Consider the following 72089-nt stretch of genomic DNA (forward strand, 5'->3'; position numbering starts at 1 on the left):
AAGGGCAAGGAGGAATATATTCTCTACAAATCAATATTAAAGAAAGAGATTAAAGCTATATTTCATTTATACAACCAAGTAACAAGATTGACTATTCCCTGTTAGAGTACAAACAAATCTTCTATAAAGGGTAACATAAAAATAGTAAATTTTGCTTTTACTCATTCTTGCATCTATAACTCCTTTTATAATATGTTTAATCACTATCTTTCATTACCAAAAATTGCTTATGTGTACTTTGAAGTCTAAATCCAAGGAGACTATTATCCTACAAAGGTTTCTGGTCAATACATGCATTTTCCTAAGACTTCACTAGTGCATAATATTCATCCTTCTGTCAGCCCCTAACTATACACTAGATCCCAGGTTCTCTAAACCAATTTCTTTTATGACTTTATCTTGCCTTATTTCACCTATTAGTTTTCTGTTGCTACATCTCAGCTATAAGCTACAAGTCCTTACCTTCAGTCCAGTGAGAAAATGACAGGTCATCCCACTAGCAGGCCTTACTGTAAATTCAATTTGCATCTGTTCAAAATGAACCTTATGTTCTTCATTCTAGTGTGACATTAACCCTTACCTGAGACCACATGCACCATCTACCCAGTACATCTCTTGGTAGTTTCCTATTTCTGTAGAAATACTTAGGGAACTTACTTTTAAAAAATAGAGGTTTTTTGTTGTTTTGTTTTGTTTTTTCCTTTTGGCTAGAATTTTATTTCTTGCTTCTGATAATTTGCTATGTCCCATTCACTGGCCCTCATTTTCATCATAATTGAGCTTAATATGAAAGTTAAAAAGGTAATAATCTATTCTTACTCCACCAAAGCATGGGGCAAAGTTTCATTAAGTAGGAATGAAATACGTGTGAAAAGGAAAACAGTGTGTACCATGAGGGAGAATGTTTCAAGTGAGCCAAGATTATTGAGCTGAACATTTATAATGCCTTTAACTTGGTCACTACAAGCTACCTCTTCTAGCCTGGAAACCCATTTATGTACTTGACATTGAACCACAGTTTGGGAAGTCCTGTAAAATATGAATCTGAACAAAGGAAATTAATCTTGAGCTCCCCCTAGACAGTGGGCCATGTAACTATCTCATATTGTTGGTGACATAATTGTTGAAGAAATAATTCTAGGTGACTGGATGTTATGTACCTCTCTTCCATATGTCTACTCTTTGATTATATGGAAACTATTTTACATAGTTTAAAATATTTGTGTTTCATACTGTTTACTGTTTAATATTTGTAGACATCCAGAAATAAAATTTGACCTACTTTATATTCCTTCTACTTAAATAAATTACTTGATAAATATTTTTGCTCAGAAGTTTGAATTTCCTTTATGCTTTATTTTTCTTGTTTATTTAAGTATCAATAGACATCATTTAAGTTTATTTGTATCAAATTAATAATCAATACTTACCAGTGTGATCTCATTAAATCCACTTTTTTAAAAAATTTAGCCCATATTACTGATTTCCAAAAATTTAGGTATTTCTCTGAATTCTCAATAATCATCTTATGTTTCACATACTCTTTTGAAGTTGGAGCCCCTGTGTAATTTGCCTTCCTAGAAAGAGCATGGCAAATGAGGAATGAGACAAGACAGTAATTAAGACAGACTTTCATTTTGCTATCATTGGCAGTTTAATGTGACAGTTACAGTGACTATTTCATAACAAGAGCCATTCCCTGGGCGACAAGACTGACATTTGTAAACAGTTTAGAGATAGCGAGTAGAGATTTCATGATTGGATGACTGATAAAATAGCAGTAAAACTTATCCTAATGATACCCTTGTGCCCTCAATGTTATCCACGGTGGCACTACTCCTGATTCTGATTGAAAAAGGCCAGTGAGGTTCACATGATACACTGAGTACGCTCTAGTCTACAGAACTTCTGTGTTTGTTCTTAGTATCTTAAAATTGTCTAAGAATGAAAGCCAACTCAACTACTATATATAGTTTCTAATATTCAGAGAATAATAGGATTTCCTTACCTTTAGTTTTCATTTCCTTATCCATAGTTGGTTTTCTTCTCTTATGCCACTGTATACTAGCATGATTTAATCAAAACTCTGAAATCGTAATGAAAAAGAAGAATATTACATAGGAAAAGTAAAAAGCTTCAAACCTAATTTGTCTGGGCCAGAGGATGGTGGGAAGGAGGAAGACAGAAATTGAAGGGGCAGAATTCGTAATCAAGAGTAGTGAGGAGGGAACAAAAGCTCTGGAGAATTTACCATAGGGGGTCGAGTTACTTGAAGGGACTTTTTACATTATTAAATTGAAGTGAGTTAGCATATCAGTTCATTCAGTGTGTTAAGAACCTGCTCTGTGTCAGGTACTGTTTAGGTGTTTGGATGTAGCACTGGTTAAACAGACGAACTCTGCCTTGGTGGGGCCTATAACGTAGTGTGTGAAGATAGCCAATCAACAAATTCAGAAACATAGTCTATTTTCAGATAGTTATAGGGACTCTATAGAATCATAAATTTTGTTACAATAAGGAAATGATGGTCTCTGAGGAAGAGATAGAGAACATATTCCACATAAAACTACATTGTGGGAGCCAGTCCCCTTGAGAGAGAGAGAGAAAGAGAGAGAGTGTGTGTGTGTGTGTGTGTGTGTGTGTGAGCATTGCATGAAGACCATGATAATATGTGAGCCCCCACTTCAGTTCTTCCTAGGGAAGATTGACATTAGAGGATGTGGTCCTGTCAGAAGCTCCATACCTGACTCTGTTTTTTTTTTTTTTTTTCTTAATATTTTATTTATTTATTTGACAAACAGAGGTCACAAGTCGGCAGAGAGGCAGGCGGGGTGAGGGGAGGGGAAGCAGGTTCCCCGCTGAGCAGAGAGCCCGATGCGGGGCTCAATCCCAGGACCCTGAGATCATGACCTGAGCTGAAGGCAGAGTCTTAACCCACTGAGCCACCCAGGTGCCCCCCTGACTCTGTTTTGATACCATTGACTATAGCTTTGAGACAAGGAAACAGCAATCTTGCTAGGAATACCTGTTTCTCTGTGTCCAGCCTCCCTACACACACACACACACACACACACACACACACACACACAGACACCCCTTCTCAGGACAGTTTCCATACTTGGGGAGAGGAACGCTCATCAGGTGCATAGTGGGAAAATAAGCAGTGTTAGGAAGAAGAAGTCAGACCGTGACACAAATATGACAATGTCTCAGCAACATTGAATTTTGGAGCATATCAGGCCTGTCAGAATTCTTCTGTGGTAGGCCAAAATGGATAAACATTTATTTCCCATATGGAGAAGATCATGGCTTTCCGCTGATACCTCAGCAGCATAGACAAACCCCACAAGAGTTTTATAGCTTGGGCAACAGGTCCTTCTTTGTAGGAGAATCTTTGTGATACATCTCTGTATCTACTATACCAGAAAGTCATAAAATTACATTTTCTTAGCAAATTTGAGTAGAATCTATCTAAAGACTTCCCCTAATATTAAAATTAAAACAGTTGGAGTTTGTTACAAGGTTTACACTATTAGAATTATTGTTGTTTGCACTTTATTGAGTAGATTTTATTATCTAATTTTTTTGTTATAGGTCTTATTATTCATTGTTTTAGATTGAAAATAAAGATTTTTTCCTAATTACAAATAAAAATGCCATTCTTGACATAATTTGGAAAATATAATAAAGTATAAAAGAGAAAATTAGAATTAATCATAACTTATCACCTAGATACTAAATGCTATTGATATATTGATGCATTTTCTTCTAATATTAATTAAAGAGAACATATTCACTATTTTCAAATAAGATCATACTCTCTATATAATTGTTTTCTGTCTTCCCTCTTTATTTTAATGGAATGTGACTTCATTTGTATTTTCTTATGGTCTGCTAGAATGTAAACTTTGTAAGGGTAGGCATATACATGTTTTTTTTTTCACTGATAAATGTCTTATACTAGAATAGTACACAGTAGGTATTTAAAAATATATTTTTGAATATATGGAATATCTAAACTATTTTTAAAAATGATTTTAATAAAAGAATTTTTAGAGATAACATCAGATCCTTAACCCCCCAACAAAGCTTGTTCTTTCAAATAAGAGGAGAGAATTTTCATACAAGAAAAGCTTATAGGATTCTCCTGAAATAATCTAGTCCTACCAATTACAGATGCCAGGGAAGCTGAACATTTCTAGTTGGCAGTCTAACTTCCAATTCTTGAACCATAATTGTTTCTGTTGGTGACAATAGTTGTCTGTCAGGCAATATTATTTCTAAATAAACAAACAAAAACCCTTATAGTTTATTTGTGACGATAAGAATTAAACTAGTTAGTAGTGAGCCATTAGGTAAACATTGGAAAAATACCACTTCAAATTCCACCTTTTAATTCCTTATAATAAGTAATGTTAGGGGTGCCTGGGTAGCTCAGTGGGTCAGGGCCTCTGCCTTTAGCTCAAGTCGTGGTCCCGGGGTCCTGGGATTGAGCCCCGGATCAGGCTCTTTGTTCAACAGGGAGCATGTCCCCCCAAACCTCTGCCTGGCTCTCTGCCTACTTGTGATCTCTGTCTGTCAAATAAATAAATAAAATCTTAAAAAAAAAAAAAAGCAACATCATACAGTAGTTGCTACTTAGGAATGTTTATCAGGGATGTGGAACTCCCCAACAATATAAAGGTTTAATTAACTACATATTCAGTTAAAAATTCTCTTGTTCTCTAAAACATCATATTCCTGAATGATGTGTCAAAACTAGAAAATTCCATAAACATCAGCCCCATTGTCCTTTCTATCCGTAAATTTGTTTCTCAGAGGAAATGTATTAAGAAGCCCAAAGTAAAAGTCATTCGATGACTAAGTGGAAGATGTTGTAACTGGAGGCATGGTGGGTAAGAGATAATTTAGATGAGGACAAATCACTACCTTCTCCATAACACAAATATTTAACTTAAACCAACTCTGTTATTACTGGTGTTAAGAATTCTTTGACTACACTGATACTCTCTTAGCTTTTGCTATCATGGACACATTCTTTCTTAATTTTTCTTTTTGGTTTGAGTGTGGCTGACATACAGTGTTACATTTATTTTAGTTGTATATTCAGCTTCTAGAGATTTTTATTTTATGCTGTCCACAAGTATAGCTACCATCTGTCATCAGATAATGCTGCCTAAGGATTATTGACTACATTCCCTATGCTTTGTCTTTTTGTCTTTTTTCCTATGACATACTCATTCCATAACTGGAAGCCCGTATCTCCCACTCTTCTACATCAATTTTGCCCATCTCCAATCCCTCTTCCTTCTGATAACCATCAGTTTATTGTCTGTATTTATAAGTCTCATTCTCCTTTTTGTATGTTTGTTTATTCATTTGTTTTGTTTTTTAGATCCACATATGAGTGAAATCATATGGTATTTATCTTTCTCAATCTGGTTTATTTCACTTAGCATAATACTATTTAGGTCCATCCATGTTGTAGGAAATGACACATTCTCACCCTTTTGATGGCTGCATAATATTCCATTGGATTAAAAATATACACCATATCTTCTTTACCCATTTGTCTGACAGTGGACACATAGCTTGCTTCCATATCTTGGCTATCACAAATAAAGCTGCAATATATGTACATATATCTTTCCAAGTTAATGTTTTTATTTTCTCTGGATAAATACCCAGTATTGGAATTATTGATCATATGGTATTTCTATTTTTAAGTTTTAGAGGGACTTCCATATTGTTTTCTACAGGGGCTACACCAATTTACAGCCCCACCAACAGTGAATGAGGGTTCTCTTTTCTTCACATCCATGCGAACACTTACTATTTCTTGTGTTACTGATTTTGGCCATTCTGATTGATGTATGGTGATATATCATTGTGGTTTTGATTTGCATTTCCCTGATAACTAGTGATGTTGAGCACCTTTTCATGTGTCTTTGATCATTTCCATGTCTTTTTTTTTTTTTAGAAAAAATGTCTATTTGGCTACTCTGTCCATTTTTTAATTTTTTTTGGTGTTGATTTGCATAAGTACAGTATGTATTTTGCATATTAAGCCCATATCAGATATACCATCTGCAAATATCTTCTCTTATTCAGTAGATTGCCTTTTTCGTTGTAGTTTATGATTTCTTTCACTGTGGAAAAGCTTTTCATTTTGATGTAGTTCCAGTAGTTTAGTTTTGCTTTTATTACCCTTGTTTTAGGAGACAATCAGGAAAATGTTGCCATGAAGGATGCTAGAAAAATTATTGCTTAAATTCTTTCTAGAATTTTTTATGGTTTCAGATTTCACATTTAGGTATTTGAACGATTTGAGTTTTTTTTTTTTAATATGGTATTTATAAGTGGTCCAGTTTCATTTTTTTGCATGTAACTATCCAGTTTTTCCAGCAACATTTATTGAAGAGACCATTTTCTTCTCATTGTATATTTTGCCTCCTTGGTCATATATTGATTGACTGTATGAGAGTGGAATTATATCTGGGCTTTCTATTCTGTTTTATTGACCTATGTGTCTATTTTTGTGCCAGTGCCATCTGCTTTGATTACTATAGCTGTACAGTTTGTTTCAAAATCTAGGATTGTGGTATCTTCATCTTTGTTCTTCTTTTTCAAGATTACTTTGGCTATTTAGGGTCTTTTATGGTTTCCTACAAACGTTAGGATGATTTGATCTAGTTCTGTGAAATATGCTGTTTGTATTCTAATAAGGAGTGTGTTGAATCTGTCGATTTCTTTGGGTAGTATGGACATTTTAACATTAATGTTTCAACCTCATGAACATGGAATATCTTTCCATTTGTTTATGTCCTTTTCCATGTCTTTCATCAATGCATTATGGTTTTCAGAGTATAGGTTTTTCCTACCCCCTCCTTTGTTAAGTTTATTCCTAAGTATTTTATTCTTTTTGGTGCAGATGTAAATGGAATTCTTTTCTTAATTTTTTTCTGCTACTTTGTTATTACTGTATAAAAGTGATGCTAATTTGAGAGTATTAATTTTGTGTACTACAACTTTGCTGACTTGTCACTTCTGACCATTTGGAGGGGTGTGGTCTTCAGGGTTTTCTATGTATTGTATCAGCCCATCTGCTGATAGCAACACTTTAATTTCTTCCTTATGAAGTGAATGACTCTTATTTCTTTTTCCTGTCTGACTGTTGTGGCTAAGACCTCCAGGATTATGTTGAATAAAAGTGGTGGGTGTGGACATCTTGTCTTATTCCTTGTCTTAAAGGAAAAACTCTCAGTTTTCCCCATTGTATACGTTACTGGTGTGTATTTCCTAGATAGCTATTATTGGCACAGTATGTCTTCTCTAAACCCACTTTGTTGAGAATTTTTGTCAAGAATGGATGTTGAATTTTGTTAAATGCTTTTTGTGCATCTCTATTGAGATGATCATATGATTTTTATCCTTTGTTTTGTTGATGTAAGTATCATGTTGATTTGCAAATATGGAAACCATCCTTGCACCCCTGGAATAAATCTCACTAATTTGTGGTGAATAATTTTTAATGTATTGTTGAATGTGGTTTACTAATATTTTTAGGGGACTTTTGCATCTGTATTCATCAGGAATATTGGTCAATATTTTCCTTTCTTTGTGGTGTCCTTGTCTGGCTTCAGTCTCAGAGTAATTCTGGCCTTGCAGAATGTATTTGGAAGCGTTTTCTTTCTCTTCAGTTTTTTGTTTGTTTGTTTGTTTGTTTGTTTTTGTTGTTTTGGTAGGAGTTTAAGGAGAATAGGTGTTAAATCTTCTTTAAATCCTTGGTAGAATTCACCTGTGAATCCACCTGGATCTGGGCTTTTATTTTTTGGTAGGTTTTTTTTTTAATGATAGCTTCAATGTCATTATTAGTTATTGGTCTATTTCAATATTCTGTTTCTTTCTGATCATTTGTGGAAACCTACCTTCTAGGAATTTATCCATTTCTGCTAGGTTGTCCAGTTTATTGCCATGTAATTTGTTAAAGCATGTTATTATAATTTTTTGTATTTCTATGGTATCAGTTTTTATGTCTCCTCTTTTATTTCTGGTTTTATATATGCAGGTAGTTCTCTCTCTCTTTCTCCCTCTTTCTCTCTCTATCTCAGCTGAGCCTGGCTAAAGATTTATCAATTTTGTTTATCATTTCATAGAACGAGCTCTTGATTTCATTGATTTTTTTCTACTATTTTTTAATCTCTATGTCATTTATTTCCTCTGTGATTTTATTACTCTTAATAGTACTCTATTATTGACCTTGGACTTTGTTCTTTTTTTCTAGTCTGTAAGATGTAAATTTAGATTGTTTATGTAGGCTTTTCTTCTTTCTTGAGGGAAGCCTGTATAGCTATATATTTCCCTCTTGGAACTGTTTTCATCACATCCCCAAGATTTTGGCCTATTGGATTTTCTCTTTCATTTATTTCGTTTTTTTCTTTTTTTTTTTTTTTGAAATTTCTTCTCTGATTTTTTTTTTTTTTTACCTATTTGTTGTTTAATATCATATTGTTTACCGTGTTAGCATTTTTTCCTTTTTCTTATGACTGATTTCTAGTTTCATTTTCTTGGTGGTCAGAATATATGCATGCTATGAATTCAATCTTCTTGAATTTATTGGGACTAATTCTGTGGCCTATCATGTGATATATTCTGGAGGATGTTCCATGTCCACTAGAAAAGAATGTTCACTCTTCGTTTTTGAATGGAATGCTCTGTATATATCTGTTAAGTCCATCTGGTCTAATGTGTTGTTCAAAGACATGGTTCCTCATTGATTTCCTGTCAGGATGATCTATCCATTGATATTAGTTGGATGTTAAAGTCCCCTACTATTATTGTAATAACATCAAATTTTCTTTATATGTCCCTTAAACTTTGCTTTATGTGTTTAGTTGCTCCAGTGTTGGGTGTATAGAAATTTATAATTGTTAATATCATTCTGTTGGACTGATCCCATTATCATCATGTACGGCCCTTCTTTGTCTCTTGTTACACTCTTTTTAAGTCTATTTAAAGTCTATATAAGCATTGCTATCCTGTTTTAACTTTTTTTTCCCCTAATTCTGTTGCATGGTAAATCTTTTTCTATCCCTTCACTTTTGGTCTGTATGTGTCTGTAGGTCAGAGGTGAATCTCCTGTAGGCAGCATATAGATAGATCTGTTTTTATCCATTCTCTTTATTTTTCTGTATTTCTTCTCTGTTTCTTTCTTCTTCTTCTTCTTCTTTTTTAAAGATTTCATTTATTTATTTGACACAGAGAGAGAGATCACAAGTAGGCAGAGAGGCAGGCAGAGAGAGAGGAGGAAGCAGGCTCCCCACTGAGCAGAGAACCCAACGCGGGGCTCGATCCCAGGACCCTGAGATCATGACCCGAGCTGAACACAGAGGCTTTAACCCGCTGAGCCACCCAGGTGCCCCCCCTTCTTCTTCTTCTTCTTCTTCTTTTTTTTTTTTTTTTTATGAATGATGAGTCTCTGCAGTATTATTTTTAGCTTTCTTTCTCTTTATTTTTGTGCAGGTATGAGTTTGTGGTTATCATGAGGTTAACATATAAAATCCTAAATGTGTAGGTGTCTAGTAGGTTGATGGTCACTTAAGTTTAAATTAAAAAAAAAATTAACAGTAATAACAAAACAAAAAAAAAACACTTTCTTTTTACTCTCCTCCATGTTTTATGTGTATGCTGTCATATTTTACATCTTTTTACTCATAATTTTTTTACATCTAATTACTACTGTTTATTTTCTATTTAAAGAAGTTCCTTTAAAGTTTCTTATAAACTTGGTTTAGTCGTAATAAACTCCTTTAACTTTGCTTGTTTGGAAAACTCTATCTTGCCTTCAATTCTGAATGATAACTTTGTTGGGTACAATGTTCTCAATTTTAGAGTTTTGTTTTTTATGTTTTCCTTTCAGCACTTTGAATGTATCATGGTATCTCTTCTGGCTTGCAAAATATCTGGTGAAAAATCAGCTGATAGCCTTATGGGATTTTCCTTGCATGCAATTTAGTGTTTCTCTATTGCTGCTTTTAAAATTCTCTTTATCTTTAACCTTTGACATTTTAATGACTATGTGTCATGGTGTGGACCTTCATGGGTTCATCTTATTTGGAACTCTTTGTACTTCTTGAACTTCAATATCTACTTTCTTCTCTAGGTTATGGAAGATTGGAGTTATTATTTTTTTTCTTTTCTTTTTTAATATTTTATTTATTGATTTGACAGAAAGAGAGCACATGAGCACAAGCAGGGGGCACAGCAGGGTGTCCCATGTATAGGTATGCAGAGATCTGGAGCTGAAGTTGGTGTGGGTGGGGATGTTCTGGGTTGCTCCTTGTAGGGAGCACTCTGGAAGGGTGGCTTGGTCTGAAACAGACTCTGTGGGAAGATATCTGAATGATCTGTACCAGGGATGCCCTAGCAGCATATGTGAAAGCAAAGTAATATGGGTCTGTTGTATTCTGTGGTGCTTTGTACTTGTGTCACCTTGTCACAGAGACTGAAACAATAGTGAGTGCTAACCAGTGGTGTCCTGGTGTGTCCCTCTCCTTGTGATCACTTTACTGGATGACAGGCTAATGTGGGCTAGGGACCGGGGGCTTGCATAAGTGGCAAGCCAAGCTATGGTATCCAGACCCTGCTCTAGTCTATACTTTCAAGGTGGAATGGAGGCAGAACCATATCTTTCTTTAATCTCTCTGACCCAGAGAGAGTTTCAGTAGCTCCCCTGCCATCTTGCAGATTTCTAGGGCTGGCTTTCTATTAACTAATTGTGCTTTTAAACCACTGCTTTATCTCTGGGCCCAAGGACAGACAGATCTACTCCTTGTTCCTTAGTACTATGACAGCATCGGGGATAAGGATTCCCTTCATCACCATGTCTCTATCTCTCTTGCTATTCTCTTGTCATTCTCTGTTTCATTGGGAAGAAGTTGTACAATTGGCCCTCAGTTATTCTTCAGAAGAAATTTCTCTAAAAATAAGTGTAATTTGATGTATCTGTGGAGGAGGTCAGTTCAGGGTCTTCCTATGTTGCCGTCGTGGAGTGTAATTCCCCATAGTCCTATTCCTTAGAGTCTTTTGAGCAAACACCATCTAGTTGGTGAAGGAGGATGACTCCATCTATAGAACAAGTTTTCTCAACCTTATGTTTAAAAAAAATTATTTGTCCAATTTAAGAAGCCTGCTCATAAATCCTGTTCTTGTTTATTTCCCAAGTTCCTGACTGCCTTAGACTATTAGTTCCTCCCAGTGAATCAGTGTAAACCTTGGCATCAGGTCATCCTTCTCTCCAAAATGAATAAAGTACCCTGCTCCAATCCTGCCTGCTTGGAGGATTCCCATCTTTTATCCTCTTTCCGGATTAAACCTGAGAAAGATTATACAACTAAAACTCTCCACCTAAGACTTTCCCATACTTCACAATAGCCTCTAAAATAAGGACTGGGTTTTTTAACTTCCATCAAATAATCACAGAAAATTTTTTTTTTTTTTTTTTTTTTTTTTTTTTTTTATTTATTTACTTGACAGAGAGAAACCACAAGTAGATGGAGAGGCAGGCAGAGAGAGAGAGAGAGAGAAGCAGGCTCCCTGCTGAGCAGAGAGCCCGATGCGGGACTCGATCCCAGGACCCTGAGATCATGACCTGAGCCGAAGGCAGCGGCTTAACCCACTGAGCCACCCAGGCGCCCCAGAAAATTGTTTTTAAGGACATACTATGGGTTGAAGGAAGATCAGCAATAAAGAAATCATTCATGCAACATATCTATGCATTCAAGACCTGCTTAGGCTGAGAGCGAAATTTAACACTAGAGGTTGAGCTGTTGAAAAATGTAATTATGAGATTAAATAGATGAGATGGACTAGTTATGGAGGTGAAATAGGTTGTGTGGTCACTTGATCACCAACTGTCATTTTGTCTTCATTACAGCCTAGTGGTAAACTGATACAATTTATTAAAGGGAGAAAAATTATTTGCTGGGCTGACATGTCTGCTAGCTCTGCATCAAAAATCCAGAGGCTTCTTACTCTATTAAAATGTGCTACAGAAACTTCAAATTTCATTGGTTTCTCTTCGTCATAATGGCCATTGTCAGAGGTACTTGTGCCATGAACTGAACTAGCTAGAGACTCTCATTATTTTATATCTCAATAACATATTGCAGCTTTGGTGTTACTTGGTAAATAGAACAGATCACAACAGCCAGGTACAGAAACTGTGCCTCCCAGGTTAAAGTGGCCCATCTGATAGTTTTCCTTCTTAATGGCAGGAGATGCAGGGTGCAGCATGGTGTCTATTATTATGGTCATATCCAGGCTTCTAAAATATTACATATTTTACTGTATATTATTCTCTGCCATACATCTATCTTATTAAAACATGTAAAAAGTAATTGCTACTACTTCCTTTCCAGGTGTTTTGAGCTAATAGCCATAAATTTAGTAGACTACTATATCCTTTTTAACAATGAGACAATCAAATTCCATATGGGACGGAGACAGAGGATAAGCTATCCACTAAATAGAAGGACAAGGATATTGGTGTTTTACCAAGAAAAAAAAATGTGTCTGTTAGTTCTTATGCTTCAGATGGTAGAAAAAGGCCTTTGGATGATAAGTACATTACAAATATTGAAACTTCTAAATTTTCTCCAGCAAAGAGAGTATAAATGGAACAAAAAAGTCCCTATGAGATTTTCCACTTGATTAAATTTAAGTAAGCACTTCTTGAAGTTTTTGTTATTGTTAAAATGAAAAATTAAATAAAATGAAAGATACCATACTTGCATATGCTAAATGTTCAATGCTAGCATTAATCTCTGTAGTTTCTTCAAGAAGGTAATGCATTTTAGTTTTTAATTTGGTAGTAATTGAGATTTAGAACATTTTAACTTATTGTAATAGACCTAATTTCTTAAATATAGAATGAAATAGGATTAAGGAAAGACAGTGTTTAGGGAAACTCAGGGAAACTAATGGACAGTCTGTCTGCATTTCTCTTGTGAAATAATTCACCTCCAACAAAGAGTTCTTTCTCTGTGCATCAACTTTTTAATTTTAAAATTCCCAAAGTAGATAATCCCATTGATCCAAATTTGGTCAGTTTTTGTCTACTTGGATCGATGAGTCATGGCCAAGGGGCAAGAGGAATAAGAATGAGAAATGCCAGATAAGAGTCATTGTTAGTCTGGCAGCCAAACAAATTTATGCCCAAATTTGTAGTTAACTCAATACACTACGGAAAAGAAAATAGATGCTTTGAAATTCTAGGTGCATGTTAACTTAAATTTAGCGTTCCTTCTGAAGCAGAAACATTACTTTGTATACAAATGGGAAAATGATAAACAGATAATGCAATTATCTTCTCTATTGAAATTTATCAAATTTTAGACAGTATAGGAAAGTATTTGAGAATTTGGACTCAAGACTCAGATCATCCTTTTGAATTCTGCTGTTGTGCCTCATCACTTAACCCTCTGTTCCTCTAGTTCTTCAACTGAAAATGAAAATAATAGTGGAATCTAACTTATAGAAATGTTTTGAGGGAGAAATGAGTTAAGGTTGGAGTGTGTTTACATATTTTGTCTGACACAAAATTAGGACTGTATAAGAGTTTGCCAAATAAATACATGAAACTGCATTTATAGTGAGAAAAGTGAAAAGTTCAGCTAAATGATTTATAGGAATCTTGTTAAGTCCTGAATTCAGCAAGACCATGTGTGTAGGTGGAGATATTGTTTCAAAGTAATATAATGCAGAACACAAGTGAGTGGAAAAGTTCAAAAGAAGTTATGAACAAAATGGCTAAATAGGTAGGTTCTATTAAGGAGAAATATTAGATTTTAAATGACATGCAAAAAATTATAACTGAAAAAGGATTTAGGAGGTCTAAAATAAATGGTAGGTATTTTGCTAAGCATAATGTGTAACTTAGCCCTTCCTCAATGTCCCTTTAAAAATTTTCTAAACCACATTGAGATACCACCTTACACCAGTTAGAATGGCCAAAATTAACAAGACAGTAAACAACATGTGCTGGAGAGGATGTGGAGAAAGGGGAACCCTCTTACACTGTTGGTGGGAATGCAAGTTGGTGCAGCCACTTTGGAAAAGTGTAGAGATTCCTTAAGAAATCAAAAATAGAGCTTCCCTAAGACCCTGCAATTGCACTATTAGGCATAAGCCCCAAAGATACAGATGTAGTGAAAAGAAGGGCCATCTGTACCCCAATGTTTATAGCATTAATGGCCACAGTCGCCAAACTGTGGAAAGAACCAAGATGCCCTTCAACGGACGAATGGATAAGGAAGATGTGGTCCATATACACTATGGAGTATTATGCCTCCATCAGAAAGGACGAATACCCAACTTTTGTAGCCACATGGATGGGACTGGAAGACATTATGCTGAGTGAAAAAAGTCAGGCAGAGAGAGTCAATTATCATATGGTTTCACTTACTTGTGGAGCATAAGGAATAACACGGAGGACATGGGGAGATGGAGAGGAAAAGTGAGTTGGGGGAAACTGGATGTCGGAGATGAACCAGGAGAGACTTTGGACTCTGAGAAAGAAACTGAGGGGTTTGGAAGGGAAGAGAGTGGGAGGTTGGGAGGGCCTGGTGGTGGGTACTATGGAGGGCACGTATTGCATGGAGCACTGGGTGTGGAGCATAAACAATGAAAGTGGGACACTGAAAATAAATTAAAAAAAAAAATTCTACTTGCAAAGAGCACACATTTTTTTTTTTTTCCACTCTGCCATGTTGTAACAGGTGACTCTGATCTTTCATAGGTGAGCAAATATGTCTTATTCTAGAGTGGAGCTTTTAAAACCCCATTGTTGCCACACTATTAAACCATGATTACCAATATTTAAACTCCATGTGCTCAAACACTTTATCTTTATATCGGCTCTGAAATCAGGCTGAAAAAGGAGGTGTTATTTATTTCTAACCCAGGAAAACAAAAGGGAAAAGGTGTTCCCTTCCACCACAAGCTAGCTGACAAAACAGCATCACTCTTCCTGTGCCTAGGCAATCATGTGTTCATACCTGGGACTTTTGCTCTTAAGCAAGTGATGTAGAAATGCAGGCAAAGGGAGAGGAATGATGTGGTAGTGGTGGTGGCCATCTAGTGTGGTTGTGTGTGTGCTGCCTCTGGAGGTTTCTAGTGGTTGCCGTGATGCACAGTTCTGCTGGTGGATTGCTACCTCGCCCTTCTGTGTTTATGCCTTTTGTCTGGGTTTGGATCTTGTGCTTTGCCATGTTCTTATTCTTTGTTTTCAACCTCTCCTTTTAGTGATGTTGGGTTTTACACAATTCTATGCTGACAGAAACAGGGAGAAATGCTACTGATTCTGAAGAAAATATAATCTTTTAAAAATACAAATGTAGTGCATGTTGGAGATTATAATAGAAAATATTCACATATTAGTAATTATTTTTGAAATTACAATTAAAGCAGTTAATCACAGAGAACAAAGGAAATTCAAAAATTAGTGGGAATTTTGACCTAATTATCTCTGCATGGAAATTAATCTCAAAAAAGCAATATAACTAGATAAGTAAATTCAATAATTCTGTCTTAAACCAAATATATTCTGTATGTTTTAAGGAATTTAGTCATAGAAATTATTCAGTCACAGTTGCTACAAATGCACCTAGAGCCCTTTTATTTATAATAATTTAACTAGGATAAAACACAAGTGGAAACAAAGGATCTTTCACATTGTTTGAATATATACCACTTCGAAAATCAGAAAGAATGTGCTCTAGTATTAGGGATCAATCGAACAGCTCTGTTCAATGTCACCTTCAGTATGAGTAAACAAATAGCTTGTAATATACCTGGGACTTATTATTTTCACTTATTTACCATATTTGTACCTTATTAAGCATCTACCACCCTCACAGAATATAACAGAATATCAGGAAGAGGCATTTTCAAACTCATAATAAATTTTTCAAAAGAAATTGAAATGGTCCCTTGTTTAATTCATAACTATGAAATATGAGGTAAGGTTTCAAAGGCAGTGGCAAGCTTAATGCAGGAAAAAATATAAAGAATATTCCAGGTTTTGACTTTGAAAATGTTCAGGTAATACACAATATAAAATGATTTATAAATAGTACCTTAGTTTTATTTTACCACACATCATGCAATGCACACCACACATCATGTAGTGCAGGTTGCATTTATCAAAGCATATTTAATTCCAAACCGAAGCTAAGGATTTCATTACTTTTCTATACCCTGAATGTATACCAAATTTAAACACACACACCTATACTTGGAATTCTTAAGGCATTGAATAACAAGAAATCACCACTTATTAATGCAAGTAAAACACATCCTTTTTGTATATATAGAACATTCATATATAAAAAATGTCAAAATTTTAATCAGAGATAAAGGTAAAAAGCATATTAAGAATTTTTCCTTAAAAAAAAAAAAGTAAAAGTGAAAAAGTAAGGGAACAACATTAAGTAATTTCCAACTATATTAACTCTGAAACAAATAAGCACCTATTACTAATTTACCCATTTGGAGATGTCCCAGGCAAATAATATAGGTTGTGTTCTAGATTGTCCCTCCTAAAGAATCAATATATTCAGTGTTGATGTGCACATGGTGGGACAGGCTGTGTTGTGCATAAAGGTACAGCAAAGGATTGAACTCTAACCCATGTTCCACTCACCAGATCATGAAACTTGACACGTGGCAGTATCACTCTTTAAAGGTTGTCTTTCTAGAATCACATCCAGTCACATTAGGAGCCAGCAGTGGCTCTGGTATACTTTCTTCCAGTCTGTCTGACCAGCAGTTTTGATACTGGTCATTGGATCACTATGAAGGAAAGACTGAATGTCCAACTCGGTAATTCTTTCTAGGTTAAGTCATCAGTTAAGGAGGTACCTTATGAGTAAATGAGTCACAGTTCTACTGTGTGTAAACAGAAAACATTGGTACTTTGATGGGTTCTAGTACTCCAGAGATCTCCCTTTGTGTTGAAATGACTTTTGTAATGTAGAATAGGGTTATTCTAACCCTATTTGAATAGGGTTAGAGGTTAAGGCTTACCAGGACTTATTTGTTTTTCCTCCACCTCCGGAAGCCATATACTCTAAGGTTCCGGAGTAATATAAAATAAGATAATATGCGACTGGTACAATTTTGTGCCATGGGCGTCAAACCTGATTCAGGCACATCAAAACAACAATTTCCCAAGTCTTCTCTCTAGAGTTTCATATCCTTGTCAATATAATACCACTACTCCTCTGGTCACCTGGGGATAGAGAGGTTGATGATCCTTCATTCTCAACAGCTTTCTAGCCCTGGGTTATGATAACAACTCCTGGAAATCACTAGCCAAAGCTCTTGCCTTGAGCATTTGAAATCCCCCCCAACCCCCACCCCCAGCTTGAACTTCTCTCTTCCCAGCTCCACTTTCCCCAAGATATCTACACTACTAACTCTTTCTGTTCCAAATTAAATTTCTCAGGAAGTCCTCTCCTGGCCAGCCTATCTAAAATTGTTTTGCCTCACAAACTCCCTCTCCCATTACCCTGTTTTGTTTTACCTCTTACCACTTATCATCTTATAAAATACAAGTAATTTATTTGAAAATCTTGTTTATTGTCTCTGTCCCCCACTAGACTTGGTCACTACTGAACCCTGAGGGTGGAAAAAATTACCTGAAACAGGAGGCACATTGTAAGTATTTGTTGAATGGGTGAAAGAATGAATGAATGCTGAACTCTAACATTTCATTCTCAGAATTAAACATTAAAAGAAATTTGTTTTTCTAGATAACTTAATACTGTGTATCAAACTACAAAACCTAAATTGTATGTCTTTGTATAGCTTTGTTGAAATTAGTGCTATTAGTATGCAGAACCCTAGAGGAATATTTAACAAAAGTTTTATTTATTTATTTATTTAATTTATTAATTACTTTGGAGAGAAAAGTAACTGGGCATGCAGAACTATCCTGCCCTGCAAATTATCCCGGGTAAGCTTGCCTCAGTATTCAGGCCTCATTAAAATAAAAAAAAAAAAATTAAAAAAAAGCACACAAAAATAAAAACAAACGGCATCTATCATAAATTTTAATTTAACTTGGATGATACTATGATCTCGATACTGTAGTTGTTTTTCCTCACCAAATTATTTTCTAAATAATATTGATCAATGTTTAGATATTCTTTGTTATGATGGATAAAAGTTTGTTCATAGGTTTCCCTGCTCTGTTAAATTAAATCCTTTGGGATAAGTATTAATGCCTCATAGTTCCCCCACCTCATAGTGTACACTTTGGCAGATCTCTGTCTTAAAGTAAGTTACAGTGTAATATTGAAAGGATGATTATATCTTTCTTAAGAACAATGTATGCATATATATGTATAAATATCTTTTCTAATACACTTGTATGTAAATATATGTATTTGTGTACTCTATAGGGAGATAAACATCTATAGTTTTCTATTAATGTGAAAAAAGGTGGCAAGACATATCTCAGAGCCACTTTAAGAAATGGAGGAGGAGAAGGAGTGATCATTAACTTTATAGACTTCAAAATTGTTTGACTTATTAATTATAGGATTATTTGTATATTAAAAAAGCAACAAAAACAATCTCTTGAGTTGGGAGACTAGTTTCATCTTTTTGGCTAATTACTGCTTAAATTTAAGGGAGTGTTTCCACTGTGTTTCTTTAGTTTGTTTTGTAGTAGAGAGCAAGTAGTTCTATCTTAATCTTTTCAGGGTATAGGAACCTTTGAACATTTGGCTAACACTTTAGTCACTACCATGCTGAACTTTATATGATGCATTAAAATTTGGGATTCTTTTTACCAAGAGGGCATCATATCTATATTTTAAACTTCTCATTATTTGTGTATTTATCTATATATGTGCTTCTATAACTATATATATATATGTCTCTATATATCACCAAAATGTTATTGTTGATGGTTCCCAATATGTCTCAATATAGAAATAGCCAAAAGATAGAAAATATAATATAATTTCTTGTCTAATACCCACCTTGCTAATGGAAAGGATATTTCTCAAACAAAGATACAACTGTCAACTCTATCTTTTGAATGTCTGCCTAAGTGGGTAATGTCTCACCCACTTTAAAGTGCCAGTATTCTGGAGTGTGCTATTATTTCCTCCTAGTTGTGTGGGCTTCTCACATCTTACTTGTATGTTGGACATTTCTCAATGCATATTTCATTTGTAATTATAAAATTAAAGGCTGGAGAAGAAATTACCAACCCCTTTCTCCTAATGCTATCTCTGTAATAATGAAGATCTAGGAAGTTTAACAAGACTAAAACTGTCATCTTTGTGCTCCTTAGAATAATTGCAGCTCACACATGTAATTGTGGAAGATAGGCAGTAGGAGTTAGCTATTAAGAATTGAGGCTCTGTTTTCTGATTTCTTTAGTTGAAATTATATGATCTTTAAGAATGGACATGTTTGAAAAAATGGCCCATATATTCCTGGTGAAATTAATCAATACCTAATTATTTAGAAGCTGTAAATGCTATCTTTGGCTGACATGTTCACAGAATGTATTTTCTTCTGTCAATAAAGGCCAACAAATCAGAAATCTAGTATAAAGGAGGTTATTACAGAGGACAAAAGACTCACCCTCATTTTTGTACTTAGCTATTTCATCAATTTAATGGTATTTATGCCACTTAATAAGAAAAAGAACAGAGCTTGGGTCTTACAAATATAATGGAAAAGAGTAACAAACTGATAATACCTGAAACCATAGAAAACACAATACTTTAAAAAAAAACTTCAGAGTTCACAACATTAGCAAGACAACTCCTGAGATAAAGATAAGTAAAACCACATTAACCCTAAGAATATTTTTAAAATATCATGGATGGACACCTAAAAATGAACATCAATATAAAAATTTACGTATCTCAAGACAAAACCAGGCTTTTATTTTTTTTTTAAGATTTTATTTATTATTAAACAGAGAGAGAGATCGCAAGTAGGCAGAAAGGCAGGCAGAGAGAGAGAGAGGAGGAAGCAGGCTCCCGCTGAGCGGAGAGCCCGATGTGGGGCTTGATGCCAGAACTCTGAGACCATGACCTGAGCTGAAGGCAGAAGCTTTAGCCCACTGAGCCACCCAGGTGCCCCTACAAAACCAGGCTTTCTAAACTCCTAAATTATAAAGGCCACCAGGCCATAACTCACCAGGAAAGAATATAATTTTAACTTCATCTTTAAAAGTTTTTATCATGACAAATATAAAGCATAAACTAAAAAAATGCATAAACATAAATACCCAGTGTAACGAACATCTATAAAGAAAACACCTGTTTGACCTATTATGTGAGCCAAGAAATAGAACAATGTCGGAGACTCAGAAACACTTGTGGATATTGTCTCCTAGTGTTGCACCCTTTCCTCTATCTTAGAGTGACTACTCCCTTTAATTTACTTGGTAATTTTGCTTCGACAGGCATGTAATGATCTAGTGATTGATGGGTTAATCATGTCTTATACAGCCCAATACTAACATGCTACCTAATTTAATCACCCTGAATATCCTGGACTTCTTATTTAACTGCCTATTGGACACTGGATTTTTGATGCCCCTGTGAAACTAAAACTCATTTTGCTCCAATATAAACTTACTAAATCCTGTGCAATCCAGAGTATCCTCTTGTAGTCCACTGACATATCTTGGACTGCTGTTGAAAGCATTAGCTCTCACATCTCAAATCTTAGAAACTGATGTTGATCCTTCTGTTTTTCTCTTATATACTTCTAGGTAAGCCAAGTTAGGTTCTTTTTTCTTTCAAAAAATTTATTTTTTATTTTTATTCCCAAATACTCAGTCTTTTTTTTTCTTTTTCTTTTTTATTTCTACTGCGTGGTACAAACTTTCCTTATATGTCTACTGGGACATTGCAATAACTCTCTACTTCCTTCCTCTGTTCTAAGCTCAGAAATTTGGTCCCTTGTCGGTTCTCCAAAGTAATTTAATGAACCATAAGTCTAATTGTATGTTTTGGATTTTTATATTTCTATTGTCTCCCTTTGGCCTAAAAGACAAAGTCCTAGACGTCATGTGTCATGTAAATAAATTCCTATGCTGGCCCTGGTCAGTCTCTCCTTCCATATATCCTGCCATTTCCTATACCTCATGTTAAACTATAATCATCCCAGCAATGTTATATTTCCCGGGGGAAACCATAGTGTTTGCTGACAATGCTTATTCTTTCTCTTCACTAGCCCATATTTTCTTCTCATAGTGAATCACATTTTTAGAAAAAAATAATCATTTACCAGGCAATAATTTATCTCGTCCTGAGATAACCTTCAACCTATAAGAGTCAATGCTTTCTCCATACTATCTAGGACCTTGAATAAATACTTCTATTTTAGCACAATGTTAGAATGTTTCAGTGCATTCCAGTGACATGGTTTGTCATTCCTACCAGCTGTGAACTTGAAATTAAGAGATAATGTGGTATACTTTATACCAGAAATATAGTTCGTATGCACAGAAGATCATTTCTCAATACTTGTTCAAGTAAATCTTTCCTTAAACTCTCTGTATTTGTGCAATATTAATTACTATTTCTTAGGACAGTACATGAGTATTTTGCTGAGCTTGATTTCTGGACTGCTTCATTGTTTCTTTAAAAAACTTGATACTGATTCAAGAGACCCTTGCAATGCTATGAGTGCCCAGGTCTATAAGCTCAAACAACCACTGAAAAATCAGTCAAATCACAGGTCTCTACATGACTAAAGGGATTTATACCTATATTTACAAACAAACTTTATTTTCATATCATGTATTATACTATGAATCATTTGGGAGACAACAGTTCATTCTATCAGGTTTAAAATGTCCCTTGTGCCTATTAACCAGGGGTTTTATCCAAGAAATAAATATATAGAGTATATGCAGATCATTAATGTTTGCAAGACTGAGGGTATCTAGATGGATAAGTCAGTTAAGGGTCTGCCTTGAACTCAGGTCATGATCCTAGCATTCTGGGATTGAGTCCTGGCTCAGGCTCCCTGCTCGGCTGAGAATCTTCTTCTCCCTCTGCCCTCCCCTCTGCTTATGTATTCTCATGCTCTCTCTCTCTCTCCCATGCTCTCTCTCCCTCAAATAAATAATTAAGATCTGAAAAAAAACTCTTTTAAAAATAGATAAAGAAAATATGGTACATATATACAATGGAATATTACAGGGCTGTCAGAGAGGATGAATTTCCAACTTTTGTATCAACATGGATGGGCCTGGAGGAGATTATGCACGTTAAATAAGTCAAGCAGAGAAAGTCAATTATCATATGGTTTCACTTACTTATGGAACATAAGGAATAACATGGAGGACATTAGGAGAAAGAAAGGAAAAGTGAATTGGGGGAAATCGGAGGGGAAGATGAACCATGAGAGACTGTGGGCCCTGAGAAACAAATGAAACTTTTGGAGGGGAGAGGGGTAGGGGCTGGGTGAGCCTGGTGGTGGGTATTAAGGAGGGCACGTATTGCAAGGAGCACTGGGTGTGGTGCATACACAATGAATCTTGGAACACGGAAAAAAAATAAAATTAAGATGTTAAAAAAAATTTGCAAGATTGAATTGCAGAGTCACATTTCCTTGAACTTCTTCATTTTTGTCTAATTTTTTTTCTGAAATGATTCTCTGAAATGTGCTATTATAAATAGAAAATTTGGGAATCTAAGTTTTTTGTATCCTATTTCTATCCTTTTTTCCTCTCCTAATGGGAAAGAACAAACCTCCTTATTTTTCTATATGCTAAAGATGAAAGGAAGTAACGTTTACTTGTGTTTGAGGACTAGATTACTTAAACAAGAAGATCGTTCTTCTAGATGAATATTTTTCTCATTTATGAACTACCATGTGTGCTGCTGCTTTTCCTTAACTCCTCTCATTAAATTTGATTGTATAAAATTCTTATTTTATTGTGAAAATTATGATCAAAACTTGCTAATTTGTAAATTGTTTTCACAGGTTTAGTGTAATTACAAAAATAATAAAACTCATAGAAACAATAAAATAGCCTTTTGATATCTTTCCTTGCTATTCTTTCCCCCAAATAAGATTCATTGTTAATATTTTATGGAAGTAATTGTGATATTCCAGTGTTGGTTTACTGCTGCAGAGTTGGCAAATACCTGGGAATTTGCATATACAATAGTGTTAAAAGACTGCCATTTGTAGCTCCAGAACACTTTATATTTAATGATACTTGTGTGGTAAAGGGAAGAGATATAGAGCAATAGATGTTTCACACATTTTATGAATTCATATCAACCTAAGGGGAGACTTTAGGCAAATGTGAAAGACAAATAGAAGCTCTCAGGATCATCAAAAACAAGGAAAATAAGAAATTGTCATGGCCAAAAAGGAGCCTAAGGAGACATGACGAGTTAATGTACTATAGTATCCTATATGGGATCTGGTTAGGGGAGGGGCATTCATGAAGAACATCAAGTACAAACTCAGGAAACCTGAATAAAGTATGGACTCTAATATTGGTCTATTAATTATAACAATTGTACCATACATATTACACTAAGTACTAACTGCTCATTTTTTTTTTTTGTAAATCTAACACTATACTAAAATCTGAAGTTTCCTTAAAAAAAAAAATAGTTCAAAACTAATAAAGTAAAAATAATTTGTGGAATTTAAAAAAAAAAAAAAAGAAATACCTTTGCTAGAGTTTATACAGTGCATGAAGGTTACAGAAGCTGGCATTATGGGAAAATATAGTACCTTTATTTCACCTCCGTTTATTTTATATTTTTATATAGCACTTTATTTGGGACTGCCGTGTAAGAATATATGCTGCTGTTCTTTTGTTGGTCATTTTTTGTCACTGATTCCTCCCTCCCCCACTTCGTTCCTTGACCCCTCGACTTTGCTCCGTCCCTCCTTCTGATTCTTATTTATTTATATTTGCTTATTTGTTCAAGTATTTTCCTGCAAATTAGGGCAAAACACTTAGGAACATGGACAGTGGTTAATAGGTGCTTATGACTTGATATGTGATCGAATATAAAAGCTGAAATGCTTAACAAATATGGAGATAGCAAGTTGCTACTCCTTTTGATCATACTAATTAAATAAACATAAGGACATCTAATAAATTATTGTGGCATACTCATTATTAAAGTAAAACATTTAAGACAAGCTTTACAATGTGGTCAGATTCATCTTCCAAATGCACAATCTGAATCATACACCACACACACACACAGACACACACATTTAATTAACATAAAATGTTTGTTTCAAGGATACAGGTCTGTAATTCATCAATCTTCTATAAAACCCAGCGCTCATGACAACACATACCTTCCCAAATGCCACCCAGTTTTCCCCACCCCCAACCACCCTCCCCTCCAGCAACCACGTTTCCTAAGACTAAGATTGTCTCCACCTCTGGTTTTGTCTTGTTTTATTTTTTCCTCTAGTCCCCTATGATCCTCTGCCTTGTTTCTTAAATTCCACATATCAGTGAGATAATATGATAATTGTCCTTCTTTGATTGACTTATTTCACATAATACCTTCTAGTTCCATCCATGTCATTGCAAATGACAAAATTGCATTTTTTTGATAGTGGCAGAATATTCCATTGCATATATATACCCCTTCTTCTTTTTAAAATTTTATTAACATATGATGTATTATTTGCTTCGGGGGTACAGGTCTGTGAGCCATCAGGTTTACACACTTCACAGCTCTCACCATAGCACACACCCTCCCCATTGTCCATCACCCAGCCACCCTGTCCCTCCCCCACACCCGCCAGCAACCCTCAGTTTGTTTCCTGAGATTAAGAGTCTCTTATGGTTTGTCTCCCTCCCTGGTTCCATCTTGTTTCATTTTTTTCTCCCTTCCCCCCAAAACCCCCCACCCTGCCTCTCAAATTCCTTACATCAGAGAGATCATATGATAATTTTCTTTCTCTGTTGATTTATTTTGCTTACCATAATACCCTCTAGTTCCTTCCACATAATTACAAATGACAAGATTTCAACTTTTTTTTTTTTTTTTTTTTTTAAAGCTTTTTTTATTTATTAATTTGACAGAGAGAAATCACAGGTAGACGGAGAGGCAGCCAGAGAGAGAGAGAGAGATAGGGAAGCAGGCTCCCTGCTGAGCAGAGAGCCCGATGCGGGACTCGATCCCAGGACCCTGAGATCATGACCTGAGCCGAAGGCAGCGGCTTAACCCACTGAGCCACCCAGGCATCCCAGATTTCAACTTTTTATGGCTGCCATAATATATATATATATATATATATATATATATACCAGAACTTCTTTATCCATCTGTCTGTGAATGGACATCCAGGTTCTTTCCATAGTTTGGCTATTGTGGACATTGCTGCTATAAACATTTGGGTGCACGTACCCCTTCAGATCACTACATTTGTATCTTTAGGGTAAATACCCAGTAGTGTAATTGCTGGGTCATAGGGTAGCTCTATTTTCAACTTTTTGAGGAACCTTCATACTCTGGTTTACAGAGTGGCTGCACCACCTTGCATTCCCACCAACGGTGTAGGAGGGTTCCCCTTTCTCTGCATCCTCAACAGCATCAGTCATTTCGTGACTTGTTAATTTTAGCCATTCTGACTGGTGTGAGGTGATATCTCATTGTGGTTTTGATTTGAATTTCCCTGATGCCAAGTGAGGTTGAGTGCTTTTTCCTGTGTTCGTTGGCCACTTGGATGTCTTCTTTGCAGAAATGTTTGTTCATAACTTCTGGCCATTTCTTGATTGAATTATGTGTTCTTTAGGTGTTGAGTTTGATAAGTTTTTTATAGATTTTGGATATTAGCCCTTTGTCTTTTGATTTTGTTGACTGTTTCCTTTGCTCTGCAAAAGCTTTTGATCCTGAAGAAGTCCCAATAGTTCATTTTTGCTCTTGCTTCCCTTGCCTTTGGTGATGTTTCTATGAAGAAGTTGCTGTGGCTGAGGACAAAGAGGTTGCTGCTTATGTTCTCAAGGATTTTGATGGATTCCTGTCTCACACTGAGGTCTTTCATCCATTTTGGGTCTATTTTCATGTGTGGTCTAAGGAAATGGACCAGTTTCATTCTTCTGCATGTGACTGTCCAATTTTCCCAACACTATTTGTTGAAGAGACTGTTCCCCGTACCCCCACTGGACATTCTTTCCTGCTTTGTCCAAGATTAGCTGACCATAGAGTTGAGCGTCTATTTCTGGGCTTTCTATTCTGTTCCATTGACCTATTCATCTGTTTTTGTGCCAGCACCCACACTGTCTTGATGATGACAGCTTTGTAAAAGAGCGTGAAGTCTGGAATAGTGATGGTTCCAACTTTGGTTGTCTTTTCAACATTCCTCTGGCTATTCAGGGTTTTTTCTGGGTCCATATAAATTTTAGGATTATTTGTTCCATTTCTTTGAAAATAAATTGATGGTATTTTAATAGGGATTGCATTAAATGACTAGATTGCTTTATATAGCATAGATATTTTCACAATATTTGTTCTTCTAATCTATGAGCATGGTATGTTTTTCCATTTCTTTGTATCTTCCCCAATTTCTTTCATGAATATTTTATAGTTTTCTGAGTACAGATTCTTTGCCTCTTTGGTTAGGTTTATTTGTAGGTATCTTATGGTTTTGGGTGCAATTATAAATGGGATCCACCAAACAATACTTTTAATGCAAATAAATGTTCATTGGTGCACTATTCACTATAAACAATGTACTACTCTGACATTCAAAGCTTTCAAACCATGACTGAATCTTTGCAGCCTTATCTTCTCCCATTTATTATTCCCTTCTTCATGCTTCAGTCAAATAGAGTACATACTTCCAGATAATGCTACATATTTAATTGTGGTTTAATATACATAACTTAAAATTTACTATTTTAACCATGTTTGAATGTACAATTCAGTGCCATTAAGTATATTCACAATGTAGTATAATCATCATGACTATCCATTTCTAGAAATTTTTCATCATCCAAATGGAAACTCCTTCCTCATTAAACAATAACTCCCACATTCCTCCCTTGCCCCCAGGTTCTGACAACTGCCATTCTGCATTTTGTCTCTATAAATTTTACTAGTTTATGTACCTTATGCAAGCAGAATCATACAAGATTTGTCTTTTTGTGTGTGGATGATTTTACTTAGTATGGTATCTTCAGAGTCCTTCCATATTCTAACGTGTCAGAATTATTTTCCCTCTTAGGTCTGAATAATATCCCATTGTGTGTGTGTGTGAGTAACCTCATTTATTCTGTTTTTCATTTTTATAAACTACCCTCATATTTTCATTTTAATTCTATTTAATATATGTAAACATAAAATGTATTTCTTTAGTAGAATATTCATATAATTATTATAACTGAAACACAGATAAAAGAGAAAAAGCTATAAAATTTACTATGATTCAGATTAAACTTATTGCTGTATTATAGGGAATAAGATTGTTTTGCTTAAAATCCTGGGTTTACTAAGAGAAAGAAATATTTGTGTTTTCAATGATCCATAGAATCAATTTAAGTCCTATCAAAATTACAGCTTTTTTATAGAAATTGACAAGTAAATTCTAAAATTTGTATGGAAATAAGACGGGTCAGAATATCTAAAAAAATTCTCAAAAAAGAAGAACTATTTGAAAGGACTCAACCTATTCTTTTTCAAAACTTACTACACAGCTACAGTAATAAATACAGTGTGATAGTGGTATAGGGTAGACATATAAATCAATGAAGTCAAATTGAAATTCCAGAAATACATCCCTATATCTATGTTCAATTTCTTTTTTTATAAGATTGCTGAGATAGTTTGATGGGACCACAGTGAACCTGTCATCAAGTGGCTCTAGGACCACCTGATAGCCACATGAAAGACAAATGAAATTGGAATTCTGTCTTATACCATCTATAGTTTCTCAAAATAGATTATAATAGGCCTAAATTTAAGATATAAAACAGTGAGACTCTTAGAAAAATTGCAGGACTAAGTCTTGGTGGTCTTAGGTGATGCAAGAGGTTCGTAGATGTGAGAGTTCAACAACAGTAATAACAAAGGAAAGGAAGAAAAAGGAGGAGGGGGAGGAGGAGGAAGACGAGGAGGAGGAGGAGGATGAGGAGGAGGAGGAGGAGGAGGAGGAGGAGGAGGAGGATGAGGAGGACGAGGACGAGGAGGAGGAGGATGAGGAAGAGGAGGAGGAGGAGGAAGACGAGGAGGAGGAGGACGAGGAGGAGGAGGAGGAGGAGGAGGAGGAGGAGGAGGAGGAAGACGAGGAGGATGAGGAGGAGGAGGAGGAGGAGGAGGACGGGAAGGGGAGGAGAAGGAAGAAGGAAGGAAAAGAAAGGAGGAAAAATTGGATTACATCAAAATCAAAAATTCTATGCTGAAAATTATAACATTAAGAGAGTGAAAAGACAAGCCACAGAAATATTTGCAGACCATAAGTAGGAGAAAACTAACCAGAATTCATCTGGAAGTCTTGCAACTCATAATAAAAAGACAAATAACCCAACCAGAAATGTTGAATAGACATTTCTCTGAAGTCATTAAACCAATGACCTATACGGATAAGAATGTATGTTCAACATCAATATTCATAGGAAACTGTGAATGAAAGTCACAGTGAAATACTACCACACATCAATTAATTTTGCTATTGGAAAAAAAATATAGATAATATCCAGTGTTAATGAGAATGTGGTGAAATTAGAACTCTCTTTCAATGCTAATAGGAACGTAAAATGGTGGAGGTATTTTGGAAAACAGTGTGGCATTTCCTCAAATTGTGAAACTTACAGTTACGATAGGAGCCAGTCATTTCTTTGCGCGCGTGCTCTCTCTCTCTCTCTCTCTCACACACACACACACACACACACACACAGCAAAACAAAAACCACAAGACTGGTTAAGTCTAGCTGCTTTACATATGGTGATTAAAGAGATTTCTGAGGAGCTATTATTTGAGCCAAGGACAAAAAAAAAGAAAGTGAGAAAACAGCACATCATGTTCTGAGAGCAGAGTGTTGCAGGCAGTTTAGTACAATTGTATGACTCGTGATTTTATGCCTTCTAAAAATTATTTGTATGAAAAGCAGATATAGAGTACTATGCTAATATGAAATAACTTAATCCATAGCAAGCCAATTAATAAATACTATTCACCAAACCAATGGATATATACTATTATTTTCTATTTTCACTCTGGATACTGTAGTACCAGGGGTTAACTAACTTTTTATTTTTTTAGAGATTTTGTTTATTTATTTGTCAGAGAGAACACACACAAGCAGGGGGAGCAGCAGGCTCCCTACTGAGGATGGAGCCTGATGCAAGAATCCAGCCCAGGATCCTGAGATCATGATCCGAGCAAATGTATAACCACCTGAGCCACCCGAGCATCCCTAGGGTTAACTAAATTTTCCAAAAGTTACGTGGTTTGCAGATTATTTCCAAAGTGCATCATAGCGAAAAGGAGTATGGTGCTCCAGTGTAACTGACCACTGCCATTCTCTGAAAATTTACTGACCAGTTAAATAAATATGATATGAAGAAAAGAGGTTCTCAGCACTTCTAACACCTCCAACTATGACATTATTAAAGGAATATTATTATTAATATGTATAAGATAGGGATATTTTGCAAGCATTGTGTTTACTGATACAGAGCAATATGCTTATTTTGCAAAAGTGTCTAATAAAAACAATATGGAGGTATTTGAAGAGTGAATTAAGAAGCCCTTGTATAATAACATCTCTTTAAAGAAACAAGTGCCTCTGTATATACTGCCAACTGCCTGAAGCATGACCCTTGCTACAAAAGACATTTACTTTCAGGAGTCAGGTGGAAAACATTAGCCTTTCATTTTCCAGGTAGCTATAAAGGGAATCAGTCCTTGAAAATGAACATGGAGCAGAATATATGCAAGAGGTGGAAGTGAACAAAAGGACAATTCCAGTTTCCAAAGAACAAACTTATTTCCTTGGAAAAATTGCAAGTGCATGTGCTAGTTTTAAATGCAAATTTAAATTTTATAAATGGCAATATCATCATCTAGTAGTATTTTTCTGACAGCATGTCCCATATAAATAAAGGGGATGGAAAGGGTAATAAAGAACAAGCATTGATAATTGAAAATAATTGAGTTTATTTGGAATAATGGAAGATTTCACAAAACATTAGTGACAGAAAAGGGAGGAGAGCAGCTGAAGAGTTTGCAATCCATGGAAATAAAAAAGGCAAAATAGTTGAAAAGTTTTGTTTTAAAGAATATAAAAATATCAGAACTAGAAGAAATGGTTTCTATAAATAGCAGAGCCATGAGAAATGTTTATTTTTATACTACATATTATTTTAAAATTCAATTAAATATGTACCATTATAGAATTTAACTCCAGATTAGTTTCACGAGTACACTAAATATAGATAAATTTTTAAAAAAGGAAAAAAAAAAACTTTCTCCCATATATGTTATTGGTAGTCGAGAATGAACATCATTCTGTAAATTAAAGTGTGTATGAATATTTTTAAAAATTAATTTAAATCCATCTTTCCACCTTACCCTGTTTCAGGAAATTTAATATCAGTTATTCTTAGCATTACCCCTCAGAATTATGCAAAGTTCTCCTGTCTTAACCAGCACGAAGGGATTTAGATGAACCCTTCCATTTTGTCCATATTGCTGTCTGTGCTGTTTGTGGTGAAACTCCCATTGTCTTCTAGAACTTCTCCCGGTTTGGGAGAAAAAGACGACTTCACACGAATGATTATTTACTTTTTCCCCTCGGGCGCCCTAACACAATTTTTGCAGAGAGTTTAAATTTTTATCCAAAGAAGACAAAAGGGGCGCCTGGGTGGCTCAGTTGCTAAGTGTCTGCCTTAGCCTTAGGTCATGATCCCAGGATCCTGGGATCAGGCCCCACATCTGGCTCCCTGCTCACTGGGGAGCCTGCTTCTCCCTCTGCCACACCCCCTGCTTCTGTTCCTTCTCTTGCTGTGTATTATTCTCTCAAATAAATTAAAAAAAAAATCTTTAAAAAAAATAAAGAAGAAAAAAACACTCTAGAAGAACTTTGGACTTAAAGAGGTTTTTGTTTTCCAATATCCAATTCCAAATTGTTTTCCAATTTGTATTTCAATTTACCACATTAAAAAAAAAGAAGAAGAAGATTCCTGAGATGTCTACAATATCCTACAGAGAGGTGAGGTATTGAAAAACATTTTAGAAACATTTTAGAAATCAGTTACTGTGTGGATACAAAGTATCCAGTGCGGAGCTTACGGTCCCCTCCCTTCCCTCTCTCACCTTCCTCTGTCCCTCCCTAAACAGTAAAATATATCAAGTAAATTGAAAGATGACTTTTAGATAGAGGTAAAGGTATTCAAATATATGTATATATTCAAATATACACGACTATGAATGATAATACTATTAAAATTGCTTGATTCTTTACACTTTAGTATCAAAATAGTAGAACAACAAAATATAAGAAAATTATAAAAAATGCAAGGGCCATCTGTACCCCAATGTTTATGGCAGCAATGGTTACAGTTGCCCAACTGTGGAAAGAACCAAGATGCCCTTCAACAGATGAATGGATAAGGAAGATGTGGTCCATATACACTATGGAGTATTATGCCTCCATCAGAAAGGACGAATACCCAACTTTTGTAGCAACATGGACGGGACTGGAGGAGATTATGCGATTATGCTGAGTGAAATAAGTCAAGCAGAGAGAGTTAATTATCATATGGTTTCACTTACTTGTGGAGCATAACAAATAGCATGGAGGACAAGGGGAGATGGAGAGGAGAAGGGAGTTGGGGGAAATTGGAAGGGGAGGTGAACCATGAGAGACTATGGACTCTGAAAAACAATCTGAGGGTTTTGAAGGGGTGGGGGGTAGGAGGTTGGGGTACCAGGTGGTGGGTATTGGAGAGGGCACGGATTGCACGGAGCACTGGGTGTGGTGCAAAAATAATGAATACCGTTATACTGAAAATAAAAAATAAATTAAAAAAAATGCAATGTAATTAATTTTAAAGAAAGTATTTAGGCTAATTATTACATTTTAGTTAAGCAAAGTAATTTTAGAGAAATTTAAAAGATATCATAAAGATAATAAATAATATTTTATTTTTTAATTAATATTTATTTGACACAGACTGAGAGAGATCACAAGTAGGCAAGCAGAGAGAGAGGAGGAAACAGGCTCAGAGAGCCTGATGTGGGGCTTGATCCCAAGATCCTGAGATCATGACCTGAGCGGAAGGCAAAGGTTTAACCCACTGAGTCAACCAGGTACCCCGATAATGACATTTTAAAGAAAAATATCTCACTAAAACTTTTTTTAAAAATCAGGAAATAATACTTATACTACTGTCTTACTGAAAAATTCCTCTTTTTGTTCTTTTTACTTAAGGTGGAAAATTAAAATTTAGAATTTAGAATTTGAGATTTTTCTTTTTTTTTTTTAAGATTTTATTTATTTATTTGCGAGAGAGAGAGAGAGCGAGCACAGGCAGGCCGAGTGGCAGCAGAGGCAGAGGGAGAAGCAGGCTCCCTGCCGACCAAGGAGCCCGATGTGGGACTCGATCCCAGGAGGCTGGGATCATGACCTGAGCCAAAGGCAACTGCTTAACCAACTGAGCCACCCAGGCATCCCTGAGATCTTTCTTGTAATATAATCATTTTATGCTACAAATTTTTAAAAGCTTTTGTAAATTAAAATTATTAAAGCACTTATTACTTCCCACAAACCCTACTTTTTCTCACCTCATCTTCAAAAATCCTATACCGATGATAAATCTCATGCATTTTTGTCATGTAATTTATTTTACAAAAATAAGTCAAAAATCTTTTTTTTCTTTATATCCTTTTTCTTCTTATATGAATGGTAACATCTTATAGATTCTCTATTGCCCTTACACCTCCCCTCCTCTTTTTATTCAATAGTGTATCCTGCTAGTAACTCCATGTCGGTTCATAGAGATAACCTCTTTTACAGTGCATGGCATAATTACTGTTCCATGCATGGGCATTTAGCATGTTTCCAATATTTTGCAACTGTGAACAAGACTATAAGACTGCTTAATTTCTGTTTATGGTATTATTTGTGGTTAAAGGCGTATCATCAGGGTAGAGTCCTATAAATGGGATTTCTGGGTCAAAAGAAAAGCTCATACTAAGTTTATTTAGTAATGCCAAATTCTCCTCAATGGCTTTGATACTTTGGATTTCTTCCAGTGATGTATGAAAGCTATTTTTTTCCCGGTTGCCCTAACCTCTCTATTAGAATACCTTTTTTTTTTTTTTTTTAAGATTTTATTTATTTATTTGACAGACAGAGATCACAAGTAGGCAGAGCAGCAGGCAGAGAGAGGATGAAGCAGGGTCCCTGCTGAGCAGAGAGCCCAATGCGGACCTTGATCCCAGGACCCTGGGATCATGACCTGAGCTGAAGGCAGAGGCTCAACCCACTGAGCCACCCAGGCACCCCTACAATGTTAAACATTAGCAGAAATAATAGTCAGCTTTTCTTGATTTTAGTCAAAATGTGTAATGTTTTGTATGCATGTAGGTTAATGGTTAGCACTAAGGTATCCTTTACATCTTATTTTTAGACTTTAAAAATTATGAATGTTTGTTAAAATACTGTTAAAATAATTTTAGTATACATGACAATAATATTTTTTTCTTTAGATCTAGTAATATGTTACATGATATTAATGAAATTCCCAATGTTAAATCAACCTTAAATTATTGGATTTAATCCCACTTGGTATTCTGTATTATTTAATTAACGTGATTTTTTTTTAAAGATTTTATTTATTTATTTGACTGACAGAGATCACAAGTAGGCAGAGAGGCAGGCAGAGAGAGAGAAAAGGAGGGAGGCTCCCTGCTGAGCAGATTGCCCAGTGCAGGGCTCGATCCCAGGACCCCGGGATCACCACCAGAGCCCAAGGCAGAGAAACCTACTGAGCCATCCAGGTGCCCCAAAGTGATTTTTAAATAATATCCCATTTAATATTGTTGCAACAAGATTTATTCTCCACCTCTGTTTATCATTTTGTGTATTACCTTTATGAGATATAAGGGTCAAAGTTTTCCTTGTTTTATAACACAAGGATGTTTTTATATTTAAAAATATTTTGGAACAATTTGTAAAGTATTATTAGTATCTGCCCTTGAAAGTTTGGTTGAATTTCCTAATATAACCATCTGCATCTGGTGCTTTTTTGTGGGATAAACCCAATTTTTATCCTATGATTTAGCCATATGGAAATACCTGCAATTGCTTAGTTTTTGATTCATTCTGTTTCCTTGTTTTGCCCCAAGCTTCCCCATTTGCCTGAAATGGGCATTGCTTGACTAATGCTAGTTACTTAGTATTTAACTCCCATATTACTTGCTTTGTAATGTGTCCTCTGACAGTCCCTTTTCTTCCTCTGAGGTGATGTTCCTATTTATGTTATTTTAGCATATTGGACTTGCCTCTGCAGTATTATCCTAGTGTATGTAAGCCTTTGCTATATTTTTCACCCTTATTGAAAAGCTTGTTAGTTCTATGTAATATATTCTGTCTTATTTTTATTTCCTTCATAGCTAATGTAGTGCCTGGTACAGAGTTGATCCTAAATAACTGTCACTTGAATAGGACCCACCTAAATATTTTTAGAAAACAAATTCTTCATTTAACAACCAATACATATTTACAGAAATGATTATTTAGTTATATTCTATTCAAATAAGGCATATGCTTGCATTTACCAATAAATGGGAAATATTAATTTACCTAGTTGGATAAATTTCAGCCAAATTTATAGAGTCTTTGGGGATCTTTAAATACTGGTTTTGTCACATAAATAAAGTTCACTAATAAAACTTGATGGAGGAACACACCCTAAAGATGTGGTTATAACTGCTACAATGGATAGAAATCCTATGTGTATTAAGTGCCTTAGAGAAAGGAAAAAAGTTTTGAATGAGTGCAAAACCAAAAGTTACATATTTGACAATTTGAGTGGATAAGCACAGGTTTGTATTAGAGCTATTACTAATGGGCCAAGCCACATGATAGTCACGGAAATTAGCAGCAAGTATTTCTTTTTACGTGACGTTAATGGTTCTTGAGGCAGGCTGAGCAAACCCACCAAAGATGCCCAGGCCTGAATCCTCAGTTATCTTATGTGGCAAAAGGAACTCTTTAGATACAATTAAGTTAAGGATCTTGAGACAGGACAATGATAGCAGGAAGGCCTCATCAAATTACAAAGGTCCTTTGTAAAGGGAGGCCCCAGGTCAGAGAGAGAAAAATGCTGGCTTTCAAGACTGAAGAAAAGGCAGGAGCAAAGGAATGTAGGTGGTTTGTAGAAGCTGAAGAGAAGGAAAGGGAAAAAAAAAGAAGTTAAAAAAAAAAAAATCCCACTGAACTCTCCAGAAGGAATATATCCCTGAGAAATGAACCCATGCTGTCTTCTAACTTCCAAAACCCTAATATAATAAATTTTTGCTGTTTTAAGTCATTAAATTAGGCAATTTGTTACAACAATAACAGGAGACTAAAACAATCCTCTTGAGTGGAAAACAGCTAATTTATCAATACATTTCCAGTTAGCTTTAAAAACTGTAGTATCGTTAGAAGAAAAAAAGGACTTGGTTTACGAAGTGGGTAAACATAAGCTACAAATCAAATATTAGAATTGTTTTTTATATAGCTGTTTATGTCTGAGTGAGTTAGCCAGGAAGAAGGGAATTATTTACTTGGCATTTTCTTCAACTAAAAAACGAAGCTCTCATATCCTAAATAATCTCCTAAAATCCTTCATAGGTCCACCTTGTTTTTTTAATGTCATTTTTATAACTATATCTATAGGTTTTAATGTCCAGACTCAGAACTTCAGTTTCTCTACTTTTGATGATGAAATAACTCCCAAAGGGCTAAATTATACAATAGAACAACATGGCTCACAAAGCATAGCTCTTGACCAATTATTTCTTTAATCAAGTTGATTTAGACATTTTTCTGAATCTTAAAGAATCCTAGATAACTATCAAAACTTAATAGTTATTTAAACATATATACATAGTTTACAATAAAATAAGGGAATTAAATTAAAAAAATAGATGTCTAGAAACAATGTGATTAAGTTTAGATGGAATCGTAGCAGTACTGCTTCTAATATAATATCATTCAAACCTGTGATAACACTTATATATCTAAGTATCACACATACAAATATTTTCTCTCTACTTTCCTTTGACAAAACTTCAAAGCAAGAGTAGAAACAACTTTAAAGATTCCCTAGCAGCACAATTAGCACTTTCAAATTTTCTTCTAATTAATCACTGGGGACACTGGACTAATTTGGATTTAGCTCCTAATTCAAAAGTTTTCTTTAAGCTTTGGTACAACTTTAATTTTTAAATAGTCGCTTAGATGCACATAGTTCAGCACCACTGAAATTATCTTTGCAAGGGTGAATTCATGTGGACAATTTACCAGGTAAAAAATTCAACACCTATTAAAGTTGTGGTTACATCAATATCCACTTTCTGTGGAGTCATTTTAAAGCTCAGGTTTATAATTAATAATAATCACACATTTTTTTTAAAGGATGTAAAAGAACATGTCAATTGATCTTTGATTATTTTTTCTTTCAGAAATATTTTGGGGAAATGTGTAAAATGAGGCTATATTTGTGAAAGAGATAGTGCCATTTAAAACACATATTAAAACATTTGTGTTAGTTATTTGTAAAAAGGTAAATAGAATCCATATAGGAACATATTCCTGAAAATATAATCTATGTAATTACAAAATATGATTTAATATATACTTTCCATTATTACACATAGCTGAGTATAATTAGAACAATGCACTTTTGTAATTAAGAATTTTAAAAAAACTATTGAAATATAATTGATATACAATATTATATTAGTTTCAGGTATACAGCATAGTGATTCAAGAATTTTACACATCCTCAGTGCTTACCATAATAAGTGTAGTCACCCTCTATAACTATGCAATATTTGATTATGGAAGCCATATAATACTATTGACTATACTCCCTATGCTGTACTTTTAATCTCTAAGGATTATTTATTTTATAACTGGAAGTTTGTACCTCTTAATTCCCTTCACCTATTTTACCCATCCTCACACAGGCAACCACCATTTTGTACTCTGTATTAAAAAAGTCTATTTGTTTGTCTATTCATTTTATTTTTTAAATTCCATATATAAGGGGCGCCTGGGTGGCTCAGTGAGTTAAGCCTCTGCCTTCGGCTCAGGTCATGATCCCAGCGTCTAGGGATTGAGCCCCACATCAGGCTCTCTGCTCCGCGGGGAGCCTGCTTCCTCCTCTCTCTCTCTGCCTGCCTCTCTGCCTACTTGTGATCTCTCTCTGTCAAATAAATAAAATTTATTTATTACACATAATTACAAATAAAAAAATTCCATATATAAGTGCAATAATACAGTATTAGCTTTTCTTTGTCTGACTTATCTCACTCAGCATAACACCCTCTAGGTCCATCCGTGTTGTCATAAACGGCAAGATTTCATCCTCTTTATGGTTGAGTAATATTGCACTGTAAATATATGCGACTTCTTTATCCATTTATCTATCGGTAGATATAAGTGGCTTCCATATTTTGGCTATTGCAAATAATGCTACAATAAACATAGTGTTTTTATTTTCTTTGAGTAAATACCCTTTAGTAGAACTACTAGATCATGGTGGTATTTCTATTTTTAACTTTTTGAAGAATCTTCATACTGTTTTCTATAGTAATTTATGTCAATTCACATTCCTACAAATAATGTGCCAGTTATACAAGAAATAACAAATGCTCACCAACACTATTTCTTGTTTTTTTGCTTCTGGCCATTTTGACAGGTGTGAGGTCATAACTCAATGTGGTTTAGATTTGCATTTCCCTGAGGATCAGTGATTTTGAACATCTTTTCATGTGTCTGTTGGACATGTATGTCTTCTTTGAAAAACTGTCTATTTAGGACTTCTGCCAATTCTTTAATCAGATTATTCTGGTTTTTTTTGGGTTGAGTTATTTGATTTCATTATATTTATTTTTATATTAATCCCTTATTAGTTATATCACCTGTAAATATCTTCTCCCATTCAATAGGATGCTTTCCATTTTGTTGCTTCTTTCCTTCACTGTATTAAAGTATTTTTTTATTTTAATGTAATCCCAATAATTTATTTTTGCTTTTCTTTCCCTAAACTTAAAAGACATATCTAGAAAAATGTTGCTAAGCCTGATGTCTAAGAAATTATTGCCTGTTCTTTTAGAAGTTTTATCATTTCTTTTAGAAGTTTTATGCATTTAAATTTTTAATTTATTTAATTTAAATTTTAAATTAAATAAAATTTAAATTTAATTAATTTAAATTAAATTAAAATGTGATTTTTTTATTTGTTTTTATGTATGATATGAGAAAGTAGTCTGGTTTCATTCTTTTGTGTTAGCTATGCAGTTTTTCCAGCACTATTTATTAAAAAGCGTATCTTCTCTACATTTCAAATCATTGCCTCCTTTGTTATAGATTAATTGATCACATAAGTGTGGGCATGGGTATATTTCTGGGGTTTCTATTCTGTTCCATTGATCTATGTGTATTTTTATGCCACTACTATATTGTTTTGATTAGGATAGCTTTGTAGTATATCTTGAAGTCTGGGACTATGATACCTCCAGTTTTGTTCTTCTTTTTTGATATTAATTGGCTATTTGCAGCCTTTTGTTGTTCCATATAAATTTTATGATTATTTGTTCTAGCTCTGTGAAAATTGCTACTGGCATTTTGATAGAGATTGCGTTGAATCTGTAGATTTGGGTAGTATAGGCATTTTACTTTGTACTTTGGGTAGTATTGGCATTTTAACAATACTAATGTTTCTATTCCATAGCATGGAATACCTTTCCATTTGTTTGTGTCATGTCAACTTCTTTTGTCTGTGTCTTATAGTTTGCAAAATATAGGTCTTTCTCCTCCTTGGTTAAATTTTATTCCCAGGTATTTTCTTTTTGGTACAATTATAAATAGGGTTGTATTATTATTAGTGCATAGAAATACAATAGATTTCTGTATTTTTTTTTTTTTTTTAAGTATGCTCCACACTGGGCTTGAACTCATGACCCTGAGATCAAGACCTGAGCTGAGATCAGGATACCTGGATGGCTCAGTTGGCTGAGGCTCCAATTCTTGATTTTGTCTTGGGTCATGATCTCAGGGTCCTGGGATCCAGACACGTTCCAGTTTCTCCACTTAGTAGGGAGTTTGTTTATCTCCCTTTGCCCCTTCCCCAGTTCATGCTTGCTCTCACTCTCTCTTTCTGAAATAAATAAATCTTTTAAAAAAAGAGACCTGAGTTAAAACCAAATGTTGGACACTTAACCTACTGAGCCACCCAGGTGCCCCAGAGTTCTGTATTAATTTTGCATCCCAAAACCTTACTAAATTATTTTATTCAAGATCCCTGTAACTGGAGAGTAGAAAATGAATCCACCCACTCAACAAAAACTTATGGAGCACCTACTATTGATAGGCAAGTCTTCTAAAGTTTGGAAAACAACGGTAAGAAAATCACGAAGATCCTTCATGGATCTTATATTTTAGAAACGAGTCATCAAGAGAAATCTGTTTGTGACAGATTTGAAGAGAGCTGCTAACCTCTGGATTTTTTGAGCTTTTTTTTTTTTTGCTTGTTTGTTGTTTTGTTGTTGTTGTTGTTTCTTTTCTCTCATGGAACAGGGCATGTTTAGGCAAATCTTGCTCAGACTGCACATAGTCAATGGGTTACATAAATCTGTACTATTAATGGCATTTGTTTACATTTCAAAATAAGTTGTAAGGTAATTTGTATAAAACAAAGTTGCAGAAACAATTATCTGTATGGCATACTTCAAGAATAGTATAGCAAAACTATGCAATTACTGTAAATTAGAACAGTAACCACTATAGTACCTGAACATCACTACAAATATAAAAACCAAGGAAAAAACTGTTATTTATGGTTAGAGTCTACATTGTTCATTGAAACTTATATTGTTATAATATTTTACAGAGATTCACAAATAGAGAAATTAGCTCCACTTTATTTATAAGGAATAGAACATTTCCAGATGGTTGTATAAGATAATAATCAAGCAATAGATATTTATTTCTCTTCCTCATATATAACCCTATGTTATAAATAAATAATATTATAGAATGATAAAAATATGATCTTCAGAATCATCCAGGTCCTTAATTTAGTCACTTACTAACTCTGTTACCTGGAACATATTTATCCTCTCTAGGTTGTTGAGGTTTTTATATATGAAATTAGGCTCATGTTAGATTGCTGTTGCTAAAACATTACATATGAAAGCATCTATGCTTATGGTATATAGTATTTACTCAATAAATATTAGCTTTTTCCCCTCCTCATGTTTAAAACACATATTTATTAGGAAGACGCTACTATTACAGATAAAGTAAATTGAGTACTGTTATTACAAAATAACGTCAATATTGTAGAAATGACGGACAGGCCACCCCAAGAAGGGCTACTTCAGCATGAACATAATTTTGAGTTAAAAGCAGACAAAACTCAGCAGATTCAGGAAAAAACAAAACAAAACAAACAAACAAAAAACCTCTTTAACTCCCTTCTACCATCTGCTTATACCAAGAAGATAGCTGTTAATGGAATTTCCTTTTTACTTGAGAAAGTTACCTACATAATAGAGCAACCTTTTTATCAACCCCGAATGTCTCTCATCTTCCTGCTAAAGCTGTTCTCTTCTTTATATCCTCAAAGCCCTTCCCCTTTCCTTAGCTCTTATATGTATCATGTTGCCTCACTGTTTTTGGAATATTATGTTTATGTGGATTTCCTTTATGTACACTAGTAAATGTGGTATTCTGCTGTTAATCTGTCTCATGTTATTTGCTTCTCAGTCTAGCTAGGAGGACTAGCTACAAATTCCTCCTCTCCAACAACATTAGGTAAAATGAACTAAAAAGTAATTATTATTATGATTCCAGGAATAAAGTTCCATTAAAAAATATTTCAGGGGCGCCTAGGTGGCTCAGTGATTGGGCATCTGTCTTCAGCTCCGGTCATGATTCCAGGGTTCTGGGATCAAGCCTTGCCTCAGGGCCCTTGTTCAGTGGGAAGTCCGTGTCTCCCTCTCCCACTCCCCCTGCTTGTGTTCCCTCTCTCAGTGTGTCTCTCTCTGTCAAAAAATAAAACCAAATAAATCTTTAAAAAATAAATAACTACCTCTTTGGTTAGGTTTATTCCCAGGTATCTTATGGTTCTTGGTGCTATAGTAAATGGAATCAATTCTCTAACTTCCCTTTCTATATGTTCATGTTCATTGTTAGTGTATAAGAAAGCAACTAATTTCTGTACATTGATTTTGTATCCTGCCACATTACTGAATTGTTGTATGAATTCTAGTAGTTTGGGGGTGGACTCTTCTGGGTTTTCCATATAAAGTATCATGTCATATGGGAAGAGAGAGAGTTTGACTTCTTCTTTGCCATTTGGAATACCTTTTATTTCTTTCTGTTGTCTGATTGCTGTTGCTAGGACTTCTAGTACTATGTTGAGCAACAGTGGTAAGAATGGACATCCTTGTTGTATTCCTGATCTCAAAGACAAGGCTGTCAGATTTTCCCCATTGAGAATGATATTCGCTGTGGGTTTTTCATAGATAGATTTTATGAAGTTGAGGAATGTTCCCTCTATCCCTATACTTTGAAGCATTTTAATCAGGAATGGATGCTCTATATTATCAAATGCTTTTTCTGCATAACTGAGAGGGCCATGTGGTTCTTTTCTCTTCTCTTATTGATTTGTTCTATCATATTGATTTGTGAATGTTGAATCACCCTTGCATCGCAGAGATACATCCCACCTGGTCATGGTGGATAATCTTTCTAATGTACTGTTGGATCCTATTAGCTAGGATCTTCTTGAGAAACTTGGCATCCACATTCATCAGGAATATTGGTCTGAAATTCTCCTTTTTGGTGGGGTCTTTGCCTGGTTTAGGGATGAGGGTAATGCTGGTTTCATAGAAAGAGTCTGGAAGTTTTCCTTCTGTTTCTATTTTTTGAAAGAGCTTCAAGAGAATAGGTATTATTTCTTCTTTAAATGTTTGATAGAATTCTCCAGGGAATCCATCAGGTCCCGAGCTTTTGTTTTTTGGGAGTTTTTTGATCACTGCTTCAATCTCATTACTAGATATTGGTCTATTCAGCTCGTCAATTTCTTCCTGATTCAGTTTGCAAGTTTATAAGTTTCCAGGAATGCATTCATTTCATCTAGTTTGCTTAACTTATTGGCATATAACTGTTGATAATGATTTCTGATGATCATTTCTGTTTCCTTGGTGTTAGTTATGAGATCTCCCTTTTCATTAAAAATTTTATTAATTTGGGTCCTCTCTTCTTTTTGATTAGTTTGGTCAGTGGTTTATTGATCTTATTGATTCTTTAAAAAAAAAAAAACAGTTTCTAGATTCATTGATGTGTTACACTCCATCTCTAGTTCCTATCTCATTGATCTCTGCTCTAATCTTGATTATTTCCCTTCTTGTGCTTGGGGTAAGCTTAATCAAAGAGGTAAAGGATCTGTACTCAAGGAACTACAGAACACTCATGAAAGAAATTGAAGAAGACACAAAAAAATGGAAGAACATTCTGCACTCATGGACCAGAAAAATAAACATTGTTTAAATGTCTATACTGCCTATAGCAATCTATACTTTCAATGCCAACCCAATCAAAATTCCACCGGTATTTTTCAAAGAACTAGAACAAACAATCCTAAAATTTGTATGAAACTAGAAGAGCCCCAGAATTGCTAAGGAAATGTTGAAAAAGAAAAACAAAACTGGGCATCACATTGCCTGACTTCTAGCTTTACTACAGAACTGTGATCAGCAAGACAGCTTGGTACTAGCACAAAAACAGACACATAAATCAGTATAACAGAATAGAAAGTCCTGATATGGACCCTTAACTCTATGGTCAAATAATCTTCTACAAAGCAGGAAAAAAAAATATCCAGTGGAAAAAAAGACAGTCTTTTCAATAAATGGTGCTGGGAAAATTGGACAGCTATGTATAAAAGAATGAAACCTGACCATTCTCTTACACCATACATAAAGATAAGATTGAAATGGATAAAAGACCTTAACGTGAGGCAGGAATCTATCAAAATCTTAGAGAAGAACATAGGCAGTAACCTCTTCAAAATCAACCACAGCAATTCCTTTCAAAACACATCTCCAAAGGTAAAGGAAACAAAAGTGAAAATGAACTTTTGGGACTTCATCAAGATCAAAAGTTTCTTCACAGCAAAGGAAACAGTCAACAAAGCAGAGAGGCAACCCATGGAATGGAAGAAAATATTCACAAATGACACTACAGACAAAGGCTTGATATCCAAAATATATAAAGAACTCCTGAAACTCAACACACACAAAACAGATAACCATGTCAAAAAATGAGCAGAAGACATGAATAGACACTTCTCTAAAGAACACATACAAATGGTTAACAGACACATGAAAAAAATGTTCCTCATTATTAGCCATCAGGGAGATTCAAATCAAAACCACATTGAGGTACAACTTTACACCAGTGAGAATGGCCAAAATCAACAAGACAGTAGACAACAAGCACTGAAGAGGATGTGGAGAAAGGCAAACCCTCTTACACTGTTGATGGGAGTGCAAGTTGGTGTAGCCACTTTGGAAAATGGTGCGGAGATTCCTTAGGAAATTAAAAAAAGAGCTTCCTTATGACCCTGCAATTGCACTACTGGGTATTTACCCCAAAGATACAGATATAGTGAAAAGATGTACCCCAATGTTCAAAGCAGCAATGGTCACAGTCACCAAACTGTGGAAAGAGCCAAGATGTCCTTCAACAGATGAATGGATGAAGAAGATATGGTCCATATATACAATGAAGTACTATGCCTCCATCAGAAAGGACGAATACCCAACTTTTAATCAACATGGACAAGACTGGAGGAGATTATGCTGAGTGAAATAAGTCAAGCAGAGAGAGTCAATTATCATATGGTTTCACTTACTTGTGGAGCATAAGTAAGGAGGACATGGAGGACAAGGGGAGATGGGGAGGAGAAGTGAGTTGGGAGAAATCAGGGAGGGAGACAAACCATGAGAGACTGTGGATTCTGAGAAACAAACTGAGGGTTTTGGAGGGGAGGATAGTGGGGGGTTGGGTGAGCCTGGTGGTGTGTATCAAGGATGCAGGTCCTTAATAAGGATGGAGCACTAGGTCTGGTGCATTCACAATGAATCTTGGAACACTGCAAAAATAAAATAAAATTTAAAAAATAAATAAAATTAAATAAAAATTTAAAAATACTTCAAATTTATATAACAACAACAGATTATCTGGAAAAATTCTGTTCCAATTTATTCATAATTGGAGTTCCAATTTATTCAAAGAAAAGACCTTATGAGTTGTTACATTGTGAACAGTTAATGAGACAGTACAATTATAAATAAAATACTTGTGGAAATCTAAGATTATAATACAAAGGGTAGTCTTTGTTTTATTACTCATTTTTGCTTTTTTTCTTGCAATGACTCAACCAAGAACATTCTGTGCTTGTTGTCTATGAAAAATTACAGAAATTTGAAATTTGAGTTCAAAGGGAGCGTACATTATGAGTGGGAGTAAGTTTCCCACCTGTGAAATGTGATAATGAAAAATAATTACTGGGGTTTGGTATTGAGATGAAAATAAGAGCACAGAGTGAAAGAGAGAGGGTTGTTGGCTATAAAAAGAGGCAACTAACCCCAGTGGAATCCTACTGTATATCATGAAGGAAGCATTCAGAGACTGCCAGCCACCAAACTAATGTTCATGCCAAAAAAGTGACTCATCTTGAAATAGCCTGTCCTAGGTCCCTACAAGTAAAAAAAAAAAAGAAAAAGAAAGAAGAAAAAGTAAAGCATAGACTACTACCACTAAATTTATTATTTAAAAGTTTAAAACAAGTACAGCTTTATATTCTTATGAAGATACATGATAAAACAAAAAATTTGAAAAGAAAATAAAAGATACAAAATTCAGGAAAGATGTTGCAATAAGGAACTTCATGTATTAATGATCTAGTTATTTCAGTAGATGATCAGTTCATAGGCAGTATGTTGATATGATGATAATGAAAAATATTTAAAATATGGATTAGAATAATTACTTTGTATTTTTAAATATTTTGTAAGTACAGAGAAACAAATATGTATTTTTCTCATTCTGTTCACAGTAATATACACAAAAGTGGTTAATTTGCATATTAATGAAGAAGTAAATGCACAGAATCACTTACTCATGTCACTATCTAATTAGAATCAAAATTGAGATTATTAATTTTTCTTGTGCTCATATCACTTTGCAGACAGCATATTTTTTGAGAAATGATAGAACTTAAGAGAGAAATGTCATAACATCGACACTTTTCTAAATACCTTGGAATTCGTTCAGTGTTATTGTGAACTCATAAAATAAACATTTTAATTCATATTGGATGTGACTCTGAAGGGGGCAGAACTAGCCACCCCAAAGTATGCCTCTTTGCCTAAAGATTATCTTGAGCTGGTTATTTTTGGGAAAGAGTAGCTTTAAAAACCTAGTAGAAGTTAGAGACATTTGCATTTTGAGGGAAATCTCCATTTGTCTGTACTAGGAAGAGGAGGGTGACAAAATCTCTAGAAACCCTTATCAATAGAAAACACAACTGACTTAAATCTGCATAATAATCACACCCTTGTTTACTGTGTTTTGCTTGATAACCACCCAAGTTGGCTTTCCTTCCCATTGGCACCTTCTCCTGTCTTTGCTGGAGTTTGTATTTAAGGTGGTGGCTTGAACCATTTTAGGGACTTGGTCTTTTTTTTTTTTTAATGTTTTTTGTGTGTGTGTTTACATTTATTATCATTACTTTTCCTTTACTCATGTTATAAACTACAATACTTTAATTTTAATTTAGACAGTTACTTCTCTTACAGAGCTACTACAAATAAAATGTTTCTTTTTTTTTTTTTTTTACTATTTTTGGTGCATTTATTTATTTGTATAGATACAAATACCCACCTGATATCCTTTTCCTATCTGAAGATACCTCTTTTTAAAATCAAATATGGTAAAATATACATAATGTAAAATTTACCATTTTAATAAATTTTAAGTGTACAGTTCTGGGGCATTAAGTACTTTCACATTAGGGAGAAACCAGTGGTACCATCCATCTTTAGAATTTTTTCTGTTTTCAAACAGGAGGTTGAGTGCATTGTGTAAGGGCCTATTTAGCCATAGCTGCCCCACCTCGGTTGAACAGCCATTTTGCTGTTTATGCACTAAAACTTAAATTGACCCTGTCGTGTCCCCCCCCCCCCCCCCCCCCCCCCCCCCCCCCCCCCCCCCCCCCCCCCCCCCCCCCCCCCCCCCCCCCCCCCCCCCCCCGCTCCAAGGGGAACTTACTTAAAACCCAGTCCAGGAAACCAGTCCCAGGTAACAAAGCCCAAATACAAGGGTGGGTCAGGTCAGGTGAAGATAACAGCCCGAATGCAGGGATGAGTTGGGTCAGGTGGAGACATCCAATCAGTAGAGTGCGCATACTGTCTCCCTAGCTACCAAGGAGTGTGGGCCCCGCCTTTTGGGACCCTTTTGGGCACCAATTCTGGCCGAAGTGATAAGATAGTTCAAATAGCTACTATAGGGTAAACTGTAATTCAATTGGCCACCCGTGTGTGACCTAGCATGACTGTGCAGCTTTCTCTGTGTGTTACAATCTCATTGGCCACCTGTGTGTGGCCAGGCCCAACCACATGGCCTTGGCTCTATAAAAGTTAGTCTGTAAGGCAGGGAGAGGTTGCATCTTTGTAAGAGATGGCCCTGACCCGGTCAGTTTGATTCCTGATGCTTGGTACGAAATAAAGCTTTGCTTGACCTTCGCTTTGTATCAGCCTCGCTCTTTTAATCACAGACCCATTATTGGGGGACCTAACACATCGAACAGTTGCTTCTCATTCCTCCTCCCCCCTCAGCCCTCAGGGACCATAATTCTACTTTTTGTCCCTAAGAATTTCACTATCTAAAGACCTCATGTAAGTGGAATATTGTAATATCTGTCCTTTTGTGTTTGGCTTGGGTCACTTTGTGTAATGTCTTCAAGGTTTCATCAATGTGGCGTGTGTCAGAATTCCTTCTTTTCAAGACTGAATAATATTGCAGTGTTTACATACACCACATTTTGTTTATCCATTCATCCATCAATGGACACTTACACTGTTTCTATATTTTGGCTATTTCAAGTAATGCTGTTATGAACATGAGCACAAAAACATCTCTTCAAGTCCCTGCTTTCAATTACTTTTGGTCTATACCTAGAAGCAGAATTGATGTAGGAAAGACAATGTTAGAGTTCAAGGCTAATGGCCAAGAGAGAATTCTTGAGACATCTTTGGTGCAAAAAGGAAGCTTTTTTTTTGTTTGTTTGTTTTGTTTTTTTTTTTTTAACACAGGGACAGGACCTGTGGACAGAAAGAGCTGCATTGGAGACATGAGGAGTGGCCCATTATATACTTTCAATTTGGGAGGCAGTTAGGGATAGGATTAAGTCTCTAAGGAATTTTGGAGGCAAGATTTCCAGGACCTTGAGCGGGCTAGCTATCACTGAGAAAAGGTCATTTATTACCATCTAATAAAACCTTAGTCATGAGACCTATGGGTGGGCCATATTCTTGGGGGATGATTGGGGGGTGATTGCCAACACATATCTTGAAGGGTTAGAGATAAAAGAAGTTTCTTAAGGAGTTTTTATGCATTAAAGTAGATTTAAAAGTATCCTCGAAGTGGGAGGCGGGGTTCAGGCTAGATTGCCTTTTGTCCTTAGCAAGGTATTAACACTGAAGCAGTTGAGTTCTCTGCTGGTTGCAAGAACTTGTCAGTGGGCTCCAGACAGTAAGGAAATTTAATAATTTAATAATTATTTAATAATTTAAAAGGAAATTTAATAATTTTTCTTCTGCCTTTGTTTCTCACATAAGAATGGCTAGATCTTATAATTATATTTTAATTTTTTTAGGAACTGCCATATCGCTTTCCACAGCAGTTACATATTCCAACCAGCAACGCACAGGAATTCCAATTTCTCCCCATCCTTGCTAGCACTTGTGATTTCCGGTTTATTTATTTATTTATTTAAAAGATTTTATTTATTTATTTGACAGACAGATCACAAGTAGGCAGAGAGGCAGGCAGAGAGAGAGAAGAGGAAGCAGGCTCCCCTCGGAGCAGAGAGCCTGATGCAGGTGTTGATTCCAGGACCTTGGGATCACGATCTGAGCCAAAGGCAGCAGCTTTAACCCACGGAGCCACCCAGGAACCCCTATGCCATTCTTTAAAGAAAGAATCTACTTTTTCATTTTAAAGTGCATGAGAAACTTTGTGTATAAATACTCTCATGCTTGAAATAAGTATAATTTAAATAATCTCAGCTGAAGAAAGATACTACCTTATATTTAGTGAATAAGGAGGCTGTTTTAAGCATCCCTAGACAGGTTTATGTAGTCAAATTAACATTTATTAATTCCTATTTTTTCTTGTGGTCTTTTTTTGGAGGAGAAGTACAAGTGTTCCAATAATCTGAACAAATAATTTAGACAATTCCAGATGCACAATAAATTTAAGAGGTTAATGAACAGAAAGAGCTTAATCCTCCATATCCTGCTGCCTAAATTGTGTCCGCTTATTTCTTTCTTAGTTCTTGCTAAGAATCCTAATCTGCTAATTGATCTTGGTATTTTTTGTACTGATAATCCAATGGAAGGGATATAAAATAATATTGTATCTCTCACTTTTTAAATTGATCACTGGATGCTCATAGTCAAGTTGAAGGTTTCCCTGCACAGTGTCCTACACCTATTATAAAACAGTGGTTCCCAGACTCTCTCAGATCATGGCATCTTTAGCATCCCAACATTTTTTTTTTCCCCCACAACACTTTGCAGTCAAAAAACAACAAAAAAAATCAAAACAAAAAAATAAACAAAAAAGTAATAGTTCCATTTATTGAGTTGATCCAAAAAAGTTAACAGTTTATTTCGATGATGTCCAATCGATGTCACTCAGTTTTCCTTAAAATTTAAAAAAAAATCCCATAATTCTCCTGTTAGTTTATCTTGGTGCCCCAAGGGACTTTGGCACACAGTTTGGGAACCATAGTTTTGAAAGTTATAAACTGAATGGAAATGATAGCAGGAGTAGAAGTCCTGTTAGAACTATTTTTTTTAGCCCTTAGAGAGCATCTTTTTCCTCATTAGGCAGCAAACTCTGCCCTATGTCATAACCTTTCAACTAAATTTTCTTGGAGTTGAGCTGAATAAAAGATCTGTTAATGTATGTAATAGATAAGAATATAGTAATGATGACTTCAGTCATGGTTATTTTTTAACAACTTATGTTTAGAAGAAAAGTAAAAATATTTTTAAAAGGGTAATGGTTTTAGTGTAATTAGCAGAGAATAATAGAGTGATTTGATAGGGCCACACAGTGTTGTGTAACTCTCAGTAATGTTTTAAATCTGGCTGCAGAACATGACTGTTGTGATCTAGTCTTTATGTAGATTCCCTGCTGAAGATTTAATTTATTTGGCCTCTTGAGGAACACATTTGGCATTGTAATATGTTTTGCTTCCAGGTTTCATCTCCAAGGATGACTTGATGAGATTGCACATAAATTTATTTTCAAGGCAAACTCTTTTCCTTATAGGGAGCTATTTATATTCATCCCACAGAGATGGAAAGTAATATAATAACAACCAAATATAGATATTCAGGGAGTGAAAGCCTCATAGATCTTGTATATGTGGTCATCTCATACATAATTTTATTAATCACTACTCCTATGAGATAAGAAATTTCAAGAAACTTAACTAGGAAATAAAATATGGTGGTTTATATCAAAGAAAAATTTAAATATCTTATCCACCACTAAATATCTACATGGTGAATCACTAGAAAAAAAAAAAAAAACAGCACCATAAATTTGGGGAATACACTAAACCAGGTAGAGTTTGTTTTCTTCTTGATTTCTGACTCTCAAAGGCTACTTACATTGATCTCTTTGTGACTTTTTTTCTTGTTAAAATATACAGAATTAATTAAGCAGATTCATAGAGCTGAATGACAAAATTGTATTAGGAGATGCATTGGGACTCTATGTGACCTTATCAAGTGAGGTGAGCCATTCATTAATTCAGATGATAGAGCTTATTATAATAATCTTTTACTTGTGCGATTGTTGAGCATAACCACTTTCTCATATTTGCATATACATATTGAGATAATATCATTTCATTAATTTTTGTACTAAACTTTAATCCTTGTCAAGAATAATTCTGAAAGTTTTAGGTTACAGTTAATTTAACTATATACTTGTGTATTATCTTCACATATGCTTGAAAATTTATATGCAATCACAGTAAGCTGTGATTAATAAACATATCTATTAATAAACATATCTATTAATCATATACGTATTTATGTAAATATGTAGCACCACCCTTAGTATGTATAGGACATTCAAATCTGCTATGTTCCTTCCCTGTCTTAAATTTTACTAATGATATGTCCACCATTTTTTGTTTTATTATTTTCCCCACCTATGCCTCAGTCCTTACAATCTATTTTCCTTATAGCAATCAGAAAATACACAAAAGTGACACCAATATTCCTGGCTTTTGCTTTATAAAAGAGACTATATAATATTGAAAAATTTCTTTCTCTCTTTCTTCTTTCTTTCTCTTTCTTTCTTTCTTTCTTTCTTTCTTTCTTTCTTTCTTTCTTTCGTTCTTTCTTCTCTTTTATTTCTTAAGGGAGGAAGTAGGGGCAAAAGTGGAGCCCGAGGTAGGGCTCAATCTCATGACTCTGAGATCATACCTGAGTAGAAATCAAGAGTTGGACACTTAACGAACTCAGCTGCACAGGTTCCCCTAGAAGATTGTTTCTAAACATAAACTGGAAAATGTTACTCCATGCTCAAAAGCCTTCAGTGCCCTTCATCATAATCTGAATGAGAAAAACAAAACAAAAGAAAACAATTCAAGAACCTACAAGGCCTTCCGTGATCTGTTCTAGTTTCTCACTAATACTTTGTGTACTTTCCAACCACCAGTGCCTTGCTAGCTCTCCTCCAATCTCAATGACCTTTTTGTATTTTAAGGACCAGTTAGGCTTAGTGTCAACTCAGGTCTTTTTCTCACATTTTGCCTCTGCCAAATTGCTCTTCTATCTGATATCCGTGTAGATCCAGCATCCCTTGATCTTTATCTGCTAAAGTATCTCCTTGTCTAGGACTTCTTCAGTGACCAGCTGATCTAAAATTATCCTGATTGTAACTTTCTCTTCCTTTCCCCTCAGAGGGCTTATCACTACTTCATAGTTATAATTTGTATATTATGTATTATTTCTTTTTTCTGCCTTAGGATTATGGGGGTCATACCTATCAATGTCCAAAAACAAAGCAAAATAAAACAAAACAAAACAAAACACAAAACCCTTAAGAATAAGTGGGGCATTAAAATAACTAGAAATATATACTTTCTGAAATACTCATCAGTTGACAAAATTGGTTTTATTATATCGAGTCTCTAAAATAGCTCTATTCAAAAATTATTTTCCAAAATACAATTCTTTCTAAAAATAAAAATAACGTATAAACATGAATATTAACACTGAAAGAATTCTTTATATTTTTAAAAAATAATTTATTTGTTCATTTGACAGAGATCACAAGCAGGCAGAGAGGCAGGCAGAGAGAGAGGGGGAAGCAGGCTCCCTGCTGAGCAGAGAGCCCCATGCGGGGTTCCATCCCAGGACCCTGAGATTGCGACCTGAGCCGAAGGCAGAGGCTTAACCCACTGAGCCAGCCAGGCGCCCCTTCTTTATACTTATTATTTGAAGATTAAAAGTAACATGAGGAATAAGTTAATTCACCACATATTTCAGTATTTTAATCAATGTCATAGTATATTCTGTCTCTAATACAATGTCAATTGTACTACAGGATTCTTCTCACAGATTGAGATTCCAAGGTAAACTAAAACTTTAGACTTAAATCTTGTTCTCCATTAGTACTCTTATTTTGTTTGATTTTTTGCCTTTGCTTTTGTAGGAATTTCAATGTCTTCCTGTCTGCATGTTATGTTTTTAATATTTTCAATTTGCTAAAATTATATGCTTTCAAAGCTATATTTTGTGGAGCTCCATTCATGATATACTTGTTTTGATTAAAGACATTCAGTTAGTTTTGACAAATGCAAAAAAAAAAAATAGAGTACTTTATTACAAATTCAGTATCAATGCCCTTTACTTAGATTTATTGAAAGTTGGCTTTTCAAAATTTCATATATGTTAAAAGTCTAATTAGTGATGGATAGCAAATGGAAAATGTATATATTGCCTAAAATTATTTTGTTTTTTTAATTTTGATTAAGTAAAATATCCAGAATATTATACAAAATAAACATAAAATGTTTTGCTAAGAGTCAACATATTAACAATAGTATCTTCACTTTTCATACATGAATAAACTTAAAAGGAAAAAAAATAATTAATTTGGAAGAACAATCACTTTTTTATAAGAAAATTTATGTTATGGAGAGTTATATAAAAATGAACTTCCTAGAACTACGTCTGTTAAATCATTGATTTCAGGCTTAGTCTTCTAAAAATTTTCGAAATAAATGGTAGATTTCTTCAGTAGGTTTGTGTCTTCTGATGTTCCCATAGTCCGTAATATTATCATGGCCTCCACAGGCAATGGTAAATGTTGACTAATGTTTTGTTATATGCTGTCTTAGTCTGTGTTCCCTTGGCAAGCCAACCTGAGGCAAAATTCATGCAATAACATTTTACTGGCCATGAAGTCCTATGGACGAAAGGAGGAAAGGAAATGAGAATGAAGCTGGAAAGGGCGCAAAATAATTATAAAGAATAACTTTAGAACAAGCAATTTCTCTTTTTTCTCAGACATCTTCAAAGAGGTTTCTTCTCTAGCTGCTTAGCCTGGGAAAAGTAGGGAGAAAAATGATCCGTATAACAAATCTCCCACCTTCAATGTTCACCCCAGTGAGCTTCAACTCCTTTGAAACTATGGTGACTGTTGAGGAAACTGCATGGACTTCACTGACAGTCAGAAACCCAGTGGAAGGTTAGGAAGGCCTCTCAGCATAGGTTAGAACTGAAGCACTGATAGGATACATCCAGTGGGTTTCTCAGTCTTTTGAGGTGGAGGTGGGAACAGTAATGGTAACTTTATCAGGCATTAGGTGCCACTCCACTCTGAAAGCAAGGCCGGGGAGCAGAGATTAGATAATTCATAAACTGAATTTATACAATCTATTCCTTGTACAATTCAGATCTTTTCATACTCTGCTGAAATATTCAATACTCACTTTCAATTCTTCCCTGAGAATAAGGGTGAAAGTACAAAGTCTAAGTGTTATTGTGAGTTGCTATATTCTTAAACAAACAAACCAACACAAAAGAAACTTCAAAGATATTAAAGGAAGCTTCAGTTTGCCAACTGAAGCTGTTATCTGGGTTCTTGATGGATAAGATGATCCTGATCTTGATCCTTAAGCATTGTGATTATTAAATTACTTTGAAATTGGGGAATTGTGTTTTATACAATTGACATTTTCAGTTGTTACAAAACAACGGAGACATCCCAGGGAATTTGTAAGGTTCCATGCATATCTCTTTTTGAACTTCGTGTGTAGTAGGAGCTATATATATCTTCTCATGGTTATCAAGATAGACCACTCCTCCCATATCAGGTTCACCAGAATTAGAAGCTCAGAGTTCTTCTATCTTTTTTAACCACTTGGAAAATAGTACCTCTAATTTAGCAAAAACTAAAGCGGTATGGGAAACACAAATTTTAAAAGTGAGTAGTAACTGGGACTAATGATAAGGAGGTAGTCTTACCTCTCCTCCATGCTTCCAAGACCTAAATATCAGCTGATGGTTCAATGTGTAAACCATATACTAGAAAACAATACCCTTGGATTTTTTATCTGAGCTGGTTCCTTAACTGAGCCTTCATTCTAACAGTGTAATAGAATGTAATTTGTAAGATCCATGAATCTTGTGGTCATTAATTCATCATCATACCTCTTTTTTGATAAAGTGGGTATCTTGGCCTGAGGCAACATCACATGAAATATTCTGTTGAGATTTCAGGTATTTTGTAAGCCCTAAGATGATGGTGGTGATGGATGTACTGTGGAAAAAAAGACAAATGTATACCCACGTGTACATGTTTTCTGGAAAAGGAAATTACTGTTCTCTCCATGACAGAAGGGGTCATATTTAATTGGCCTGTCTCCAAGTGGCTGGATAGATATGCCAAGTAATAGTGCCACATGGAAGACTCTGCAATAGTCTCTACACTTATCAGGTGGGGCAGTCATCAATGGTAGCAACCAGGTCAGCCTTGGTGAATAGAGACCCATTTTATTAGACCCATGAATAGCCTTAATCACTTCTGTTATGACCATTCTGGTCATAAGCCCCTTGTGCATGTGTACCTTGTTTGAAGAAATCTCCCTGGATATCTTTGATGGAAATGACCATTAGTTAGACATACCTGCTTGCTTTGTGCCCATGCACATGCTTCTTCCCCAGACTTCTTAGCCCTAACTCACCAGTCATTTTTAGTTGGGAACTCTGACCAATGAGCCAAGCCACCAACAAAACCTAGAAATCAGTGTATATCACTACCTCTTGCTACCTCACCTGCCATGGGAATAAATAATTGAAATTCAGTGTCATAGCTCTGCTCTTTGGGAGGAATCGCCTTACTGCTGACTCTAGAGCCAGCCCTGATAGGAGCTAAAATATGGCAGACGTCCATTATGAACTTGCACCAACATTTTAGGCTATCTCATTTGTTACCGAGGTCTACTCTCCTCCTTTTTTTTTTTTTTTTTAACTTTTTTCTTTTTTTCCCTTTTTTGAGAAAGGCAGTTTTTTAAGAGAGGCAATTGTGGGCAGAGTGAGACAGAAACAGAGAGAGAATCTTAAGTAGGATTCATGCCCAGCACAGAGACTGATGAAGGGCTTGATCTCACAATCCTGAAATTATGACCTGAGCCAAAATTAAGAGTCAGATGTTTAACCAACGGAGCCCACCCAGGAAGCACTACTCTCCCCCTTTAGTGTTACATCTGAAGAACTTTCCATAGCACACTTCACCTTCTAACATCATGTTATTTGCTTGTTTATATTTATTGCTTTTATCCTTACTGTATAACTTAATAAGGGTATTTGTAAAAAAAAATTGTTATTGTTACCTGATGGGCCCCTCTTACATAAAAAGTGGGTGGTTTATAATATGTCTTCAATAAATATCTGCTTAAAGAGTGAAAGAATACATCAACTCTGATTCATCTCTTTGCTTCGTTTTTCTTCATAGTACTTATAACCCCATAATATTATATATTATATATTAACGTGGTTTTATTCTGCCTTTCCTTCCTCTACTAAAATATGAAATACATAAAGATTTGTTTACTTCATTTAAAGAATTACCTACAGCACCTATAAAAGTGCCTGGTTAAAGAAATACTTTTTGAGTTAATTAGCGAATGCACCATGATTTCTTAATCCCTGACTGTATCACCAAGTGATATCTGACACAGTGCATGGTGTATAAAAGGTGTCCAGTGAAGAAGTTGTAACATAAAAGAAACCCATCAGTTCTAAGTAGCATCCAAACTAAAACTGGCCTCTTGCACTATTTTGGTTTTCCAGCAGGTAAAATTCAAAGGAACCTAAAATGATGGCTTTGACTTTTTAAAGTTGTTTCTCAAAAGTTGCAAAGAAAAATTCTGATTATCAGCCTGAAAAATTGGAAGGGCTCATTTCTTTTATTTATACACAGCTTGTGTTTGTTTGTTTGTTTTTTCTAATCCTGTAATTTATGGTTAGGGTTTTCAGGATTCCTATTATTTTGTTTCTTTGGAAAAAAAATAAAACCAACATCTTATGAAATTACATGGGAAGAGAGGAGGCCCTTTTGTTAGCATTACTGTATCTCACAGTAGGAAAGAGTTAATTTTTTTTTAAAGATTTTTAAATTTAGATGATAGAGATCACAAGCAGGCAGAGATGCAAGCAGAGAGAGAGCAGGAAGCAGGCTCCCCGCTGAGCAGAGAGCCCGATGTGATGCATGTGGGGCTCCATCCCAGGACCCTGAGATCATGACCTGAGCCAAAGGCAGAGGCTTAACCCACTGAGCCACCCAGGCGCCCCAAGAGTTAAGTTCTTAAAGGGAGGTATTTTTTAAACCCCTGTTGTACTTCATTATATACATATCTGACAGAGAAAATCTGGCCAGAGGATGATCATAGACAATTTCCCCCTTGTTCCTTGGAAGGTGAATAAGGAGTTAATTTTCATTTTTGACATATTGAGATTTTGAATCTATTCTCTGCAAGTTCAGTTGAAAGAAGTCTAATCTCATGGTATCATTTGAGGACAGCTCTATGAATATTTGTGACAAATGAATCTTTTATTTGCCTTGAAAATTATGATTCAATTTCATGAAATGAAAAAAATTTATGGATAATATTTAATCACTACTGTCATACAAAAGCTAAGCTGTCAGCAGGATGCTATGACACCGAGAGTTAGTCACTTCCAGCTGAGAGAGGATCCACACAGCTTCTAATGGCTTAGGGAACTGTGACTTGATATTCTGGCTCATTTAATAGATTCGTTTTGTTTCTTGTTCTATGTGAAATTCTATGTTTGATACTGGCCTAAGTAAATTTTTTGAATATTTGAATGCTATGACACTCTTTAAGTTCCTATTTTTAAAAAATGAGTGCAGAAATAAATTCCCCAAATTTAAAGAAATGGTCTTAACTATGGGCTGACATGAATATAATTTTAACCATAAAGTTTAATGAGATGTTTTGTTAAATAAATGAACATGTGATTATTTGCAGATATATATGTCTAGTCTTGTGGGTAGTGTGGTTACATATCCTCTATCTTTGAGGAATTTTCTCTCTAGAAAGGAAAGTGAACAAGAGAGAAAACACTGTAGCAATAAAATGTAGCGCATGGAACTACTTACATGTGAATGGATATGGTAGAGACTAAGGACTGTAACATTGATTTTAAATATATGTTTTAAGTACGATGATTAAATAAAGTTATTTTGCTTATTTTTCTGTTGTTCAGGAACTTTGTGATATCCATCTGTTTCACTTTTCAAGGTGTATTCTCATTACCACTTTGTTTCTTAGCAAGATCTAGACTTTAATCCAATTGTTCATGGTTTAGTTTCAATTAAATGTCATTCTTTTAAATCTTTGTCCTACTTGATAGTTTTCAATATTTTGACAAAAATTTAGAAAAGATGCCTATTAATTTTGTATATGCCCCAAAACAGGGTAATTTTTTATATAAAATTTGATAACCAATTTAAATGTAAAAATGACAGGCAATTTGCAGAGATTGATGTAACAAGTACAAGTGAACAGGTTAAGAGTAGCTTTTCTACTTGTTCACAAAATATCGACCTTACAAGTAGATAAAAGAGAATTTTTCCTAATGATAACAATTAGACCTTATGACTTAACATATTCAATCTGAAACATTATATTGTAGCCAAGAAAAGATACATATTCTACATAAATTGAAATAGATTATTTAAAGTAATGAGGGGGAGAACTCCCCTCTACTGTAGGCTGGATATGTTACACTATAATTCTCAAATTTGAATATGGATACTCTATTTTCAAAAAAAATGGAATAATAGGATTATTTGTATAGTGACTTAATACTATATCACAAAATGAATGGTTGAAAGAAAGAAATATTGGTAGATAGGCTTGGAAAAGATACAATTACAGAGGAGTAAGCATTGAACTAGGATTTTACACCAGTATAAGAGCAATAAATGCTCAAGAATGAGTCAACAATTCTTTGGTAGAAAAGATGAAGGGAGTATTCCCTGAAGGTTTTTAAGTATGAGCCATGACCAAATATCAGATCTGTTATACAAGAGATTAACAATGTTTAATTGCTTGTAATAAACATTGTTAGATACTCTCCAATTATGAAATTCACTGATTCTATAATGCCTTTAATATACGTCCCTGTAATTACCCCAACCACAATGAAGCAGTAATTCTTATACGAAAATTTCAATATTTTTTCATATTTTATTTTTTCATATTTTTGCATAATATTATCAACGTATGTCTTTTAAACTGTGGTTCATGATAGAATATTAATATACTCTATTTCAAGATCTTTTTTCTTAGGAAAAGTTCATATTGTATTTAATAGATATATGCATTACATACATTAGTATGTTCATTACATGCAAATTTAAATATTTTTAAACTTTAATTGCCACTCTTACTTTATATACATTAGGACTTGAGTTTTGTTAGGCTTTCTAATCACTGGTCATAAAACCGACAATTTAAATTCTTGCTCTTTTTAGCCACATGCCCTTTGACAGTATATTCAACCATCCTGTAAGTCCCATTCAAGTTGTATAGTTTCCAGAAAAATTCTGGGTACATACTGACACTAAATGCTATTTTCTTCTCATTTCTGAATCTCTACCATGCTTACTGAAGAATCACTACATCATTACCTTCCTATTTTCTTACTTTTTTTTTTTTTAAACATCAGTGAGGGTAGGGGAAAGGGAGAGTCTTAAGCAGGCTTCATGCTCAACACAGAGCCCAGTCAGGAGGCTCAATCATGACCTAAGTGTCGAGTTACACACTTAGCCGACTGAGCTACTCAAAGTTTCATGTGAGGATGATAAATTAATGATCCCTGAACTCGATGTACAGGGACTTAAGCACTAGTTATGACTTTACTTCCATTTAGCTGTATAGATTAAAAAATGTATTGAAACTTTCTGTGTGACAGGATTCTCACCTACACAATAAACACCTATTTCACTCATAAAAGATTGTATAACCCTGTTTTTAACCTTTTTTTAAAATAGATTTATCGATTTATTAGAAAGAGAGAGAGAGAAGAGGCAGAAGGAGAGGGAGAGAAAGAATCCTCAAGTAGATTCCCTGCTGGGCATGGAGCCCAACTCGGGGCCTGATCCCTCACTGGACCTGAGACCAAGATTCAGATGCCTAACTGACTGAGCCCCCTATGTGCCCCATATAACTCTCTTTTGTCTTAGGATCATTCTCATATTGTTGACTTGCGTGGTTCTAGAATATAAATTCCTCCTGAAATTATAGATCTTATAGTTCCTTGTTTTTCCCATAATGCTTAGCAATTAACTATTTACATAATTTCCATTTGTACTTCTTCAATAAGTATGATGTCAAAGTCTAATATTAACAATTATTTTAGAGTTTCATTTATTATTTACATTGGATGGAACTGATATATTTTTATGTCTCAAATCATTTCAATCTTGACTCTTATATTTTCTTTAATTTTTTTTTCAGAATATTGGTAAGATTATTTTAACCTAAGTCTTTTGCTGTTCTGAGATTTTTGTGTGAATAATATATTTTATCTATCTTAAAAATATTTTCTGGTATAAACATTGGTTTATTTCTATGAATTTATCTGTATAATCATGTTGGGAAATAAGGAACTCTAAATACATTCTTTCACTCATTAATTAAGTGGATTCCCTTGTAATTCTCCAATTTTGAGTCTTGGCCCATTTTCTGCTTAAAAATCCCTGCTCCCATGAAAGGGAGATATTGCATACTTGCTTTGATAAAATAACCAGACATGGCTGCTGTAGAGTTACCACCACTAAAAAAATCTTTGTCCATTTTGTGACGTTGTTTCAAGCATTTGTGCCTATAGATTCACTGTTGAAAGATGTAGTGTGATTTGATGTCATCCAAGACATTTTATACCACTCTTGCTTCTGCAGAATATTTTCAGTCTATAGAAAGAACAAACAGAGAATAGTTTTTCAGTATCTCAGTTAGCTATGGTTGCCCAGTGCCACTCCGGACCAGGTTTCTAAAGTTGCAGGCCTTTCTCTTTTCAAACATAGTTAAAAGCCTTAGCATGAGTTTAGTGACTTTCTATCAGTTATTGCCAGAAATCTCCACAGAATTTCATTGGCATACAAAGTAAGCATTTATTTATCATTTACCTGTGGCCGACTGGAATAGCTCCTCCAGCCTCCGCGGGGCTGAGTAGCTGGACTTCTGGGTGTGGGTCCAGTTGAGCCTGACTAGAAAGGTCCGGCTCTCCATAAATTCATTATGGGTGAAGGGATAGCGGCTACCCAAGCTTTTCTTATGAGGGTGACAGATGAACAAGATGGAAGCATCAAATGTCTCCTAAAGCTTACACTCAGAAGTGACACACTGTCACCTCTGCTAACATTCTTTTGTTCATAAAAGTCAAACTGAATAGCAACGGAGTACAGGAACAGGGATATATAATCCAACCATAGGGAGGGACAGCAAGGTGTATGTACGTTTTTATAAAATTTAAAGGTACTTTTGATGGAGGGATACAACACAAAAACACTAGGAAAGATCAAAACCAGAACTCTAGGACTTGCGGTTCCAAATGAGAGAACAGTTCCAGGCAGGACCACGTAGGGGCTTGTACCTGGGAATAGGATAATGGCAAGCTGAAGTTACAAGGGAACAGCTTGTGTCTAACAAACTGGGTGTGTTTAAGTAAGTTTTCCAGGTTTCCTATGAACTGACCAACTTGAATAATTTCTTAGACTCCAATGCATAGGAACTGACATTATCTGACAGCTGACCCCAGGGGAATTAGGGTAGATGCATACTGGCCTGGACTATGAGGACCCAATGATGGAAGTGGTTGAGGTGTGAGCTTAACTGCTCAGAAGAGAAGAACTGACTGGCCTCTAGCCAAGAGCCCAAAACTCTGTCAAGACAGCTTTTAAATAAATAAAAATACCTACATTGACCCTTTAAAGTTTTGTCATAAGTTTTAGATTATTTATTTTGGGTAATTTAAGTGGCCATATTGCAGAGAAGCATTTCACAGGGTAGAGTACAAGTTGTCCTAAACAGGGTAGATAACATTTTATTATGAGAGTAAAAGATGGAAAACAAATAGAAATATACGGACCTTTTGAAAGCTAGCTAACAACCTGATCATATCGTATGGTGTGAGTCAGGAAAACAGACCTGGAATTTCTAAAAAGTCTCTGATGAAATTTTTGGTGTAGTTTTAAAGTGTTTTAAAACTATGAGCTATATATTTTTTATGACAATAATATCTCAGTATATTGCTTGGGTCAATGTGGGAGTCTAGTAATTGCATTTTGTAGGGCATCAACTGATACTTCATTGGTATATATAAAGGTTAGTGGTATGAGTTGGTAACAAAGAGAAAGAAGTGGTGGTACTTAGGTCAGAGACTCAGGGTGGGCAGGCCTGGTGGACAGTTTGAGTAGGAGAAGGCACTGGCGTGTCAGAGCATAGACCAATACAGGGCAGTGGCATCTGGGGAAAAGCAATAATCTTCATTAATTTTTAAAGTGGCACAGTTGATAATAACCTCTACAAGGTTTTCCTTAAGGCATGAGAAATTTTCCTTAAGGATAGCCAGGAGCATAAATGGAGATGAGATTTAGGTAAATTTAAATGGAGGAAACAGAAGTGGGGAAGGGTTTAGGTGGATCTTACATGTGAGTTGGCCAAAAATGCCTTGAATGAAGAAAGATCAATCCCTGAATAAGACACAGAGACCCATTTAGAAGTCTGTCATTTTCCAACTTAAATAGGAGTTCTTTGAGGAACCAGGTAGGTCTCAATTAATCCAGCTGCCTGGGACCTCCATCTGGGTTGATAAAAATTCCACTGAATTACTTTCTTGAGAGCCTATTACACATTCTTGAAGTGAAAGTGACACTCCAAAAGGGTTCCTAGTAAGGCCTTTCATTGTGACTTTATTATACATAGATATACACATAACTTTGTTTTTTATTTTGGGTACCTGTGAAATAAGAGTCACAGGGTTCTTTACCCTAAAAGGGACAACTTGTAGGCAATGGCCCTAAAGTTTGTAAAAAATGTGCAGTTGGAGACATTTACTAACATTCAGTGTTACGATAACGTCTGAAATTTGGACAAGGACACTGACACTGTGTTCCTTTCTTTACCGGGACCTCCTGGTTTAAGGATAGAAAGCAACAACATTCCACTGTGATCCATCACTTATAATGCTGGCAGTTTAACCTGTAACAGCTATGAACTCAAGTGCTGTCCCCTTAGGGGACAACAAAAGAGGACCCCCACATACCCAAGTTGTCTGGCATTAGGATGGTCTCATCCAACACCATGGCATCAGACAAAAGACTGTAGACAGTGGAGGTCATCTCCTCTTGCACGTGAAGCATGTCAGAAGAACCAGGTTGGGCTCCATCCTACATTAAGGAGTCTTTGGTAGCTGCCCCAAATTTGCAGGATGCTGCTTCTATGATCGATAGCACAATGGGTGCCTGAGTATTGAGGGTCGCAGGCTCAGAGTCCATAAAAGCCTCTATCTCCAGAAGAGTCCAGTAGTTGACCTGCAATGTACACGCTAACCATAATATAGCACAAGGACCAATAAGGTGGTTTCTTCCACTGGAAGTCTATCAGCAACTTATGGCCATGACAGGTAGTCTAGAGATTCCAGAAGGCATGAAAGGTTTCTAAAAGCCTCGACAGTGAAGGAGTCTCTGAGAGCACTACTTGTGTGCCTTTTGATTTTAATGTGGACAGTTTCTAGAGCCTTTATTTGGAGGTAGCCCCATTTAAAGAAGACTTACGTGTAAGTGAGATTAAGTAAAATGTGTAAATGAGGAATATGTTGCCTACAGAATCCAAAATGCATTAAAATATATTAGACTTGTATGTCCTCAGTGCATGTGTCACAGGAAGCTCCTGGGGAGGAGAATGCATCATTGCAACATCATATCTGTGTTCCTGGAGAAAGGGGAGATAGCCAAGATCTTACATGCAGAAGCTGTATGACAAAGCTATGGAGCTGTAACAGGCGTAGTCTAGGAATATTGTCAGAGGGGAAGGCAAACTGCAGATACTGCTAAAATAGGCAAAAGTATAGTAACAAAATATTTATCCGTTGCTGATGTGATGGAGCTAATAATTTCAATAATAATAATAATAGGGTGATGGATATGGAGCCTTAATGGATAGGATCATAGCCTTAAGGGTATATTAATCCACTCCACCATGAGGTATCATTTATTCTTTTCAGGTTTAAAATTGGACAAAAGTCAGGAATGGAGAAGTAGTGGAGACAATTACCTGTTCATTAATTAGATATTATATAATGTCTTAATCCTCAAAGGCCCTATTTTAATTTATATTGGGCCATATTAACATTTTAACTGGAAGTCCACGGAGTCCCATTTTATCAAGCCATTTTGTAAGTGCCAAAGACTTAATTTAATTTTAATTTATTATTCATTGTGTCAGAGTGTTTATGGGATATTTTAGGGCAAGGCTTACAATGATTATGAAATTTAGGCAAGGCTCAAGTTATAGTGAGGCTTACCTATTTTAACTCTCTTTTATATTTAGTTACTCTCCTAAGGTTACAGAGGGTACTATGCTTAAATTAGTGAGGTCTGTAGGTCTAACTGTAATTTAAGCATATGAAACTTTGCCAATTCGTGTATTTTAGCAAATGTTAAAGTTAAATCTGAACCTCTCTTGTAGAAGTGCAAAAGCTAATCAGCAACCCCCCCAACCTTTTTAAATCTTTTTCTTAAGTAAATCTTTTGGTAAGTTTTGTATTGCTAATTGGTCAACTGGGGACATTAATAGCATGTATGTATGTGTTTCTCCCCTATACCCAGGTTTCCTTCTTAATATACAGGGTTTTCATTATTTTGTATTGCTTGGGGTTTCTACCTTCCTGAAGGTCCAGTTTTAATTTCTGTCTCCGTCTGATAACCACTGGGTTTTTATGTGCTTTTACGAAAGTGTTCTTGGCGAGGGGTGGACTCCCTCATAGGCAGCCCTCCCGGTTCCAGGGCTTGCCAGTCTACCACGGAGGAAAGAGTGTCTGACTTAGCCGTGGCAGCCTCTCCCTGGGACAGCACTGTTTGTCTTTTCGACTGAAGTATCAACCCCTTTGCCTGTCGATTTGCAGGGGTATTTACTAAGGTCACTGCACGGTGACTAGAAGTTTTATATATTTTAAGCATCTGTGTAACTTTGACAGGTATTGGGGGGATAAGAAGGGTACAGATGATTGTTGTCTTGCTTCAGAGAGCCGCTTTACAGTTCACCTTGGGCAACTGGTCTCCGGAGGTGCAGCCCACCATACCCTGAAGGTGGGACGTACAGTTCCCTGGCAACATTAAGGTATACAGCAGGCACCCTCCCCCGAGCTACATCCTCAAAGAGTCAACAAGTTATTTCTCTACCATTGGGGAATGCAACAACATCTTCCTCTATAGGGGTTGTCTGAAACTCATATAGAAAGCACGGTTCTGATCCAAATAATAATGAAGAAACACAAACTCTAGAAAAATGATGGAGTCCTAAAACGTGCCTCTTCCAAACACAAGCCAGACCTAAAAACACACAGGAATGCCCACCTCCAGAAAGGAGGCTGATGTAGCCTATCACTTCTATTGCCCTAAAGTGAACCCCCACCTGGTCTAGTGTCTAGCCTCCAGAGTTCAGATAATTAGCACTGGTCATTTGCATATTCTGATGCCAAGGACATTTGGCTAAGGAGAGATGTGGCAACCACAGGAAGACACAAGAGAAGACAAGATGAAAGTACAGGCTTACCAACAGGAGGGTCTTTCTGTCTCAAGCTCGTGTTGAGGTTGTCTGGAACCAATTAGTAAGCCAAGGGTAGTCTTCCCACAAAGCTACAAAAGTGTCAGTGGTAATGGGCCTACCATCCTGCTCACAGCACCAATTGTTTTGTAAGGTCAGAAAAAATCTTTTTAATTGAAAGACAAAGATGGTGGGATAGGCAAAAGGCGGAATTCAGTTACTTGCAGCTCTAAACCAAAGAAGGCTGTCACATCGCTGGGGGTGGGGGGTGGACCCTCAGATAAGGTTACACCAAGGGGGAACTATAGGAAACAGCTTATGGAAAAAAGGTGGGGTGGCTTTAGACAGGTTTCCAGAACTTTGTGGTTTGGCTAATTTGAAAAATTTCCTAGGTTCTAGGCACTTTTATTTTCTGATAACTGCCCTTGAGGTCATTAAGTCAGCTGCATAGTAGCCCTGGGTGTGAGAACACAAAGAGAAGTAGTTAATCAGCTGTTCTAGAAGGGGACTGACTGATGAGGGCACCTGGGTGGCTCAGTTGGTTAAGTTTGATTTCTTGATTTTGGCTGAAGTCTGGTCTCAGGGTTTTGAGATTGAGGTCTCCTTCAGTCAGGGAACAACACTGCTCCAGGTCACACATTTTCCCGAACAGCTCTACTTGGTGAATGAATGAGATCTTAGGATACAAAGGACTTGCCCTTTTGGACTTAGAAGGGGGCATTCCATAACTCCCGACTGACTAGTTTTGCTGAGGCTTTATCAGGGCTGAATCTCAGCATGACTCTTTCCTTGTCCTGATACTGCTTTCTTCACTGTTTCTTCATATATAGGGATCTCTAATAAACCTCATGCATCCCTAAGTTTGCTTCTGCTTCAGGAGAGCACAATCCAGGTATCGAGTAGGAAAATTCCAGAAACTATGGTGAAAGTCCTAATTCAGATCTTGTTTTAGGTATTAACAATCTCAGGAAAACTCAAATGGGTGAGATATTTTTACCAGAAATCAAATATGCATAGTCCATGTACAGTCATTGTCCTTATCAGAATTAATTTGAAAGTCCAAAGTCTCATCTAAACCATAACATTTATTAGTGGGTCTTCATTCATCAATTCATTTATTCATTAACTCTTTAACTCTTTCACTCATTCACTCATCTAAGCACTTACATAATATGATAACTGTCTTGTTAGGCATAAGGATATGGAGATAAATCTATAATATTTTTTTATCAAGGCATTTAAATGTGAAAGAGATTTTAAAACAGTATGTGTATTAGATTTTTATAGGTCCTGTAACAAATTACAACACAGTTAATGGCTTAAAACAACAAATATATTATCTTACAGTTCTGGAGGTAAGAAGTCCAAAATTAGTGTCACTGGGCAATAGTTAAGATTTTGAGAGATTGTTCTCTTTTGAGAGCTCCAGAGGGAGAATTGGTTTCCTTGCTTTTCCCAGGGCCCAGTGGTAGTCTGTTACCTTTGATTCGTGTCTTCTTCCTCACGCCCTCCAATATTCATCTTCTCCTGTCACATCTACTGCTTACGCTGATAATCTTGCCTTCTGTTTATGACTATCCTTGTGATTATATTGGCTCCAGGTAATCCAAAATAACCTCCTCATATCAGAATTCTTAATTTATTCATATCCCTAATGTCCTTTTTAACATTTAAGGTAAAATTTGCAGGCTCTGGGGATTAGAAAATGGACATTTTGGGGGCCATCAATACTCATCCCGCTATAGTGTATAATTAGGTAGGTAAAACAACAATAGGTACTAAACGAGAATATCATGTTACTGAGAGTATTCTCAGCTATTGAGGAGGGTGCTGATGCTGGGTCATTAAGACTTGGTGAAATTATGATTTTTTTAAATATAGTTTTAAAAGATGATTAAAATTAGATGGTGAACGGTGGTACTAGGATGATATGGACTGTCTAGGGTAACAGAGTAGCTCATGCAAAGACAAAGAGACCACGGGAAATGCGAGTGTTCATGGTATTTTAGATATTGGTACTTTTTGATTATAAAGCACACTTTTTTTTTTTTTTTTTACATTTTGTAATTTCTAAAAGATGGCATGTGGGGGTGTCTGGGTGGCTCAATAGGTTAAGTGTCTGCCTTGGGCTCAGGTCATGATCCCAGGGTCCTGGGATGGAGCCCTGCATCAGGCTCCCTCCTCAGCAGGAAGCCTGCTTCTCCCTCTCCCATTCCCCCTGCTTGTGTTCCCTCTCTCGCTGTTTCTCTCTGTCAAATAATAAGTAAAATCCTTAAAAAAGAAAAAAGGAAAGAAATTTGATTTGGCATGGTTTGATTTTGGTTTTAGAAAGATCACATTCACTGTATGGAAAGAAGTGATACTATAGGTGAAGAAAACAGGAGTTTGCCATAATCAAATTGGTAAATGTTGAAGGTCTGAGTGAAGAAAATGGTAGCAATTATTTGATAGTAAGATATAAAAATGGCCCGTTTGGGTAAGTGATATATTGCACATAGTGGGAGTGTTGGGGAGAGAACAGGTTTTAAGACAACCCCCTCCTTTGGGCAATTAGTAGAATGACTGAATTTTTTCAGAGAAGTAGATTAGGGATTTTTTTGGAGAGGGAATGAGAGGGAATCACGAGGAATGGTATGTCTACATCACGTTTAGTGTTAGGGCTATATGTGAAATAGATAAATATAAATATAAATATAAATATCTATCAACATTTGGATATGAGACTCTGAAGCTCGGAAGTGGCATTTTAGATGGAGATCTGGATTCAGTAGTCATTCAGTAGTTACTGATCTTTTAGGCAAAGTTGGGGTAATATGATGCCACGGACATTTCAGATTGATTCTTTTGACTCTTTTTTTTTTTTTTTTTGACTCTTTTGATTCTTAGTTCAGCTTTCTTTCTTGCTCCAGGAGACCCTCCAATTTGTGTTTTATTATGAGATTATTGTCTTGCTTCTTACAGTAGTTTAAGTGCAACAAACTTTCATTTTTCTGCCCCTGAGGACCAATGGTTTGGGCATATGATTTGGATTCAGCCAATCAGTTGCTCCCAAACAAAATTGTGTCTCTAGAGCTGGAGGCACAAAGAGGAGTGGTTAGGGTTCACTTACAGAAAAGAGTGTCGGGGAATGCTGCACCGAGGCCTAATGGGAGCCTACATTGTTGTGGGCAGCCTCGATCAGAATGTTCCTACTAAACAGATCGTTTCCTTACTAGTTCTTGGTTTTGTTTTTACCTGTTTCCAAAACCTGATCTTTGAGTTCACCATTAGTTCTTGAATTCCTAAAATTATTCTAATGAAAACCTTTACTGCTTAGTTTAGCTAGAGTTGACGTTTTTTGCAATCATGTTTGATAAAGAAGGCATATCGAATGAGAAAAAAAAATGGGAGGAGAAATGAGAGCAGTTGATGGTTATTATCAGTTTGAGACTTTTATGTTTCCTAGTAAGAATTCTTCACTTTTAGCCTGAAAGTTTTATATCACCATACTCTCTTTAAACAATACAGCCCAGAGGTAAAAGAGCAAGTATTATAGTCTTGGAATTTTTGAAGCTGATTTGATGAAAAAATGTGACTAACAATACTGATTTTATTATCTGGGAATGTATGAATCTCTTTATATATTTCTTTTCATTACTCATGCATTCATTGAGGAAAGTGTGTATTTAGGGCGCCTGGGTGGCTCAGTGGGTGAAGCCTCTGCCTTCGGCTCGGGTCATGATCTCAGGGTCCTGGGATCGAGTCCCGCATCGGGCTCTCTGCTCAGCAGGGAGCCTGCTTCTTCCTCTCTCTCTTCCTGCCTCTCTGCCTACTTGTGATCTCTCTCTGTCAAATAAATAAATAAAATCTTAAAAAAAGTATATATTCATTTCTGAAAGGTCTTTCAGGCTTACAGATATGAATTAAAATGAATTTTTGTTTTTGTGTTCATTCAGAAAAGAATATAATCAATAGTTCCATAAGTGACTTGATTTATCATTAAATCTGTTTTTCCTTAAATAATACACAGATCCCATTTCAGTATCACAAAAATCAAAGCACATAATTTTTACATTTTTAAAAAATGGAAACACAAATTTTCCTAGATAAAATGAGAAGAATCTGAAACTGGACTATATGTACATTATTTAATTTTCACAAAAGTGTCAAAATATAGTATGAATTTTAATGTTTAGTGAATTATGTTGAGATTTTGTCCATAAACAAACTTTTAGGTTGTTTATAACAGATATATGAACATCCAATCACTTACTATTTTATCTATTATTTTACAAATTTCATTTTGTACCTTCATGTGGCAGCCAGTACATTTAGTACAGAAAGATGAATAGTACACAGATTTTCCCTGTGAAGGGCCCACAATTTGGGTACATGATAGAAATGAACTTAATTATAAGCAATCATGTTGAGAATGAATATGAAGTCAGGAAATTAAGAAAATTTGAGCAATAAATTCTACTGGTTTCAATTGGTACAATGGATTTCATTAGACTATAGATATCTAAGAAATCAAGAATTTTGTCTGCTGAGGAAAGGATTAGGCTATGAATTTTTCAATATTTTCTTACTTTAATTTCAAATTGATTCACCTTTCTTACAATCAAAATATATCACATTAGGCAAAGGAAGCTTAACATAAAGAAAAATTCCTAAGAATTATAAAGCATTATTCAATTTCAAACTTAAGTGACTGAAAAGATGAAATGCAGAGAAAGTAAAAGACAGATGACCTGGAAGGTAATAATACTCAAGGGAAATAGTCCATCAATTTGTAGGTGCCCTTGAATACTCGTTCTTGTGTTTTTGCCATGAGCGATAATCTGGAGACACTATTTTTTTTTTTTTTGCTTTTTTTTCCTATTAAAATAAGACTGATTTTTCTATAATTCCCATTGCCTTACAATTTCATCACTTGAGTTTAAGTAGATAAGTATTCCTTTTAATTATAGCATAAGATGTTCTACTTTTACAATGGTTTAGGGCATACATTAATCACTCACTTTCATTTACATATTTACAATATCACACAGAACACACAATCCTTAAAAGAAGAAAAAGGTTTTTGGACAATATTTGATAACAGAGTTATTTAAAATAAGGAGATTTTGCTAGCAGGAGCAGCCTAAGTCAAACATCAACACCTTGGTTTTAACAAGTAATATAAGTATATGTAGTATTAAAGTTAATCTCTATTCTTAGTATCTTAGATATATTGAGTGATTTTAAAGAACAAAATATTTCATAGAGTCAGACATTTTTCAGTCTAGTTAAAATGTCTGCTGATAGTACATATGCATATGTGTGTGTGTGTGTGTGCACGTGTGTATGCACTGAGAAATATATATTCAGATTTCAGAATATTTCTCTTCCTACTAGATTATGCTTTACACCAAATTCTTGATTCTGTTCAGTAAATTTAAATGTGACATAAAAGCTGTATAACTGATTTTAACTTAAGTGATGAGGCAAATGAAATTAAGTACTGTGTGTGTGAATGTATACTAATATGCCTTTTTTAAATTTGGTTTTGTTTTTCCTTTAAAATCCATAGACAAATCTCTAAACTTTCAGATTCATGGATATTATCCAATACTTCATTATCTATTTCATTTTTATGTGTAAATACTTTGACTGCAAGTCTATAAACATATTTTGGGTTTTCTTTTTTTTTTTTTTTCATTACTATAGGACCAAATTATTACCAGGCTTTGTCACAAGGTTTTTATTTTTCATTTTGATATAGAACCTAGATAACCCCTAAGGAAAAAAGACTTATATGTGGTGAAATGGTTGGAAGGAGCAAGTATTTTATAAAATAACCTCAAAAATCAACAGTGGAGAAAAAAGATTTAAGATAATATAGTCCTAAGTAATTTGATTTAAATTTCTAATTTTAATGATGGGCACGTTTGTGAAAAGCAGAATAGCAAAGTACGTAGGTATGGATTTCCATTATTGACTGGCATAATACATAGTTATTACTATTCTCTTTTATCAGCTAACTAATCTCGGTTATTTTATATATTCTAATCACTTTGCTAAAAACTTAAACAGTATTACTTCATATAATCATCATTATAAACCCATGAGATATTAGGATGCCTGGGTGGCTGAGTCAGTTAAGTATCTGCCTTCAGCCCGTGTTATGATCTCAGGGTCCTGGGATTGAGTCCTCCATCAGGCTCCTTGCTCAGTGCGGAACCTGCTTTGCCCTTTGCCTGTTGCTTCCCCTGCTTGTGTGCTTTCTCTCTCTCTGACAAATAAATAAATAAAATCTTACCAAAAAATCCATGAGCTATTTATTATTATCTCACTTTTCATATGAAGCAATTAAGACATAGAGAGATTAAGACTATCTTAAATCACTTGTCTGATGTTTATCAGCATCAGAATTTGAACTAGGCACTCTAATTATGGAAGAACTTTGTTTCTGTGAAGCTTAGTATGTTGCGGAAAAATAATCATAGAACATACACTCGTATCAATAAGATATGTTAGTTGATGATTCTGGCTAATTAAATTAAAAAAGTTTATTAAAAGGGTATTGTAGAGGTATCATAATTATTGGGAACCTGGAGGAAAGAAGGCTTCATGGAAAGTGATGACAAACACCCAAAAATAGTGCAGAATTGACAGAGAGAGCAGCAGCAAAAATTCACTTGCTTTCACCAGTGGCTAAATGCTCATTTTTGCTTATTTGCACTGCCACTAATGTCACTACCAGTCAGTCAATACCCTTCGTGCACTGGGCAGTAGAGTTTGCAACCACTAAAGACATCAAAAGCCAGATGTTCTGTAACTCTCCTGCAAACCAAGTAGATGCCTACAACAAAGCAAACTTCTTCATTCATTTCCCTCCAAATCATATGCTTTAATGTTTGTTTGTTTGTGTTTTATCTCAGTTGCATGGTGACCAGGATTTCCTGTTTGTCTTTTATGGAAGGGGAATTTATGAATCTTGCTATTTCGCAAAGATTAGACTATTCATGAAGTGTTGGACTATCATTAAGCTTGAACAATTCAATATTCAAATTCAATAACTCAAGTTTTATTTTGTTTTGTTTTGAAACCTCTGCAATAGTTTAAATACTATTCTACTCTTAGATGTCCATGTTAACAATTCTTGTAGACTCTCCATTGACTGCT

The sequence above is a fragment of the Mustela erminea genome, chromosome 8, assembly GCF_009829155.1.
Source record: "Mustela erminea isolate mMusErm1 chromosome 8, mMusErm1.Pri, whole genome shotgun sequence".
NCBI lineage: Eukaryota > Metazoa > Chordata > Mammalia > Carnivora > Mustelidae > Mustela > Mustela erminea.